General features: G+C 25.5%; 4 protein-coding genes and 1 long non-coding RNA gene across 6 annotated transcripts; 2 read left to right on the top strand and 3 right to left on the bottom strand.

Moving 5' to 3' along the window:
• Positions 1–13,114: 13,114 nt before the first annotated feature.
• LOC132920170 (delta-1-pyrroline-5-carboxylate synthase) lies at positions 13,115–28,955 on the bottom strand. The gene is made up of 14 exons (XM_060982341.1): positions 28,810–28,955; positions 25,762–25,894; positions 25,507–25,695; positions 24,302–24,718; positions 23,926–24,141; positions 23,487–23,652; positions 22,334–22,543; positions 22,112–22,263; positions 20,446–20,583; positions 19,014–19,209; positions 18,816–18,937; positions 17,631–17,817; positions 17,459–17,554; positions 13,115–13,698 (listed from the first exon to the last, which is right to left on the bottom strand). The coding sequence occupies exons 2-14, from the start codon at positions 25,888–25,890 to the stop codon at positions 13,529–13,531; spliced, it is 2,388 nt and encodes a 795-aa protein (XP_060838324.1). The 5' UTR covers positions 25,891–25,894; positions 28,810–28,955; the 3' UTR covers positions 13,115–13,528.
• On the top strand, positions 28,916–39,608 carry LOC132920171 (uncharacterized). Its single transcript, XR_009660700.1, has 3 exons — positions 28,916–29,036; positions 29,128–29,215; positions 38,821–39,608. It is a non-coding gene; the product is annotated as an uncharacterized LOC132920171 (long non-coding RNA).
• A 6,061-nt stretch (positions 39,609–45,669) lies between these two features.
• LOC132923153 (tubulin alpha-2 chain-like) lies at positions 45,670–47,817 on the bottom strand. The gene is made up of 6 exons (XM_060986987.1): positions 47,803–47,817; positions 47,091–47,412; positions 46,723–47,024; positions 46,484–46,654; positions 46,076–46,429; positions 45,670–46,010 (listed from the first exon to the last, which is right to left on the bottom strand). The coding sequence occupies exons 1-6, from the start codon at positions 47,815–47,817 to the stop codon at positions 45,750–45,752; spliced, it is 1,425 nt and encodes a 474-aa protein (XP_060842970.1). The 3' UTR covers positions 45,670–45,749.
• A 117-nt stretch (positions 47,818–47,934) lies between these two features.
• Positions 47,935–52,482, bottom strand: LOC132920894 (cytochrome c oxidase assembly protein COX15 homolog). The gene is made up of 8 exons (XM_060983620.1): positions 52,218–52,482; positions 52,069–52,149; positions 51,641–51,888; positions 51,398–51,584; positions 48,812–49,058; positions 48,430–48,584; positions 48,256–48,369; positions 47,935–48,174 (listed from the first exon to the last, which is right to left on the bottom strand). Exons 1-8 carry the CDS (start codon positions 52,284–52,286, stop codon positions 48,040–48,042), a joined length of 1,236 nt encoding a protein of 411 aa, XP_060839603.1. The 5' UTR covers positions 52,287–52,482; the 3' UTR covers positions 47,935–48,039.
• On the top strand, positions 50,541–60,846 carry LOC132920893 (RAB6A-GEF complex partner protein 2). Of its 2 annotated transcripts, none has more exons than XM_060983618.1 (8): positions 50,541–50,705; positions 52,806–52,955; positions 53,232–53,464; positions 53,933–54,082; positions 54,153–54,265; positions 54,961–55,113; positions 59,719–59,908; positions 60,419–60,846. In XM_060983618.1, exons 1-8 carry the CDS (start codon positions 50,587–50,589, stop codon positions 60,631–60,633), a joined length of 1,323 nt encoding a protein of 440 aa, XP_060839601.1. In that variant the 5' UTR covers positions 50,541–50,586; the 3' UTR covers positions 60,634–60,846. The 2 variants fall into 2 exon arrangements, with proteins under 2 accessions (XP_060839601.1, XP_060839602.1); XM_060983619.1 differs by having other exon boundaries at positions 50,545–50,705; positions 52,796–52,955.
• Positions 60,847–72,089: the final 11,243 nt, after the last annotated feature.

Below are 72,089 nucleotides of genomic sequence, written 5' to 3'. Positions count from 1 at the left end.
GGGGACTTACAGTTGTGATCATTGCACGATGAAACGTATACGGAGGGACTTATTATAAAATTCTTCTGATTTTTTCCTGTAAGTATATTTTTCAAATTTCTACACATATCTGAACTAAATATCTTGAAAATTCATCGAAAGTCACAAATTTTAATTATAATAAAAATTTTTATTTTGTTAAAAAAGAATTACCTACCCTAAAACAAAATAAAGTGTATTACATTTCAAACATCTAATTTTTGTAATTTTGACTAAATAGAATCTAACTCGTGACAAAATCATGGATAATACTATACTTTCAATAAATGGTAATATTATTTTATAATATACTTCTCTTTAATAAATAATGTAACTGGATTTCAATTTTAAAGTGAATCCTGAATAAAATGTTCAAGTTTTCTTTAAGACTCAGTATCACCTTTGAAAAATAAAATTGGTATCAAAATAATGATATAATATGATAATGTTGCGAGTTTGCATTTTATATCACAGTTCGAAATATAGCATATAGAAAAAAAAATATGAGTATGTGTAAGTATATGCAAATATTTCGTAAACCGTAACCATAATGTACTGTGGAATTCGAAGTATTATGACGGTAAAAAAAAACTAATTTCCGTAGGTGTACCGTGTACCTCTTATACAAAAATATGCTAACACCAGATTTAAACGAATTTTTCTTCATTATTCTGTATTCGTATTGTCGGCTGTCGTACGTATTGATAGCATCGTATTTATTCAACATTTTAGGATATCATTTTATAAAGTATCGTGAATCGAAAAATGCATTTTTTCTCTCTAGCCTTCTTAGGATAAAAACACCTTCTGTGCGCGCCACCGAATAATAATGGCAATATTACATTACTACATTTTTCATATAATAATATAATAAAATATAAAATAGATATAATATTAGATCAAGTGTTCATTATGCTAGGATAATTTTTAAAAGTTTATTTATCAATATTAATTAATACAATTTTCAATTTACCATAGCCTTTAAATCTTCCAAATCCAAAATCATAGACCTATTATCTTTAGTACTATTCTTTTAAATTTAATTTTTGATTCGCTAACTCCTAATTAACAATATTATCTTCTAAATAATTTAAAGTAGAAAAGTGAGGTTCCTAAATAGTATAAAACTTATATGTTTGAAAATATGGTCCAAAAATCATGTTTTGTTTTGTAAAAATCATGTTCCATAAATGCATTATTGAAGAAAAATGGGGGTGAGCTAACTTGGTGAATAATCCTGTATGCATAATTCATAAATAAATAAAATAAAATATAAGTTTTTTAGCTTAAATATATTACTGCATATTTTATGCAAACCATGATTAATTAACGCATATTATATATATATATAATATATATATATATATGTAAGTAATATAAATTAAACAGTTGAAATAATATTTTATTAACACCTAATGACCTCTAATGACGCAAATTTATTTTATAAAAAAAAAATATATATATATTTTGTAAAGTTATTCTGTCGTTATAAAATAAAATAATTATTATATTATTACACATACAACAAAATAAATATTGACAAGTTGCAATTACAAATGAGCTACCCCTTGAACGTCATTGGTTTATTCTAAGCTATCCCAAGTTTTGTATACTTAAGTAATACGCAATTAAAGACAGTATATGTGTAGCTACTTAATATGAACATACATTTCAAAAAACAATTATGTTGCTCTAAAATGGATTCTCAGAGAGTGATAAATATTGTTAGTCGGCAAAAACTTTCTGAGTTGTCAGTGGCCACATTAATTCTATGTAGCGTATGTCGACCAGATAATCTGCAAATACAAACTTCAACTCCAGTATAACTATATAAGTAATACATATCGTTCTAAGTTCTTAGAGACATAAATGTTGTATAAAACTGTCTTGTTGTTTCATTTTTAATGAAAGATACCTACCTGTTTAAACTATGTTTTTTAAATAATGCTTATAAAAATTATATTTGAAACATAATATCATTCTAACTATGCAAGACTACTGTTAGGTATAAGCATGTTATACGAATTAAAAGATACATTTTTTTATTCTACACAGATTTCAGTTACATCCTCTGCCCTTGGATGGAAATACTTTTTAAATAATAGCGTAAAATTAAATTTATCAAACAAAGAATAAAATAAATTGCGTTCGACTTTTAGACTATACTATTAATACTCATTACGTTTAATGTATTAATCTGCAAATGTAGTGCAAGTGACATTTTTTGACCCATTTTATTACACATATTAATAATAGTGAAATATTTTATAGATTACAGATACAATGTGTATTGATACATTTTGTATATAAATACATTTTACAATTCTGTGTCAAATATTTTCTATAGATATTTTTATTATACGAAGATAATATGCGCTTTGGTCATGAAATATTATAATCTACAACATGCATGGAAGATATTATTTTGTTAATAGGTACTCTATTAAATTTAGGATAAACTATTTTGTATTTTACTTCTTAGTGTTTATTTGTTTGATTTTTTAAGATTCAAAACACGCTATTCAAAAAAAAAAAAAATACTTTGTAAAAATTAAACTTATGAACCTAAATTTAATTTGACTTATATAAATAAAAAATAACCATTGCATTTTTTAAATGTTATATATTATGTATTTTTTCCTGAATACTACATTTGTAGTTTAGTTTATAGCAGTACACAGAACGAAATAATACGACATAACTTAGAAAATAAAAAGCAACAATTAGAAGTTAGTATCTACAACATGCATGGAAGATATTATTTTTTTAATCTAAAGAATATAGCAGAATAATATAGAATAATATAAGTTATATAATAGCAAAAAAAACAAAAAAAAAATGAAAATAAACAAATTTAATAAAAATTATAAATATACTTCGTTAATTGTTCATAGAATTTTTGAAATAATAATAAATTAGTTGAAACAACTCGCGGTTATATGAAATTATTCATAATCAGAAGAAATAACTTTGATATTTTATAGAAGAATTTTTTGACTGAATAACAAAAATGTTCTTTAAATAAAGTGGAATACCTTCAAGTGTTTTTTTAAACTTTTATTTGATATAATATATGTATCATTATATCTCACTGGCCACAGCTTGTTCAATAAATTAATAACTACGTAATTCATAACAAGACTCATGATTGTCTACTTTGGTTGCTCATTAAAATTAATTGTTTTGGTATCGAAATAGTAAATAATAATATAAAATTATTTAAATTAAAATATTTTTATTTAATTTAATTATTTTTCATCTGTAGACTATTTTTCATCCTTATGTACAAAATAGTTAAATTATATTGAATCGATATATTATGGAATTTTAAATATTATATTACAATATGATAATACAATATAATAATTAACTATTAATGAATAATAAATAAAATTAACTCATGACAAATGATCTATCGACTGTCTCTGTATTAACATAAACATCAAGACTAATTTGTTACGTTAAGTTTAAAAAATAAATATAACTTTCTACGTCAGTGAAAAATTATTTCATATTTATTTTTATAATTAACACTATATTGGTACATAATGCATTTATTAAAAAAAAATATAAGTATATATATTTTGTCATAATCTTAGAAATGAATCTTATGATGAATTAAAAAATATTTAAAAAAATATAAATACAGAGTTTTGATTAAACATTCAAATTTGATTTTTTTTTTTTTGATTATAATTACGTGATGGTATTTAATTAAAAAAAAATTCCAATTAATTAAATCAATACCAGATAAAAATATTTTATTAACCATAAAAATTAAATATTAAAACCACGCAAAATTTTTGAAATATCTGTTTATTAAATTTATTTCACTAAATTTAGTATTTACTAGATACCTTAAGGATTTATAAATCTCTATACTCTGTAATTTTCACCGTCTAATAGAAATAGGATTTATTCCTATTACATTTAAATAAGCAGCTTTGAATACTTTTAGTACTTTTTCAATCGGATATCAAAACTAAATATAAATTAAATAGTAAACATTTCAACATTTTAATTCGTAAAATTTCATTAACATGAATCGAGACCAAAAATAATTTATTATATCAAAAACCTTTTTCTATGTTCATCAGTAATAAGGGTTTAAAAAAACAAACTAAATCAATCATTGATGCTTTAAAAACCTAAGCCCTTAGATGATAAAAATGTTCGCTTGCACGGTAATTCAACTGTAATATTATAAGTCCAATATTACCTCACACACATGACGCATCTAGCATAGGGCAATAACTGGATTATTTGGAAAATTATTTTTTTTATTCTTTTAGTGACACATTTAGAAGGGAAAAAAATATAAAATGATTTATTTAACTAAAATAATCACTAATGGGTATTCGTAAAATATCTAAATTAATACTCGTATTATTTTTAAAACACCTAGTATATAGAAGATATTATACTAAAGAGTATATATGGTATATATAATTATATAATCAAAAAATATGATATGAACATTTTTCTATTTGATTATAGTGGGTGCTTGTTTGTTTCATGAACCGTAATAACAGTTGTACTTCGTTTAATATTGTTAGTTCATAAAATTTATTTTGCGTCTATAAAGTTTGCATGCTTACATTATTTTAATTTTTTTTAAATACAAAAAATATTCAATTTTTGCGATTTTAATTTGTATGTATTTTACAGACTCCAAACATACTTCAAAAGTAATTACTAACATTTTTTTATTAAATAATATTGACATTAAGCTTAAAATGATTGTATACATTTTAAATATTGATTATTTGTTAAATTTTCGGTCTACATTTAATTATGTAACGTTTAAAATTAAAATTAAAATACAAAAAAAAATGGTTAATTAAATATAAAATAAAACATTGAAAAACTATTTACGAGGGTACAATGAATGAAAAGCAGTAAAATAATATTGTGTATATTAATATATAATTAACAAAAAAATAAATATCATCTATAATTTAATATTGTTTATGAATAATTAAGAAATTATAATACAATTTTACAATATACCGAAGTACCAACTACTAATAAAACGTAATATAAAATAGACAAGTCAATTAATTTAATATTAAAGACGAATTATTTTTAGATGATAACTATATAAACATATTATGGAGGTATTAATTTTTACAAAATAAAATATAGGTACAACTATTTCACAAACATATATAACGTATATAATAACGTTTATCAAATTGGTACACGATTTGGAGTTATAAATACGTGGTTAAGTAGAAAAGTATTACAGACAACCTATGCAGAATTTCTTGACGAAGTACCAAATACAATTATGATATTAAGAGAAATAACGAAGAGACATTCTCAATTTGGAGGGCAGGGTTATCAAAAATGTTTTTGAAAAACATCGTGCAAAACAAATAGATGTGCTTGTCGGAAAAACAATGTACTGTGTAAATCAAGATGCCACGAAAAAACCACATGCAACAATAAATAAATACCTTTATATAATATTTAATATTGTAATGTAATATTTTAATATTTTTTTTTTTTTTTTTTGTTAGTAATACATAATAAAACTAGTAATTCAATAGTCAACAACTGTGCAAAATTAATAAGTAATAAGTAATAAATAATAATGTTACATGACACATATATTGTACTGTTTTATTATCAATAACCCTCTTAAAATAAAAAAATTAAAATGGTTTTTACCATAAAATGATTGTAGTTTTTAAAAGGCCTAACTGCTGTTAGTCTGTATGCAATAATCCTAAAAAAACAGCCGGCTGTTTGGAAAAATAATAAGTAGTTCGCAAACGGGCTACCCCATTGCAAAGAGTCTAGTCTTTTTGCAAAAAACACTAATTTTGCATATGGCCTACGACATATTATATATATTTTAATTATAATTTATATTTTGACAATATAATTAATTTTATCGTTTTCCTAAATAAAATGTATTGTTTTAACATAGTATCAATAAATGGTTCTAATAAGATAATATGATGTATCAGTTTCTATTTCTAAGTATATTTAATAATTTGTTTATATTACTTTATTTATAATAGGTACAGTAAATTAAATTACAAAAAATTGTGTTTATTATTGTATTAATAAAATATAATGATATTGTTTATTATTGTTGTTAGCTTTTAAGTCGATATCAATGTACCGTAGAACATAAATACATTTGTGGTAAAAAAAAATAAGATTAATCTAAATATTTTTTAAATGGCACTGTGTATATTAGTAAATAATAATAATAATAATAAAAGTTGAAAATTAAATAAATAATAATTCAATTATTATAAATTATTACTATTATTTTTAATCATTTATTCCAATGTTTATTTAGTCATGATATTTGAATAGTATTTAAATAATTAATACATTCTTATAAATATACTCAAGACATTTTATCTGTATTATTAATCTATACATTTAAATTAATGTGGTATTGTAACATTGTTACTACACGTATGACATTTATTTATAAAAAAGTTAAGGTTATATGAAATGTATTTAAAAATATAAAAACTAAAACAAGTATATACATAATTACAGAACATTTCAATATATAAATAAAGAGTATTTTGAACAGTTATTGAAAATCCTGGGAAACTGAAGCGAATTAATCGTTTAGTGATGGATTAGGTACCTATACAAAATTAATTTATACTTTAAGTTCATCAATAAAATATACATTATAATCTGGATAAAATAATTTGAATTTATAAAAATATATTAAATGGAGAACTAATGGGTATCTGAAATTAAATTCTACATCAAACTAATAACCTACCGATCTAATAATAATGAATTCAATATATTATATACCAACACGGATAATTACAATTTAAATTAATATTTTTTGTAATTATTTATATTAAAATGTAAATATTTATATTATTTAAATATGTTTTATGTATTTAATTAATTTCTGTAATATCTTTGGAATAATTAATTGTTAACTATATTATAATGGTAGTTAAATTTGTAATTACTTCAAAAGCAATAATTAATAAAAAAATATTTCAGAGTAAATAAACTAAAATGTTTTTATTCGTTAAAAATTTATCATTGTGTTGTTGTACTAAACATTTCATCAATGTCCTTTTAAAGATCATAATTATTATTTGACAGATAAGGTACACTGAAGTTTACATAGAATACGATTCCAATTTTGGCAAGAAATGTCCATGTATAAGAACTCGAATCAAAACATATTCACTATAATAAAATATAATTAAAATAAAATAAATGGTCTAAAAAATAGTAAAATTGTCTAGCGGTAAGAATGTCAAGTCTCTAAGACTGTTGACTGTTGTTTTTGTTGAGTGATAGGTAACTAAAAAGTCGATGATAAAATGTGTGTTCAGTTGTTTAATTATTTTAAAAATGTAATACTAATTTATTTTAGATTAGATCACATTGTTGTTTTACCTTTCAAAACTTAAAACTACTAATACACTGTTTTTATATACATTCTAAACAAATAATGTACCATGTACCTAGTTCTTTCGTTAAAAATAGTAAGTACATTTTTTTTTTTTTTTATTATTAAGTATATTATTGATTAGTTTTTTTTCCACAGCTCATAAAAAGTATTAATAAATTTAAATAATAAAATATGTTACACACTTGACATAATGTTTTATTAATATTTAATGGAATACAATGTTAACCAATCGATATAAAAATCTGTTATCAACGTGTTAAATATATGTATATTGACTATTTAAATGTTGATAGTTGTTAATTTAAAAATTGTATTTAAAAAAAAATATAATTATATATGTATTTGTAAGAAATAACCGTAATAATTAACCTAACCTAATATGAGTAGGTATCACTAATTTAATTTATTATACAATAGTTTTAAACAATTCTTTCAGTAATTTATTATTTTAATTAAATTAAATCAATTAATCAAAATAGTAAAACTAAATATATAGTGTATTCAAATTAGTAATTTAAGACATTATTCGTAAATAATATTCCTAAAAGTATTTTTTTTTCAATTTAACGTATAATTACCTTTTTATTTAGACTAAGGAAATGTTTTCAAGTACATACTGTTTGAAAGGTGAGGTATGTATATATCTAAGGCTTAAGGCTGCAGATTACTGACTATAAGCATGGAATTGATTTTACTGGATTCTACCACTATAACTTCAACTAAAGCTTGAAAATAAAAAATATAGGTCGTTAATTTAAAAAAAAAAATGCTTTTTACGATTATAGATCATTTGTAATTTTCCTTATCGTAATTGCTTGAATACTTACCTAGTGGCCTAATGTTCGAAATTCCAATATTTGTGTCCTTAACAAGTCAATACAAGCTGATTAATATTGATTAGTGTATTAGAATTTTGTAGGCTAATCTATTATTAAATTTCAAGATAAATGACAAGTAAATGAATGCTATACTAAATAGTTCTAGCATTTTAGATTTTTAGTGTAATAAAATTAACATATAGTAATGAATTGGCATGATAGATCAAGTATATAGTAATACAGTGATACTATATAGGAGGTACCTTATTAAGCAATAAGATTTTTGGTGTTTAATTTAATTTAAAAAAAAATTATCCCGGGTACATTGTATGTAATAGGTTCAATCACTAGTGAAAACGTAATTATATTAATAATATTGTTTGACTTATCAATAGTACATAAAATATATCTAATATGAAAACTAAAATCTATCTCTTTATTTTTAATTTGTAAATTAATTTGAAATTACAAATTGTTAATTTGATCGTATATACTAATTTATATCATACATAAGAGTATCGTAATTCCTAATACGTGATTATTTTGTTTAAAAAGTCATCATAAAACGACCTATAGAACTAGAGACTATTAAAATGTATCATTTTTCCTAGTATAGACACTAATGGAAATATATTGATGAAATCTGGCAACCTCAAGAGCCATCATTAAAATTCGATAAAGTTAATGAGGCGTCAAATGTATTAGAAAGACAGGTCCAAGAAAAATGATTATGTACATTTTTCCAGCAAATAACGTAACTAAAAATATCCATGACATGTATTGATAAATTATATAAAAGAACCTAAAACCTTGTCAAACTGTACAATTTATAATAAATTAATAAATTATATACTATAAAAAATATAATAATTTGTATTTGTTTGATTAACGACATTGTTTGTGAGAAAATAACATAGAAACGAATAAACGATTGAGATATTATTCGTAGCGTATTATAATAATGTTTGTTTGTATATAATACTAAAACTTATAATATATACATAATGAAAAAAATTAAAATTAAAATTAATTTAAAATGTATGTGAGTATAAATAGCAAACATCACAGCTTCAGAGGAACGTGTGTGATGTTAAATAGATAAGACGTATCGACTGAACTCGAATGCAGTAAATTACACTGTTTAACATACACATATATTATCACATATTATTAGTACGTTTAGCGTATTAACGATTATATTTTGCAACGCCGATGATTGAAGTTTAACATAAAATAGACTAGACTGAAGCCATAAAGTGTAACAAACGACTATCCACTAACCCGTTATTATAGAATTGTACATTCGTGTAGATTAAATAATAATATAATCGCACTTCCAAGACCACCGGGAGTCGAGTCAAAACTATGTGCAAAGAGGCAAAGTAGACAACACTAATGATGCACATTTCACAAACTAAATCGTCCTATTTGCGCATTACGAAATGTTAAATGAATTTATACACGTTATTCCTGGTGTATAATTCTTATAGAATTTAGTCGATTTGGATAAATACATTTTTACTGATGTAAGTGAATGAATAATTAGAGTAGAAATTAAAGTAGAAGAAAAAAATATATTATACCTTAAGTAAAACGCAGATAATAATATGTAGTTTCTAAAAATGTCATGTACTATAGAAATTATGAAATAATTCAATATTTTTATTTTTTATTTTTTCGTACATTTATCTGTCACTATAGTGGCTGTTTTTCTGGATATTAGTAAGTATTTATAATGTTTTATATGGACAAAAATATTTAAATAATATAATATCATACAGAATTACAGAATACTTATATTACATAAGCATATTATCATATATGGTTATATTTAAATATAGTGATAATAGGTATGTAATAAATTAATTAACTGTTAAAAAATTTAATTTCTCATGTTTTTTAACATCAAACACTACCTACAACAAATCTATAACATGATAATAATTGTATAATTATATTAATAATAATAATAATTGTTAAATTATATTAAGTCAAATAGAAACAATGTGTTCTGTGCATAGGTAAGACACGATTTTTTGTCGTATCTTTGATATGGTATTGTTTTAAATGACAATTTTAGGGACGTAGCTGAACTCGAGATACAAAAAAAAACTTTATCTGCAGATAATTTGGGTCCGCTAGGTATGTTTAATAGATTTATGATAAAAACTTGGCGTTTTTCGTCCCGTGTTTAACTATTATAAGTTTGTTTTGCTAACGTGTGAAGGAATAATATCAAATTAATCATTTTTGTCTTACGGCTATTGAATTGGGATAGTTGGGGATCATATATAAGAAGACTGGAAAAAAATTACGTGGGCATAACACTAGACTAGATAACAATATAATACCTATTATATTGTACCACGTGAACAAACAATTATTGATTTTTTTTTTCACGAATAAAAACTACTTTTCCGGTAACATTAGATATTTAGGTATGTGATGCATAATTAATGGGGTATATTGATTACTAACTAATTTAAGTTATTTCATATTGCTTAGTATCGATTGATGTATCATTATTTACACATCATGAAAATGTATATATTTTTTAATAATTTAACGCGCAGATATTTTTGACGGCCATTTCTGCAATAAGTTTTAGTGTACAGTTATTATAGACATTTGTTTTGGAAGCGCATATAATAAACGTGATTTATTAATACTGTAAAATGTTAAAATATAATTTTTGTTTAGACTCGATGAGAAAAAAATCCGAAAGCGGATTTACGGTATGGACAAACATAAAAACTTCTTATAGACAGTCAAATTTTCAAAAATCCCATTGTTTAACATGCATGAACTTGCATAGTGTACTAGTGTATACGAGGAAATACTTTATAAATGGATTTAAAAAATTTTTAACGTTATGCGGAAATTTCACTTTTATATATGCATTATGAAGTTCGGACGAAACTAATGAGACAAGGTTATAAAAATACTTATTGAAATTATTTAAATCTAAAAATAATTTTCCTTCGTAATAATCAACTGCATGTATTGTCTTTTTAAGTATTTTTTAACAATACAAATACTATTATCGTATAACTTAGTGCAATTTATTATTATAACATAATACCAAAGAAAAAATACAGAAATTAAGATCGACTGCAGTAATTTAATATCATAAATTTTATCTTAAAATAATATAAAATTAACAACGTATAAATTATAATATCATTCACTGTTTTAAATAGATATATACGAGTAGATACTGCATGTGCATAGGTAATAAATAATATACATATTATTTTTTCCTACTACAATATTATATCATAGGTTATTTATTGTTACCAATGGTTTTATTTACTTATTATTATCGTTATTATTATTTTTTAATTTAATTTATTATTATTATTATTATTATTACTGTAGGTAATAATTTCAACTATTAAGTCAAACCAAATACTGTAATAAATACATATTTGTAATTTGTTATTTGAAATAATATATAAAAACAATTTCTATTACATTAAAAATAAAATGCTTAATATCTAAAAATACGAACTTACTTTAATGAAAAAATGTTACTATATTAGGTATATTACAACATCAAGAAAAATACTCTCTTATTAAGTAATATAATACCCAATATTAAATTATGTGGAATAATTATTTCATTAATTTGATTGAGAAAGTTCAACGAAAAATAATAACATAAATTTAAAATACGCATAAATTAATATGTATGAAAATTATTACCAGTGTAAAATATTTTAGAATATTTTATAAATAACTTGAACTTTTTTTCGAAAGCTTATTATTCACTGTTATTATTATTTATATTTATTATAGACGACTATACTAAATAAAAATAAAAATAATAACAAATAAAAAATATATATCTTTATTTCAGTATATTATATTGTAAGTGGATTCGTGATCAGAATTTAATTTCAGTCGTTCTTCGAGTGATTTACGCTCAGGGCTGATAACATCTAAAGTTATTTAAAGTGTTTTAAAGCCTTAAGATTGAAATTATAAGAACATTTCATGGGCACAGAACCAAAAGCTGTTATCTCAAAGTATCAAATTATCCAGGAGAGCAATTATAAATTTAAAACTGTAATATTGAATGATTTAATAACTGTTTAAAAACAAATAACACGTTTTTTGAAATTTGTTTATATCAGAATAAAATAAAACCTAAAATATAATTTTAGAGCGTTTAGAACTAAACCTTTATAAATAAATTAAAAAATGGAGTCCGCGATCATTTATTGGCTTATTAAAATTTTATATTTATATTTTAATATAAGTATTTCTGATATTATATTTAAAATTAAAAATATTTTTTTAATTGATTTGAATTACCTATTTAGTATTTTATCTATTTAGTTTGTCAATATAATAAATATTTTTATCATTATTACTATTTTTAATTCATTGTTTTTCTGAATATTTTAACTATAAAAATCGTGGTGTGTTATTTTGCTATTAATAAACGGAAATAAACTGAATACAACTTTTTGGTTGTTGGGCTATAATAATTAATTTTGAAAACTATAAAGTTTTAAAATATATATACATTATACATAAAATAAACGCTCACCTTTGGTGTAAAAAAAATGATCTATAGAAAATTAAAATTTTCACGCATACATTAATAATTTACCACACATAAAACCAAACCTTTTTCTCAAAAAGTGCATATTTGAAACGTGAAGTACAATATTATAATACTAAATCTGTAATTGTCAAGAGAGTTAATAATTCAATTACGTATAATGAAAAAGTAGACAAAAATCTCGGGTTACTAAAAAAAAAAATGAAAAAATCCAGAGATGTACTCAAGAACGCCTAAGGTTAAATTAAAAACTACGGCGACTGATTGAAAAAAATCATAAGACTGTGGTTTAGAGAAAAAAAGATATTTGACTTCACTTTTTTCCTAAAAATTACAATAATTTAATGATAAAATTAATATAGAAATTGCGTTGTGACAAGATATTATACAATACAATAATTAAGAAAGTTTTTGCTACATAATTATATACATATTATTATGCAAACATTTAAAAATCTAATTTCTAAAAAACATAATATCAATATAAACTACCGTACACAAAAATATGGTATATTGTATTATGTTTGAAACAATAAAACATAATAATAATTTATTGGGAAACCATTCCATTTGTGATGGAATGATGATGATCGGTTAATCGTCTGATTTTCAAAGTTTTCGGACGAAAAACATTTTGCCCATCTTTGCGGCAATAGCATATAAGAGCTCGCACAGTTTGCGCGTCGTGTTTACGTGTGATTGCTAGTTATCGACGGGCAAGTGTTCGTGCGTGTATGTCCGGCTGCCACCTTCTGCGAACTCGGCTGCCGCGTGACCGTCGCCGTTCAGTATCCACTTGGTTGTCAGGAGTCCTTCGACGCCTACAGGACCACGTGCGTGTATTCTCGCCGTGCTAATGCCCACCTCGGCTCCTGAAATTAAAAAGAGAAATCACATACATTAATATTATAATAATATGTTAAAATTCTCGCGGTAAATCCATCTGCTATGATATTAAATCGAATACCTAATAGTAATACCTACTAGTAAAAAGATTCGACCCCGGCAGTGTTTCTACCAAAATAAACCTATCTATGTTAATTTTGTAGACTATCATGAAAATCATATTTACGAGATTGTAATAGCTTTGAAAAAAATATTTGAATTTTTCATCTATAGTTTACTTGAAAATTACATTTTAGTTTTTTTTTTAAATTAAATTAAACTCAAAAACGCTATATAATTAGATTTCTAAATTTTAAATAGGAACTACTCTACATTTTAAAATGTTAATAATGTTTAATTAATTAATTCAAAAATATGTAAGAAAGTCGATTTCATTAAAGTTCATGAATTATAACGAATTAAAATATTTGTTAACCATTTTATCGGATAACTAGATAGATTAACAGAAAAAGTATAAGATTAATACTTTAAACGAAAAAATAATAAAATAAAATGAAGTAATAAGCATTAATAACATATGAGTCTACATGTAGGAATGGTCAAAAAATAATTACGGATACGCCGGGTATCTAATCCCATTAGCTCTAAGTTGTAGAAATTAAATTGTCGAAGCGTTTAACGTCTGGTCATAAGAAAATCGTATCATGTTAGGAAGTGGACAAATTGGTTAAGTTAGGTAGTTAGGTTTTTTTGGGTAGTTTTACAAATATTTAGAAAAATAAAATACTTATGTTAATGATTTAATAGACAATAATTAGATAATAATAATATAATATTAATAATGGTGCGCAAAAATAATATTATATAATACTAATAACTAAGAAATGTTATTTTTTTTTCATTAACTAAATATGCTTATTAATTATCGTTTTTAAACTCGTAATTGAATATAATGGATTCCTAACTTAGTCTGCTATAAATTGAGAGCATATAAAAAATATTCAACTCTTACAACTTCTGAGCAATAATTATAAATACTATTGTTTTATTTCTAATAAAATGTATTGTTTAATCAAAAGCAACTAAGCTACGCCCGCATACAAGATACAACTACTAGATTTACTATAACTTACTACATTCTACAGAATTGAACGAAATAATAAAAAAAGTTTTTTAGTTCTATAAAATTTCAATGTGATAAATATTAACAAGTGATTCAGAATCGATATCATTATTGGTTTGATTACGAAATTATATAGAAAAATGATTTCGGCAACGAATCTTAAATACTGCACGTAAGGTAGTCTAAACAATAAGACACCAATAAATTGTTTACACGAAATAAATGGAAAACTTGTTTGTATATCAGAGCTATATTTTTTTATTTATTTTTTGTCAACACCCAGTACTTGTGTTATAATATTTTATTTAATGAAATTTCAATAAAAGCTTTTTTTCAAATATAAAATGTTTAATATTTAAAACGTTATAATAAAAAAAAAATGATATTTCACAAATAAAGTATTCATCTATATCTTGAACTATAATTCTTTTAAATGTGTTGTATTATAAGTACATTTGTAACTTCTGTGTTTTATTCCCATGAAAAAATATTTTTTCTTCGATAAGAATAATTTCGTATTCTGTTTTATAATATATCGTTTTAGAATAATTACTTTTATTTTTATGAACATAACATATTTTTTTTTTTTTTTTTTGACTGATTTTATTATGAAATCAATAACTGACGGTTTTTAAAGTAAATGGATATTATTTAAATACGTAGTATAAAAATTAAAAAACATATTTTAGTTAAATGATGTGCTTCTATCTATACAGTTTTTACTTTTCGTAATTTTTATAGTTGAATAACATCCATACACGAGACACTGCACACAATCTGTAACGTATCACCCGATAAACATATAAATATTAATATTATATTGCATATAGCATAATATGATGGATTTACGTAATGCGCTATTTATCGTTTATATGTTTACAAAATATCCCTAAGCTACACGCATCGTATACAAATATACGACTGTACAATACATATGCAATGTATATATTATTACGCATAATACATTTACATTTGAAAACTTTAGCTTTATATTCGTTTTGTGGAATTGTTAATAATTCTTAACCCCGTGGTCCGTGGGGGGTTCAAAAATCTAAAAAAAAGTATACAAATATTGAAAACGGACAATAAGATAAAAATAAAAATAAAAACTTAATAATTTCACGAAAAGTAAAATATACCAATTTTTGTAAATGCAATATTAAATTCAATTTTCTCGAGGGACTTTTATCGGTCCCAGGGTATATCTTCCATACAGTATATTTTGTTTTTTTAAATCTTCCAAAACACTATAAATACGAAATCCCGATTTTCAGGATGACTGCAATTTGTAAACTTTTATTATATCAAACAATTACTTTATTTTATTTTATTTTTTTTAATTTCCTACACTTTTGAATAAAGTTACGTAATACCAAAGAACCACCTAATTAATCTATAATATTATACTTTTATATACATTAAAAATGAAATATATATTTATAAGAAAGATTAGTATTTTACTACCGACTCTGAAAAAGTAATTTTAAAAAAATCATATTAATTATCGAGCTGAAATACAAAAAATTACCGATAAATTATTTTTATCTATATGGTTTGTATACTTTATAAATAAATAAACACTTACTTAATTTTTATTATACATAATATAGTATTAAATTTTAAATTAAATAATAAAATACATTTCCCGTATATATTTTTTGTAATTTTTATTTTATTTTCTGATTATTATTTTTATTATTTTTTGATGGTATAAGATTTTTACATCGAATACATTTAAATGATAATATAGTATTTAATATTAACATAGGAGCTTACTATTTTAGTTGTCTTTACTAGTTTTTAAAGTATTATGATTTAAAATACCATATTTATTATCAATAATAAGATAGACAAAAAAAATATTCAAAATAAATACTATGAAATCATTAAAGATTCTACTAAAAAATCGATCTGAAAGTTCTGATAAGTTGAACACACGAGAAAATTTAAACCGCGTATTTGAACTAATTTAATTTATTTTACCACAACATTATACCAATTGAAACCTCGCATTTTATTGGTTTTTTTTTTAATATTTCTTTGGCACTGACAAAGAGAACAAACTGTTTGAAGATATGTCGTAATTTCAATGGTCTATTTGAGGGATTGACACTGTTTCAGGCTCCTTAACACGTCCTATACTTGTATCTTTTGTACAAACTTAAAAATGTTTTCAAACGTGAGCTTAACTTACTAGATCTTCTACACGCTCGTTTTTAGAAATATAGTGAAACCCTTTCTAACAAAGTTACTGCTTGACAAATTCTCCTAAGAGGTATGTTATTTGAACAACCAAAACCCTTTTTAATCTATTACGCTAAAGCATCACTTCAGCGTCCATCAACATAATTGTTTTTTCATCAAATCAAAAAAATCCCGCATTGCGTAATAATATCATTGACAATTTATTGGTCACTTCGGGTTTTAAGTTAATTTAATTATTATTAAACTTAGTTTTTTATACAATAAAACAATTTTTACTACATTTATAGAACCTCAATAGTAGGTTAGTATAATATATTTTTAAATTTGGTTAAACTATAGTATGATAAAAATGTATGCTTAAAATTCAAATTAAATTAAAATATAGTTTTATCTATGTTTATGCTTTAGTTATTAAATTTTTTTTTTCAAAAAATAATGAAATTCAAAACAACACTTACCTAAACCGAATCTAAATCCATCTGCAAACCTTGAACTAGCATTATGGAAAACACAGGCACTATCAACATCTCTTTGGAATTTCTTAGCGGCATCGTCTAATTATCAAAAAAATATTTGTTATTAGTCATTACTATTATTATAGTTAATAAATATCAATATTCTAAAACATACCGTTTTCAGTAATTATAACTTCTGTATGACCACTTCCATATGTATGTATGTGATTGACAGCAGAGTCCAGTCCAGAGACCAATTCAATAGCACAAGCCAGCTCACCGTATTCGTGTTTTAGGGATTTAGCTTGAGGAGGCCCAAACGTTAAACGAGATGATAATTTTGGACCAGAAAATAGCTGAACCTGTAAAATAACAAAATGGGTATCATATAATAAATCTCTAAAATAAATCTTATAAAAATGTATCATTTTTTACCTGACCTGAATAGTAGTTTTAAATTAAAAATGTTTTATTATTTAGTGAAATGGTAATTTACAAACTTTAAATAGGTACAATGCAAAAATGTAATTTTTGAATAGGTACATTAAATCGTAATTTCTATACTAATGTGTTGTTAACAATTCAAATGAGTATAAATGAATATTTTAATGAATATATAATTTATTAAGCATTTTAATATATGTTATATATTTCATAAATTATACTATCTCCGAGTTCATAGAATACGAAAAATAATCAATAAAATACATTATAATCTAAAACCTATAAATAATAATAAGTAGCTAATACCAAAGGAAATAAACAACACTAAATAATAAAAAAAAAATTGAAAATATTAATAAATGCAGGGTAGATATACAAATTAACTGTAGTAAATAAATTAGTTTAAATTACTTTAAATAATGGGTATACAATTTTCACTCGAAAAATTAAAAAATATACAAAATACTATTCATTAAAACATGTTTTAATAATATACAAATAACGACTATTTTTTGATAGAGTAATTTGTCGAAATATATGCATAAATATAATTATTAATTTATGTTATAAACACACACAACACTGTACATTATTTAATATTTTAATTTAATAGAAATCTAATTCGAAGTGTTTAAGTTTTTTTAATCATTTATTGAAAATTATATAAATTAGAGTATTAATATTCTAATTATTCTAAAATACACTTATTTAATTAACTTACCATAATATTTATACTTTTTAAGATATCATACAAAAATATTATTTTTTATGATGTTATTATTATACTATTTTCTAATCGCGTTGATTTTAATATATTGAAATACAATCCATACAAAATATATAATACGTTATTGTATGTCTATCATATGTTATAATAAATTAAACTACAAGGATTAAATTATTATTTTACACTTACATTCTCTCTCTTTAACATATCACAGACTTCATTAAAGAATGGTGATGTAAACAAATCTTCGTGGATTAGGAGGGTTTCCATAGCGTTACATGCGGCTGGGTAATCACACTTGGAATCACGAACTATAATTGTATACATTTAAGTTTAAATATAATTTATTGTTGTTAACATAAAAAATTCATAGAAAAAACCACTTACTAATAGTCAGAGCTTTATCCAGATTGGCATCCTTGTCCACGTATACGTGACATATTCCTTCAGCGTGCCCTAAAACGGGGATGTGTGCACTCTGATCCTGAATACTACGGACCAAGTCACTAGATCCACGGGGAATAATAAGATCAATGTGGTTCTCCATCGATAATAAATCGCTGATTTCTTCTCGGGTCGATACCTATTTCATATAAACGATTAGCAAAATTACATAAAGAAAATTAATTACTTTTACGATTTACAATAGTTTATTCAAGTCGCAAAAGTTATAAATAATATGTTGAAATGTATGACGAATACGTTAACTTATAATTATTGAAAACATAATAAATTATGTATTTATGTATAAAATAATCTTAACTATTCTGAAGAATTGTACATAAATACATTATATTTTGAATTATTTTTAATCGGCTTTATTTAATTTAAATATATTAACTCTGTTATTAGTATGCACGACTTTTTTATTCTCCCTTATTTAATCTGTATTACTATTTCAAACTTTTATTTAGCTGACCTATAAGATATAACATTATTCCTAGTTGCAATTTTTGTATTATCTATATTTTATATATATATTTTTTAAAGTTTTCTAAATAATTTACACTATTGATATTAGGTAAAGCTCAATAAAAAAAAATTTCTTATAACCATTTTTCTCAATCCAAAACCAAAAAAACTTCAAAATATAATTTGTTATGTTTAGAATTGAAAAATGTCAATGTCAAAACTTGGTTTTGTGAGTTTCAAAACATTACTTGAGTACGTGGAATTTCAATTCCTTAAATCTGAAATAAGTAAAGTAAACAAGCTTTCGTAAACTTTTATGTTTGACTGATTTGTTGAAGGTTATTAGTTATTAATAAGTGTTTACCAAATACTTCAGATGAATTGTGTGATTATTATGACTCGTTAGAAAACTAAATTATTTTATATTCTAAATATAATGTGTTTTAAAATGTATTATAATATTACTACTATTAAAAAAAAAAAAAATAGGCGCATGTAGTGTAAAACAAAGAAAATTAAATAAAAAAATAATAAGTTTAGTGTCTATTTTTATGATTTGTTTATAAAAAGCAGTACATTTTGATAAATTTAATACCTAACCAAAGATTTTTAAATATCATATTATGTGTACTTATACGAACTCAATTTTATTCGTAAAATACATGTGGAAAAGACGTACATAATAATTATAAAATGACAACAAATTGAATCCATTGGAAAAAATGACCTCAGTTATAAACAGTCCACTAAAACGATTGAATAAATGACCCACACCACTATTTTCCCCAATGACTTCTTCAATATTATTAGGTTTTACTAGTGAATTCGCAAAAGTCCATTTAGGTATACTATTAGTCATATTTTCCGTAGTGACATGTCAAGAAACACAACTGTGAATATAATTTACCAACGATATGGCGTCCTGGGCACCGACCGTGGCCAATGCCTCTTTGACTACATCCATGAGTGCTTTGTTACTATGCGACGCCTCTTTGCCTCCTTTCAATAAAAGTCCATTTGCCGAACTCAACGCCAAAGCAGCTACCTGTGGGACCACAAAAGTCATTCATAATAAGATTTTACATTATTCGAATGTGTAACACACGAATGAGGTTGCAACATTATATAATATATTATTATTGTTTGGTGCTCTAAAATTTACACATTAGCCATTAAACGCAAGACACCCATACATCGTCCTACTTAGTGCGAGCAAGAGAAGAAGCCTATTATTCTTATTACAATAACACATTTTATACAGCCGTTCATAATACGCAGTTAAGTGTTAAATAATATCTCGTTTTCGAGGAATTCGTAATTTTAGGCTAAACTTGAAACAAGTATCGTAAAATTCAATATTAAACATTTAAAAAGCTTATATGTAATATATATGAAGTGTGTAAATTTGAAATAAACATTTTCAAAAAATAAAAGATGTCATTGATTTCAATAAATATTCAAAAACAAAAGAATATATAAATACATTACAAATTAATTCATTCTATGTGAAATATGAACAATTTTTAATTGAAAATTCAAAATACAAACTAATATAAATAATATATTTTATACCAATACACATCGATGTTTGACCTTTTCCATTGGGATTTTTTTATTAATTAATCTTCTTCCGTCGTTTGAATCTGTCATATTTTATTTTATGTTGTGAGAAAAACACATAAAAATATGTATTTTTATTTATAAAAACATAATACCTGAATAATCTTATTGTCGTGTTGGTAACAATTACGTAATATACAGAGGGATGTCAAACTCGTCATTGCGTAATAACTAAATAATTTTTTTTTATGTTTAAATTGATTTTTAATGATAAACAGAAATTTTAAGGGCTTACTAGTGTTAAAAAATGCATACAAACGAATTCACCTTTTTTTTTAAATATAATTTTTTCTCTTCAAATATAGTTGAATTTTAAGTCGTGAGAAATCATGTTGAAATTTGAAGGTAACACAAATATCGTGTAGCAAATAACTTAGCTAATGAATCAATTCATACTATATGTATACATATAAATACAAAATATTAAAAAATATGTTTCTCAAAAGCTGATTTGAATATGATTATAAAATTAATCTTCTTTGAAAAAGTTTAGCAACTAATATAAAATAAAAATCAAATAAGATTTCTTTACTTAGCTGAACTTGTGTTTAATATAATTTATATGGATTTTTATAAGATTTTTTTTTTATAAATCATCAACATTTGTTATAAATAATATCTCATCACAACTTGCATTTATACCAACTTTAATTTATTAAGCTGTATTTGATAACGCTAAAAGCATTTTACAAGAAATTTATCTTATTCTTGACTTTACGTTTATATTATTTTACTTATAATATGTTTTTACCGTATCTTTGTATGTCAATTGTATCTACTTTATTTATTGTGCAAAACTAAGCATTATTATTATAATAATATAATATTATTGTAGGTTTTCTATTTTGTTAGAATAAAAATAAACGAAAACAACATGGATAATATTTATCTCTCTCTCTTTCACACACGCACATTGAATAATATTGTTATTCTTAAACTTTAAATATATTTACCTGAGGCAAACAATCAGGTCGAGATTCAAAAATGACAAGAAGAACACCAATGGGAACTGTGACTTGAGTTAAATTTAAATTTTCTGAAATCTTAGTCCTCTTTAAGACCTTACCAACATTTGTGTGACTAGTTTCGGCAATTTGTCTAAGGCCTGCAATAATATTTATTAATTTTATTAATTTATATTATATTATTATATTTTACTGTGAAATAAATCTTACCTGTGGCCAGACTCTTGAGTTTAGCCGGTGTCAAAGATAATCGGCTGATCAAAGGAGCAGCTGTTCCTTCCTTGGTAGCTATCGCTATATCTTTTTCATTGGCATCCAAAATAGCTGCCTGTTTACTTATTAACAATTCAGCTAATGCATATATTGCACTCGCACGATCTACAGCTGGTAACTTTTGCAAGACACGACTTCCATAACGTGCTATAGAATCAATAAATAATATAAATATATTTTGACTGTGATATAATTTAATCGTGCAATTGCATAGTGTGATATTTATAAGACAAAATAAATATTTGTGTTTCACAATCTCATTCCAACGTTTGAATACCATTTATAATCTGATTGGATTCACGCGCTACTCCCTTTACTCATCTACCCCCAAACGCCTCATATTTCGATTACCCGTTGATTTTTCTAGAACTTCGCACTCGTGGATATCAAATATTTTGTGTGTAATACTATTTAAATAAGATAACATTGTTTTTATACCATGTTATATAAAATAATAATAATATAGGTAATATTCTAAATTAGCATTGTAAGTTGATTCTTCGATTTTTATTGCTACCTATTTATATATAATTGCAGCTCGAATAATGCCTAATTAATGAAAGCAATATTTTTGAACATAAAACTATTACGTATAGTTAGTAGAATATTAATTTTTATCATCTACTACTGAGAAATCACTAGGATATAAATTAATATACTTTATACTTTTTTATGTCTATCGAAGCAAATTCAAAATTGATAGGTGATAATCGATTCTCCTAGATATAGTTATACTCTATTTATTTACTGTTTATTTAATAAAATGCTTAGACACAAAAATATTCATTCAATGATTTGGTCGGTAATTAGATAAAACTTAATATTAGCACAAAGAGTAATTCAATAATTTGATTATACCATTTCATTATTCTGATAACTATTTATCAGTGGGTAGGGTAAGTTAATACAAAATAATATAACATGTAATTAAATCTTAAAAACTGCTACTTAACGATTAGCAGTTACCCATCTGAACATTTTGTAAAGATTATAGTCAAATATAAAACTTAATATCGTATGAATTAAATTAATAATAAATTATTTTTGATATTTATGTAATTTTTCTGTTTGAAAAAAAAATTGAACGTACCATTTTCAGCTAGTGTTTCAACTGGAGTGGTATTAGCAGTTGGAGCATTGGTGAAAAATGTGCCAATTTTTCTACCAGCCATAATAGACTTAATAGCTTTTTCTTGCATACCATTACAGATAACTACAGAAACTCCTCTATTTAACGCCCACGTGGCCGCTTGTACCTAAAATGATAATTCGCGTGACTCATTATTTACAAATAGACTGTTTAAATTTAATGGTCAGGCTAATGGTTTCCCCTTCAAATAATGTAAACTGTAAACAAATCATATATTCCATGCATAATTAATATTATATAAAATATTGTTATCCCTCTACTATAAACAAACGGAATTAATTAAACCAATAATAATTAACGTTGTAAAATCAAATATTATATACTTTGGCCTTTATCATTATTAAATTTTTTTAATGTGATTTAAATGAAGTCAATTCACCTTGGAATCCATGCCCCCTGTACCCACAGTTGACTTTTTGCCGAACTGTATTATGTCCGCCATATCGCTGTTGTATGTCCAAATCATTTTTGCCCCTTCCTGTTTTGGCGGTCGTGTAAAGATACCGTCTACGTCCGACATTAAAATGAGTAAGTCTGCGCTAACTTCTGCAGCTAACATAGCAGCTAAACTATCATTATCCTTGATGCTGATAACCTATATAAAAAAAAAATTGTTGAACACAAATAGCTATTATTGTATATTTTAAGTCTAATAATAGCTTGTGTAATGCGAATTTTAAACAGTGATGATAACTGTATATATGATGATATCTACTGCATTATAATAGTTATATAAACATTTATAATTCACCGACCTTCTTTCCTTTAGATTTAATGAGGTCGTCGTCCTGTGGCGGTGGTGTCACTGCGTCATTTGTATTGATAATAGGCACAATATTCATACTGATAAGTTCTGACAACGTGCTGAATAGATTTTTCCGTGTCTCGTCGTTATAGAAATCAGGCTTAGTAACTAAAACCTGAGCAATCTTAACACCATATTGTGAAAACATGGCATCGTACAAAGACATAAGACCAGATTGACCCACGGCCGCAGCTGCTCTAGCCTTCAGCAATGTTCTAACATCTTTTCTAGCATGGTCGTTAGCCGATAGTGTCTCTCGCATACTCAACGACATTAATAATTCGTGGGTTAACTTTTGTTTCCCAAATGCTACTGCTCCACTGGTAACCATAATACATTCACGACCCTCCAGGTGACACTCGGCTACCTAAAAATGTATTTTATAATTTTATTTTTTATGCAAACATTCGTTTGTTGTTTTTTTTTTTTACAAAATCGAAAAATATATGAATTCTTTTGTGGACTTTTTTTATACTAATATCATTTATTTTTTAACAGATTTGTTCAAAAAAAAAATTCATAAATAAAAATCCCAAACACTATTACTTTTAGCTTATTCAAATTTTAAAATTATAATAACATACATTTTTTAGAAAAATTGTTTAATAAATTTGAAATTAAATTATAAATATCTTGGGTTTTAAAAAAATCAAAGGAAATAAAATACTATAAAATATAAAATATAATATAATAAATCAACAAGACTAGAAATCGAAGTACTATTATAGTTGTCAAATAAGGTAACTATCAAAATTAATTACTAAAATACCTTTTCTTGCTATTATACAATTGCAATTTACAATAATAATTGAACAACAATAAATTATTATACAATTTAATAATATACAACACTAAACTTATAAATTGTTTTAATTAATATCGTGATGCCATTTGTATTATAAGTACCACATAACTATTAACATTGAATTGAATCCAACTATAATTAATATTTTAAGTTAATTTCCAATATTATTCGTTATTAAAAAACAATTTTTTTTTACCACATACTTGCTTATTTTTAAAATTGATTAAGTATAAATTAAAAAAAATATATATCGTAAAGTATTATTTGTAATACGATTTACTAATAAAATAAACTTAGTTATATTCCCATCGACTTCATAAGACGATTACCTATCAATCTCCAATACGTACTTGTTCAACAATTGATGCTAACCGGCCAAGGGCAATTCCGTGTTCATCTTCTCTCGTGATTACGGCACTACCCAATTTTACTACCAGTCGTCTTGCATACTTTAGTTGTGATCTATCTGAAAACGAGGATCCATTTACTGATTGCGAATCAGCTGATTGTAGTGCTCGTTTCAGGTCCAATTGCATACTCTAGAATGACCAGATAACAATAAATATAACAATAATTTTTGACAAATTTGTCATAAAATTATTTACAGATAATTGGCTATAAGATCTCCTTGCACCACATTGTCGAATGGTGGATGGGTATGCTCTCAAGCATCTACAAACCCGAATACTATTATACATGACTGCCAGCCTACGATGTTGACGTCCCAAAATCATGGTGCTATAAACAAAAAAGAAAATATATGTTACATATGAATTATGCATTAAAATATAATGTAAATAACCAGCAAATACATCTTACTGGTGAGGTGAATTTACTTAAAATATATGAATATTTTGTAAATTTTGTTAAAATTAAATTACAATGTAATTAACATAATAACTTTTATTAAGGTATCTATTATTTTATCTATGATATTGTCATCGATTTATATTAATACAAGGCTTTTCATACCACTATATACGACTATATAACGTTAATTGATAATTAAAAAATAATAATCGAAATTCTTATTAATTTAAATAAAAAATACAAATATACCAATTACTTTACATAATTGTAAGTAAAATTTACCGAACATTTTTTTACAATTAGATTTTCAGTATAGAACTCTACTACGAACATACCTGGTTTTACAATTTATTATTTTTTCAAAAAATGAATATTAAAAACGTAATTTGAACCTTTAACATCTAATTGTCTAATATTACACAGTATACAACAATAGGTTCCAAGGATATTTCTATAAAATTAAAAACAATAATTCGTACAATTAATGCCATAATATTTTCATATAAATTCTGAAATATAATAATAAAAACATATTATACTTATAGGTAAATTAAGTATTTATTTATAGACAATATACTATCGTACTTTAATAAATTACCAAAATTTAAATATTTATATCGCATATTATTATTTATACCATTTGTAGTAATGTTATATTGAACAACTGAAGACTAAATATATCAAATAAATTATTCATAACAACATTTAACAATAAAAATTACCCATATTTTATTTATTAAGGTATTATATAATGAAATAAATATATTGTAATCTTTAAAAGTTATCAAATCAAACAACATGCACCGTACCTAAGTTTAAGGTCAATTATAAAATAACATCGATTTCTTTGCTATACAAATTTAGATTTGCAACAAATTAAAACCATATCAAATATACTAAAAAACGAGTATGTTGTAATCGTATATACTCGAGAATAACAGTTAAATTCCTATCTATTTTGGAGGATTCTTTAAATTGTTTTCGGAGGATAACAAAATATGTTTAAGTTTTCTAGAAGACATATCATACTCGTCAACTTGTTGGATAAATGAATAACATAATGCTATTCCCGGTTTTCAAAATATGTCTTCATAGATTATAACACATGTCCCTTACAGAACTACTTGACAGACTAACAAATTGTTCGCTTCAGCATGTAGATAAATTTAAAAAAGTCAAAATAAATTCAGCTAAAATAATCTAAACTGTATTCGAACGATTACCAGCTAATTGTAAACAAAAAATTGTATTTTATTTATATTTTGTTTTTTTTTTTTTTTAAGGAAATCTTACACAGTAATAAATAACAAAAATAATCAATATCTAATTGATATTACGTAGAAACTTTTAAAAAGAGTAAAAAAAAATTTTTCTTAAATACAGACATAATAGTCGTTTATCATATACAAGATATTTTCAAAAAAAAATTAACTTCAGTACCTAAACAAATACGTACATAATATCATCAATTATTTACATTTTTAAAGTTATTTTACAGGTACTTAATTAATTATTCACAACATAGAAATGTATAACTGTTTAATATTTAAAATATTATACTCAGTAAAGTTTTTTTTTTAAATTAAAAAAAAATGATAATAATTACTGAGTTATAAAATAAATTCATGTGCAATTTATCAAAAAAATAATTAAAACAATAAATTATAGCAGTGATATTTTGTAGGTTACGATTATGTTATTTTTTTTAAATTTAAAATCAACACTCATAAAATTTAATGATACAATAAAATTATGTCTACGTCAATCTATTAGGTAAGCTTTATTTTATTTATGTTATATATATTATAATACAATGTACATTGTACACTTGTAAACATATTAAAGTTGCGTTTGAGTACTGAATTAATACACTTACCTACTTTTTATAGCACAAATAATTTGCTGTTGACTAAGACAGTAGTTTGTAAACTATTACAACAAACGTCAATTTTTTCATAAAATAGAATATGGTTGATTTTATTTTGAATTTAAGTTATTTAATTAGAAATCGTGAACTAATTTACAATTGGAATCCCATGTTGGAATGTAACAAAAAAGTGTCTATCGTCTACTATATTCATTTCCGTATTATTGAGTTTTTAATGTATAATATGCAAACTGCATAAACTGTTATATATTGTTGGTTCAAAATAAAACTACATTATATTATGTGCACAATTTAATATTCACAGATCTGAACATTTTTAATTTTAACTAAACAAAATATCTATTGCTTGCCACTATAAAATGTATTACCACATAAAATTGAGGTGATATTTATTAATAAACAATACGTTTTGTTGATAATAATATTATCCTATAGATAAGTCAATTTTTAATAGTTTTATTTTTTAACATTAAGTCTAGATCAATAGCGTTTTCAACTTAACTTGTCCAAGAAGAGTATTATTGTAAATTATATTATCAATTTAATGAAAAGTTAAATAGAAATTATGAAACTTAATAAGTTGCAATTCAAAGAAATAAGTCTTTATTTTTGTGATGACCAACTCGATTAAGAGTCCGTTAATGCTGTACTAAAGCTCAAGTGCAATATTAAATGTAACGATAGCAGTTGAAGCGAATGAAAATAATAAAAAAAAATGTATCTTGTCAATAACGCCGATGGTCCTATATGCTTTGTTTTTAGATTTAAAGACATATGTGTTTGTTTAATTTGTAAAATATTTATGTAATTTTTACTTAAATTACCTATTATTACATCAATTATCGAAATAAAATCAGTTGAATATTATGTTTTTCAAATTGTAAATATGCGTTATAAAATACTAAAATTTATAAATTAGCAGTGTATATATTAATTATATTTTGTACGAACTAACCTGAACGAGATGTTGAAGTGGCCGGAATGGTAGCTTGATAGTCGATACGTTACTGATTTGCCTACTCTTACGTTGTGAGTCTAGCTAATGTTTATAATTGAACCCTGGACACTTTACTATCAGAATTACAGATAATAACAACAATTCCTCCTCACCTTTGCCGTATTTCCTGCTCCTTATCATTTCTTGTTTTGGTTGGACTTTATTTTCTCATTTGAGCGAATTTGGTAAGAAACCAATATAAATACATAATATTGATTAACATAAACTAATAGATACGATTAATAAATAATATATATGTACTTTTGTTTAAAACAGGCCACTTTAATGCAAGGTCGGTGCTCCGATATTGCAAAATTATACGGCTACTCCTTCCCTGGATTACACATTTCACAACACGATTCAGGTACAAAACTTCGTTTCCTCTAAAGATAATAATTGCTTCTTATCAAACATCATGTATTATTATATACGCATTTTTTGTTCTTCAATATTAAATGCTTTAAAAAAGTTATTATTATCCATTTAACTACACAAAGTATGAATTTTATGTTAAAAATTATTCTCAAATGACATATTTTAAATTAATCACCACATTATATCGATATTTTTCCGTGATTTTATTTATCTCCAATCAAATGTCCCGTTATTTAATTTTTTTTCAAAATATATGTAAATTATATCAATAAATCGTTATTTGAATCACTTTATCTTGTTGTCTTTTATTTTTTGTTATCATAAAATGATATTTTGTTACGTACCTGTTATATACCTAGTACGATTATTTATAATACTAAGTACCTTAAATAAAATTCAAATAAATTTATCAATTTTGACATGGATATTACAATTGAATGTTTTATATTTTTTTTATTATTTTAAGCACGAAAATATATTATAATAAATATGTAACTGTATGTTTTTATTCCTGTTATGATATTATGGTATATATATATCAATGACCTATCGACATATTTTCATAACACGAACATATTCAATCATCAATAATATAAAAACATTAACCTGTAATTATTATAAACCCGTATTAAATAATAAAAACAAGTAAACTATGATCAATACTTATTGTTGTTTTTTATATTCAATTTATTAAATTAGTTATTAGGTGCTTAGAAAAAAACTCAAACATTTGCTATGCATAATAGAAGATTTGTGAACCTTTTTATCACACCCTATTTTAGATTTTAAATGAAAGCAATGGTAACTATTTGGTTTACAATAATATAATATTTGTGTATTGGTTAACACATGATATATTTTTGAACATGTAAAAACTTGTTTTCAGATTATTCTAATTTATTGGAAAATGAATACGGATTATAAAGAAAAAATAGTATTTGAGTTAATACTTATACAATTTTTTAATTTAAAATTTACAAAAATAAATTTAAAATAATTGTTAAATATAAGCAATATATATTTCCATTCATAAAAACTCATTGATCATTTTAAAACAATATAAATTATTCTTTTAGTTATATAAGCAAACATTCTACATTTAAACTATTAAAAACATAGTCCAATTTTATTTCAAATTTATAAATATTGGTTATAACAAAATTTGTAATAAAGGATAATATTACAATAAACCATTTTCGAATGGGAGAATCATAATCTAACCCGCGGATTCCGTATGGTCAAAGAAAAACCTCCTTATGTGAATTCTACTAATTTAACCCATTTAATTAAATACATATTATACTAACCGAGTCCCACTAACAATACCAAACCGAAAGATAAAGCATAATCAGTAAACCTTGATACATCTCTTGGTCCAAACCCGACGAATAATAAAACAATTTATAAACATCTTTAATCTATTAAAAACATTTAAAATCAAATATATTTGTAATATTATTACGTTCGTAATATAAAATATATTAAATATATAAAATAACTATTTTTGATATCAATATATCTGTTATACAATCTATACCTTAAATGACTAGTTGCTAAAATTCGTTAATTTGTTTTTCTTTTTAGAATTTTTCTTTTTATATATGTTCCAAATTTTAAAAATAAATGCTAAATATTTCATATTTCTTACATATTTTTATTTAAATAATATAAATATTTGTACACTTTGACTTTTAATTAAATAAAAATCTGCTCCCTAACCCCTAGTTATTACACTTGAGTAATATTTACATTGAATTTATTAATGGAAATAATAATGGATTTTTATAAGGTTTGGTTTGGTTTATAAAAAATAATAATAATAATGTAAAATAATAGAAATATCATTAATTAGTTTTACATAACAGATAATATTACTATGTATACTTATTAATGAATGGTAATATCAATGATATTATTTATTAACTGTGATCGTCATTGAGTCAAATTATAAAGAGCACCTATGTGTTTACGCCAATGTGGTCAATATTATAGTGAAACCTCCCCTAACGGACACCTCCCAGTAGCAGACGTTTTTTTGAGAACGAGGATATTTTTACAACTTTTTAATATGAAAACCTTCGCATTATTGTCATTATCGTAATTTAAAAATAATAACAAAAAAAAAAGCGTAAAACATTTACATTAGCATAACGATAACGAACTCGTTCAAAAACCGATTTTTTCACACCAAATCGAACTATACATATTTATATATTATTAGTTATTACTAATTATTTAACCTTACGCATTTTTTTTCCGTTTACACATACTATATAAATCTAAAAAACTTACCTCTGAGTAGCAAACATTTCTGAATATTGGAAGAAATGTTGTAGTCGGAGTGTCCGCTATTTAGAGTTTTCACTGTATAATGTTCAAATAATAATAATAGAAATGTATTTTTCCATTAGCGGGATCTTTCAAACAAGTTTCAGCCCCTGGATCCATAAATCCATCTTAATCCGGATTATTTATTTGTCCTAAGTCAGTATACTAAACTAGATCATCTAAAATTACCGATAAAATACATAGATATACTTAGAATTTAGAATTTTATAAATGTATAATAATTATATGATACTAATAAATAATAATAGTACCTATCTGAATTGTATATTTAAAAAAATATTGTTTTGAAATCAAGTGTTTACATAATAATTTCGATTTTCTACAACAAAATATAATAATGGATTATAGAAAAATATTATCCAACACATCAAAAGTAAATTGAGATAATATACATTTAAACATTTAATAATATAATGCCTAGGTATATAACACGAATACTTTCAATTTTTCTTTAACTTAACGAGCTATGGATTTTGTTTATTTATTATCTTAATAGGTACTATAAAACAAGATTTCATTTCTAAATGTTAAATAATATTACTTATTTGTGCTATAAATCTACGAGTATCAAAAGCATTCAAACAAATTGAACTTGACGTTCTATACGATTTAATTGGCTTTTCTAGTCTCAGTCACTATAGTTATCACACGACTAACAAACGTCAATTAACCACTTATTTTTTTTTATTTTACAAAAATACAGGGTTTATTTAGAGTGCATAGTTAAGAAAATTGATTTATGACTGTACAATCTTCTTAAAAAAACAACAAATTGACTATTTAAGTATTTATTCAAAATTTAAAATCAAAACACATTAAATTCCTATAAAAACAAATATGTGTTGTTAATACACCACTTTGATAAAGTAACATTAAAACGTATGTATAATAATAATGATAGGTATTTACACTTCATGCAATGAAAAATTTACATGAACGATAGTATGTTCTGAACAAAATGTTGATTCCCACTATTTTAATACTGAGGTGGAATACTAACGTCATTATTTAATTGTTTATTTAAAAATGTACACCCGTTAATCATACTATCATAGTATGGAATATGGATTAAAGAATCATACTCATTATAATATTATCGTCTACCATATAATAAGTTTAAAAAAAAAAATACTTAAGGTAATGATATCGTCATTTATGAAGAGGTACTAAATAATCAATCAAAAAATGTTATAGGTATGTGGTAATATCTAAGTCACGAAAAAAATTAACTATTTACTTTCGTGACAAATTCAATAATCAAAAATATAGAAAATTAAATGCTTAACATTTAAAATAATAATATTGGTTTTTTAATACATATCTTTTATGTTTTTGTATTTAAATAACTAATAAGGGCTATACGATAATACCAATTTACACGATTAGTATTTAGATAACTTAGTATGTTGATTACATATCACACTTTTTATAGTAATAAAAAAAACTCTTTAAAGCTACAGTTGTTCATACAAAAATCCATCAACATTTAAGTATATTTCAATAAATCTCAAGTTCACTGCATAGGTACTACGGAAAGTATTAACGTAATGTAATATGCACAATATTACATTGTTAAATTAGTTAATTCATTATGTACGTATTGTATTCTATTTCTCACACTCCTCAAAATAATAAAATCATATTAAGAAACAGTAAATTAATTAATTGGAAGTAGCTGGTACTCTAATAATATTAGATATATTTAATTGTAACATTTTGCTCAGAATAAAATTCTAATATATCTTTGTATAGACATTTAATTTTATAATTCTGAATTTTCAGAAATCAGTATTTTATTTTGATATCACTTCAGACTTTAAGTAATAGAATTTGATTTAATTTTATTACCTACTTTAACCTTCACAGTAATACGTATTGTGACTGTGACATATAGAACATTACGCTGAAAATAAATTGATTAGACAACAATAATACAATTAAATTGTCATGTGATTATTACATCATGACACACATCAATATTTTCCAGATTTGCACAGTTTCCCATTAACATCACATTTTTCTCCCCTCATACATACGTATAACTATATACGGAATACATTCAACAAAGCTCTCCCTCGTACAACACATAAATAATATATTAATGATGAACCTGATTTCATCCAGGAATCCCTGAATGAACCTTGTAATTAATAAACTTCTTACAAGTGTTTTTTCGTATATTTACAAAATGTTTATGTATTTAAGCATATTTATTAGATACTATGAATAATATAATGTTTCTTGTAATAAAATAAAAAGTACTGAAATTAATAAATATTAAATAATATACACTAAATAGGTACTTGTATAAGTAGGTACAATAAATTATAGACTTATATATGGATATGTAAAAAATAAATATAAACAATATATTTATATGAGTAATTTTTTCTGTTTTAATGAATAATTATTAATACATTAAATGTACTAATATTTTTCAGATAAAAAAACTAATGTTTTGTATTAATATTAAATATATTTACTATACTTTAAAACAATTTTTAAGATTTAATTTTATATTAAATTCATCGTTATATATTATTCAATACTATACTATAACATTAATATTATTAAAATAATAGTTTAAATAAAGAATTTTTAAATCTCTAAATTGACATCATCAATCTAAAATTTAAAAGTTTTATTATAATTTTAAAAAATGTAATTTGAAAATTGTAATTCATAACCATCATCAATGTGCAATTATTATTTTTAATTTGACCAACATATACAAATAATTACATTAGTTCTATCTATATATAATAGTTAACTTTAATCTAATTCTAAATAAAACATATAATCAGCTAATTTATAGTAGCTAATAATTATTAATTATTATATTATAGTGATTATACTTACAATTGGTAAGATTATCAATCCAGAACAGAATACACAATACATATTACATAATTTAAACTTTCAAGTGACCTGTTAAAATAAGATAACACAATTATTATTACATTTTATTATCTATATTAGGTAGTTATACCTATATGTAGGTCTATACAATATATAGATATCTATCATCTATATACAATAATATACAGCCATACAGGTTTTATGCTAAAATTATGTGTTCGTTTGTATTCATAGTCCATATATCTATAGTAGAATAATAAAATTTCAGTTGTACCCTTGTACCTATCACCCATTTAAAATTTGATTCATTAGAAATAATATGATATTCATATATTTAGCAATACAAGTAAAAATATTAGTTATTATATATATATATGTATATAGGTTCTATATAATTGCTAGAATAAGAGTATAGTAATACAGATAGGATTAAATACAAACCTTCAAAGTTTCGATTGCCTATGTATAAAAGGGTTGGATGATCTTTTGAACTACTATCTTCTCTCTCTGTGGTAACAACCACTAACCATTATGATATTACTCTTACCTTTGAACGTATATAATTTAACCGCACGAGAGATAACTAAATAAGTAATCGCGACAATATCCCATATAATAAAATAATTGTATTTATAATTTTACAATAATAATATTACCACACGGTCCATGCATAACTAGTTCTTTGCCTATGGACACCATTCAATACCAATAAGATAATAAATAATATTAATGAAATATAATAATAAATCAATAAATCATATTAAGATATTTATTACTTATAACTGGGCTTTATCTCAACAACCATCTAATTCGTCGTTGCCGTCAATCTACTCAGCTAAATTATATATTATTTATAATATACTAATTTCGTATACTGTCGTATTTGTTAATTATTTATCGACTCTCATGTAATCTGCATCAATATTTATCAATAAAACTATATTATATGTAAAATTATCTTAATGACTACTACTGCCAAAGTTTATGAATTATGTGAATAAAAACAATATGTATAACTGCTATTTTTTTTTCAAAACTAAACCCTAACGATTTATTTAGTATTCAAATAGATACATCATATTACCCATAAATAATAAAAGTTCACAGAATATAGTCTACCTTGTCTATCCCATACAGACGCTTATCCTTCCATCTAAAAAAGTTTCCAAAAAAAATTTAATAAACATTAATTTATAAAAAAAAATAACTTAACAACTAAAACATTCCTCGTACTTCACCTAGAATTTAAAATTCCAAGTAAGATGCAGATTATATTTCCATACCAGGTTTGATCGATTCAAACATTTTAAAATTAATACCAAGTCTAAAAATCAAAACTTCAATGTACTGAAACTATTATGGCATAAATATGAATAATTCTCCGCACGCACACAAATATGTATCTAGTATTTTTTAATATTCATCGGTTTATAATGTTTATATATATAAATATTTAATAGTTTATATTTATAATATATTTTAGAAATGTTCACTGATAATCGTTAAACATATTGCTATTAAATAATTTGAAGTGAAAAAAAAGAAATGTATTTAGTACCTACAATCTGCATATTTTATAGTAGAATATAATATGACAAAGCGTTTGATTTAATATTAAAACGTATTTTATGAGTTAAACTATTTCTTATAAGGACAAAAAATATTTATATAATTATAGATCATAGAACATTTTAGACAATTTTATGAGACTAAAAATTCGTTTATTTTCGGAAGTTTCAACTAATTAAATTGGCAATTATTAATATATATTAAAATATAAAAATATATTTGTATTATATAGTTTCATAAAATAAAAAGTTACAACTATTTACGAAAATTTAAAAAAATGTATTTTTATTAGGCTTTGAAACTATGTGAAACTCATTTTTACAATTCACTCATCTTATTTCCAATGATGAAAATAGCAAAACATACTGTTCGCCTATACATTGGCAATATTTTCTGTAGATGGTATTTTTGTTTCTTTCAATACCTATTCCTATTATCTCCAATATTACAAAAGTTACCAAAGTCTTGTTTGTACATGTAAATTTAAAATAATCCATAGTTTAAAATGAACGAAATTCAAAATATATTTAAGATATACTCTGAAATGTAAAATAAAATTGTCATCACTATATTATAGAACTATAGAACGTTAATGAATAACAAACAAAACACATTATTTTCGTACTTTTCGTACCCAAATCATACCTTAATATAGGAAACCAATATTTGAATACCTATACTACTATTGAAATTTAATTTTAGAGATGAAAATAATTCGTAATATAGGACATAGGTATTTCCTGTTTTGCGTACCTACTAATATACCTAGCGTCAATTATAGGTAGTGAAAAGTAGTTTAGTTGCAAGCGACTGCAACAAGGTAAATTATTGTGTTGGTACTTAATGCAGTGTATTCGTGTGAATCAAATAAAAAATGTTCATTATTTACGACGTGAGAACTGCATAGGCGGACATCGGTGGAGCGCTTAGGAGGACTAAGCCCCCAAGTATTTCAATACCCCCCCCCCCCCAAAAAAAAAAAAAAAATTCGAATGTAATATGTTATACTTGTGTATAGAAAGGAGATGCAAGGTCACTTTACATTAAATTATTATAGCCCCCTAAAATTTCAACTAAATGTCCACCTATAGACTGAGAAGATAAAATGAAAAATAATTGTTGAGATATGAACGCCTGGCCAGAGAATTCGAAATAAAATCGAAAAGACGTGTTTAACTAATTTTTTCCCCCATTTTCGGAGCAGGAGCAGTCGCTTCTAGTATTCTTTTAAGAAGCTGCTCCTGTTAGTAATTAATACTTACCTAGGTAGTATTTTTGGATAATACAATAGAACCTAACCTACTTGGATTTGGAAAAACTTTTTTCGACTGACTCAGTATCTACGCCTATCTGAAAATAATATATATACTAATATATTGTACCTATTAAATATCAATTGCTATAGACAGGTCATTGAACAGCCGTAATCGGTTAATAATTATATAATTGTAATATAAACAATATTTCCTCGATCCATTACATTTACGAGAATTGATTAATTATGATTATTGGAGTTCAGAATTACATGCATTAATGGGCTTATCAATGTATTATATTATATACTACGAAATTTGTATACAATAAGTTCTTTAAATTTCTAAAAAATGTTGAGGTAATTTTTATAAATGTATTTACATGGAATATTAAAAAATACTCAACTTAATAATAAATTGCAGCTATATAATTATATAATATATTGTTATGGACTAATATAGCCAGCAAATTTATTTCAAGGTACTTAAATATGTTGTTCCACAATATGAATTACTGTAGATTGTAGAATGTCATCAAAGATGTAGGTAGAGATACTATTTTAAACTAGGTGTGGTTTAACTATAGTTGACTAAAGGATCAGGGACCGTATAGTCTATATAGTTTATATATATATCACATTTACCCATTTATGTTTTAAGAATTTGCAATCTACAAAAACAAAATGTTATATTAGTTACCAAGAAAATGTATTAAAAAGTTGTTTATCATGGAAACAATATAAGTTAATTTGCAATTCTGAATGAACGGCTCAGTGTACTGTGCGCATCATACATGTCTGCCATATCTATTCGCAAATACTAAAACAACATTTACATATTGTGATACGTAAAGAGTGCTGCAAGAGCCATTGGCCCACTTGTAAAACTTTTGGTCTAGAAAAATAATAACAGAAACAGCATAAATTTAGGTCGAGGGTGTCTACAGTATAACATTTTCGAATGTAGATAAGCACTTATTATAGTTGTTAAGTCCAGAGCATCTACTTTAACTTAAATGACTTTCTACGATTACATTTTCAACTTGTATTTTTTATTTTAATAAACAATTTTGATTTCAACTGAAAAATTTGTTAAGCTAGTTTCACTACATTATATTATCTAGATCTCTGGCAGTACCGCTCGCTGCAATATATTACGTCTATTATGATGATTCTTAAAATTCGTATGAAACAAAACAAAAATAAAAATGTTAAATTTTCTATCACGTGTTCGTTCATATATAAATATTTTAAATATTATATACATTTTTATTATACGTAATCTCGAATCTCAATTCAACACAAAAAATTCCAAATATCTTTAATATTGGTAATATACTTATTATTTCAATGCGGTCATAGCTACAATATTGGAATCACATTGTAACAACTATACCAACAACTAAATGACAAAAAAAAAAAAATTAAAACTCCTAAATGTTTTAAAAATAATTAAATTAATATATGACGTAATAATGTACGAAGTATATACCCTAACCTCACGAGTACTTATAATAAATATATTAAATTATTTGATTTGATTTGATTTCTTATATTTCTTACAGGCACTAGTGCACCTCCTTAGTTTGCAGATTGAAATGGATCTTTGCTCTACAATTATTATTATCGCTCGCATCCATTTCCAAAAGAAAAATATGCTGATATGTGAATACGCTATCTACTGCGTTTGTACAAGATAATGGACCAACATTTTTAATTTCATAATTTAATATGTCACCTGACGGCGTATGTGACGTAAATCCATATATTATAAAGGTTGCCGTGTTATCAATAATATTACACATTATAAACCATATTATAATATTAGTATAGGTAACTTAAATAGCAAATACCTAAGTTTGGAAAAAATAATAATGTATATATAGGAATATATATTTAAATATACTCAAATCATACAGGGGTTAAAAAAAACCAAAAACTGTACCACTTGATTTAAGGTAAAAAAATCAAAAGAAACTATTAATATACCTACCTCCAAATGGGTGGTCCTCAATTCATGTTGGATTAATTTACAAAATATTATGATAGCAAGGAAAGTTCAAAACAATTAAAAACATTGCAATCGCGAATGACTAATTCAGTGACTAACTAGTGTTTACCTAACCCATTGCTAATATTATACAAATAAATTACGTATAGTAGTATAAATAAATATATAATGCCCTTAGGAATAAAGTCTAACACAACACTTAGAATTATATTTTTTCATCTAGGTAGGCATATTTTAATATTGAATTCAAATTTAAATCAATTTAATGGCATGGTACTACTGGTACTCACTCTAAATTCTAATACTTACTATATTATACACTTACTCCTGATAAACGATAAGCTACTTACCCCAAATTTAAATTATGTAATCTTTTTTAATATATCTACTGTTATTATTTATTTTGTTATAATATTTATTCATAAAAAATAAAGTTATACTGTTGTAAAAGATCAAAATCTTTATACTTATTACGTTTACACTTATTTACAATAATCGTATACTTAATTTAATAAGACGTATCTAAAATAAATGCCTAGTTAATAATTATAGATAAATAATAATAGTACAAAAAAATAATTTATTTTAATACAATATATTAAATTTAATTATAAAAATAAAATGCATAATGAACACCTCAAAAATACACAAAAAGTTACGAAATTCAAAATGGTAAAGTTTAAATAAAACTTAGAAAGCTAAAAATAATTAAAAATTTCCAAATATTATTTACAAACATAGTTATAAAACTATTTTTTGTTAAAGAAAATAACTTCAATAAGCAAAAAATAATACTTTGGAAGATAATAAATTCATCCAGAAAAAATACTTATTAAAATTTTAAAATAAACATTTTAGTACGCTTATTAGACTTATAATGTTAAAACTCTAGACGGGGAAATAATCAAGTTCGAAATTTGACTCATTTGGCACTGTTAAATAATAAAGTTATTTTGTTAATTTGTCGAAACCACTAAATCTACGTAGATAGATAAATATGAAAAATAAATCGATTTTAGTTATCTTTATTTTATTTTAGGTAATTGAAAAAATAATAATTATAACAATCATTATAAACATGACATTTTTAATTTTTATCTTTATTTTCATATTAATGCATATTTTATAATACATAGAAATATTTATCCAGGAAATCATTTTGTTATCTGGTATCAACAGTCATTTCTGATTATGTTTAACATTGTTCGAATATTGAAAACATATTGGACTCTGTCCTCTAAACTTATCTAGAGGAATTTACAAATCAGTTTATGGAAGAAGTATAACAGATTTTCATAAAGTAAACAATGAGTTACCTATTGTAAATGAGTACCTACCACAAGGTGGTATTGTGATAGTTTTACACAAAATCCTGCCTTTTTAGTCTTGGAGAATACAGTTCATAGAACAATAAACAATGGTCAACATTCTTTGTTGGAAATATGTGCTATATACGTAGCACCAGCTATGTGCCTTTACTACTTACAAGTATTTTTAGTCTTAATACGACGGTATTGTTTAATATACTTCGAAAACTACTGAAAAAATTCGTAAGATTACACATCTTCGAACAGCGACGCCATTATGACAATATTATGGGGATCTATCCTCTATATTATATTATATAATATATTTGTTGAAATTTAAAAGTGCATGCGATAATTTTTAGTCGACAATGACTCAATGCCCAATGGTCAATGAATTATTCTTAATAAATAAAAACATATTCAAAAAAAATTCCAGAACCAATAATAATAATTCGTCATATTTTACACGGAAAAAAGCTTACATAGGTGTCATCAGCTACTGAATTGAGAAAAATAATTATTAAAAATCTAGAAATTCAATCTGTTATGCATTTGTGGTACCTACTCAATTACAATAACTCATTGCTTACTTTATGAAAATCTGTTATACTTCTTCCATAATCTGATTTGTGAATCCCTCTAAATAAATTTGGGGGACAGAGTCCAATGTGTTTTCTGTATTCGAACAACGTTAAACATAATCAGAATTGACTGTTGATACCGGATAACAAAACGATTTTCTGGATAAATATTTCTATACATTATAAAATATGCATTAGTATGAAAATATAGATAAAATTTGTCATGTTTATAATTATTATTTTCTCAATTACACAGTTGCGTGATCGGGAAATTCAATAAGAATCAGGAGGATAATCAAATATTTTATTAGATACTTGGAAGATGGCATAATGGCGTCATTTCAGTTTTTAAACGGGGCAAACAAAAGTTTTGACTAACCCATTTAACTAAAAAAAAGCCATTTGCTTCGCTAGCAAAATCCTTTGCAAATACATTTAACTCGATAAAATTTATATTTCAATAATATTATTTTTAATACTACCTATATTTTTTAAGAAAAATATTGACAAAAAGACGAGGAAAACTAAAATATATAAATTCATATAATATAAGTATTATTACATTTTTTTGTATAAAGAATGTATAGAATTCATAATTATTTATAGTTTTATCCATTTTTTGTTATTAAAGTATAGTCAATTTACGAGGATTTTGGACGTTGCGTATTAGAAAAACTTCCTCAGGTTTACCATAGTTAAGTATGTGGTATTTACACAAAAATTATTTCAGTGGAAATAATAAATTAATAACTGTCTATCTATAATTGGATATTCAAACTTATCAGTTAACAATGACTCCAAAATTGAAATTTAATGGATAATTAAAAGAAGAAAAAAACATAATTTGTCAATACCTAAATTATAAAATTACATCACATTAGAATTACAATCAGTTACTGATAAAAGGCCCTTCCCTTTGAAACTATTATACCTACATAGAAATATAATAATGAATTAAAACATTTAAACCACGTATATATAGTAAATTTATAATGATCTTTATTTATATATTATTATTATTTAACATAAGTACCTTCTAAGGCGATATATTTCTGTCAACGATTTAGGTACTATCTAGTTGAGAAATACCGTCTAAATAAAATCAGTTTGAGTATTGAACCATCGTTTAACTTCAGTTTCAACTTTCTCGTCAAAATTGATTTTTTTTACCCTTGAGATGTTCTTTAAATCTAGTTTGGAGACCAAATCTTGTTTTTAAAGTGAATATGGAATAACTTTAAATCTCAGCGATTCAATTGTAGCACGACTTCAATAAGGTCTTGCGTTGTCGTAATGAAACAATAGTTGGGCTAAATTTGGTCTGACACACTTTATCCTTTTTGTAGACTTTTAGTAAGTATCTTTATATATCGTATATAATTAATACAAAATTACAATAACAAATATATTAATCAATAATTAACATTATGTTAAAATGTCAAATGTGTCTAATAATGTAGGTACTAGGTACAATATTATTTTATCGAACACGTCCGTAATACCTATATGACATTTATTTTATTAGTTGTTAAAATGTCGTTATTAGTTAAGACAGTCGATAGTTAATGTGATGTATACTAAAAATAATTGTAATCTATACATTTTACATGCATTCGTTTTTCAGGTCAAAAATACGTACCATTAAAATTAAATTTTTTTTTTTTGGTAAAAAAAAGTATTGGTGGAATTTATTGGTACGTTATAAATACGACCCTAAAATCGACTATTTATAAATCAGCAGAATTTACAATCACCCACTTGGTTACCTATTGGCTACTATTATAGCTTATCGTCTGCAAAATGCCAATGATATAAGATAAATGTGCATTTATAGGAACGCTGTAAATCTAATAATAAAAATAATATATTAACAGTTATAACAATTTATTATTTTTATTCAAAAACTATATACCTAGTTAGTTCGATTAGGTACCTATTACACATTAGGTATTATCTACTTAACAGTGTTAATACTTACCAGTCACCAATAAAAAGTACATTGTAATATATTTAAATATACCTACAAGGCTACAAATATTAACAAAAAAGATTAAATTAAATTTATTCGGTGATATTATTATACATATTTTAATGAATCATTATTACTCATTAGTTATAAGTAAATTAAATTTTATAATATGAGTTAGGATCCAGATTAACGGCATAATGTTGACCTAATTGAAAATATCTGGCACCTAGGTACATAATTAATGGAATTCCATACGTACAAATTCAAACACATATTATATTATAATGAAATATATTTAGATACTAATTAGGTATTATTGTATTAGGTAGGTATATAAAAAAAACCAATATTTTACCTAATGTACTAATATAGTAATATTATGTGTTAGGTAGGTACTTATTGTTACTAACTACTAATAATATTAAACTAATCTCAACCAAACAGATAAATAACAATAAGTATGTACTGGCCAAGGACAAGTCCAATAAGGCCGAGCTGTTTAATAATAAAATTAATAAATTTTCAATTTGCCTTGAATCTGATAAAAATAAAAACATAACTACCTATTATGATAAAGGTGTAGTGAAACAACCCCGTGAACTTCAAAATATAGCTATAAGAATCAAGTAGGTTGTAGTTGCATTCAAAATTAGTTATTATAATAGTTAGGTAGGTACTTACTAATAAGATAATAATTTATCACCTATCATTAGGTATTACCAATTTACTAATATTAGCATAAATCACTAATGTGATTCTACTTATGATGGTAAATAAAATGAAAGTTGAGTACTTATCCCATACACCACTACTATATACTATAGTAAGTTGTATATACCTACATACAGAAAATTAGGTACCTATTATTATAATAACTAGGTATGTTAAACGTACGGTTATCTGATTATTCATATCATGTAATGCACAACTGTCGAAACACAATCATATAGGTACCTAGATATATATATAGGTATTATACATTTAATAATTAAATACAATTAATTTAAATATTATCTCAAGTACCTAATTTATCTACTATAAGTAGTTACTAGTTAGTAGGTAGGTATTTATCATTACATATACAGTAATATTACACTAGTATTGTAATTAGTCCTCGAATTAGTCAGAAATATCTGTCAATTATTGTTTAAAAACAGCTTTAGATAGTACCTATATACTTATAACAATCTAATCAAATAAAAATAGTTTTTTTTTTTTTAAATATCACCATTTAATGTTGTAAATATCTAGAAGATAATAGTTTACCAAAAATCTTAATATCTAGGTATATTATTTTTTTCAATTCATTTTAAGATCCTAAAAATTTCACAATATTTTATTTATTAAACAATATTTACTTGGTTAAATAGGTAGGTACTTTATATGAACAATGCACATAAACAAAATGCCTATTAAACTATCAAAAATGTAAATGTTTACAAACAATAACAACAGTGATTAGCATCATATTTTCATAATAACAATAGACTTAACTTTGTTAAGTCTAGAATGAGATAGTTATTAAACAAATTTTAAGTACCTATAGTTTAAATTCATTTTAATATTTATTATTTTAAAAGAAACCGTAAATAACACATCCATCATATTATTTTAATTATTATGATATAGAATGATTTAATAAATTTATTGATACAGAACAGGGATCCCCAATTAATATGTTTGAAGGGCCACATTAGGGATCTGAAAATTTTTCACGGGCCATCAAAATTCTAATTACATATTTACATTATTTAAAAACCAATAATATTTATCAAAAATAATAATTTACAATAATAACACATATAATGTTGTCGTAATATGTGTTATTTATTATTTGTCTGCAAGCCGGATAAAATGTGTTCGCAGGCCGTATGCAGTGCGCGGACCACCATTTGGTGACCCATGATATAGAATTTTGGTCTATCAAGACAAGATAGAATAATTTTACAAATATTTACCTTATATAATAACAATAATTAGGTGTTGATTAAACTAATAAATCAGTAAATAATATAATTATTTGTATGAAAAAAAATTTAAAAAACTAAAAAAAATCCAAAAACTGTTATGACATAATTTTTACTTACTGCTTATGCATTATTATTTTAAAGTGTAGATTATAATTATCATATTGTAAAATATGTAACTACCTATTTAATTTAAAATAACATTTACGATATTACATTATTTTTTTTTATTTTTCTTACACAGCTGCAATAATTGTACATCCAACAATATCATTCTTATGTATTAAGTACTCAATCTAACAAGAGAACATGCTAATTCTGAGTATGCCCATGCGTTAACCTGCTATTATACTGGTTCCACTATGGTAGGTTACCTATCGCTTAAGGATGTGTTGTAGAACAAAATTGTGTTAATTAGCAGCATGTTCTCTCACTGAACATAGTATATTTATATAGTATTAGAATGAATTGATCATATTATCTGACAAAATCTGTACTTAAAAAATACTTATACACAATAAAAATTATTCTTGGTGTTCAGTGATAGATAATATGTATCTAAATTATAATAAATACAAATAAAAATTAATACATTTAATGGGTATTATTTACAACATATTATACAAACATTGCACTTACAAAACAACCTTGTTCAAATATTAAGAATTTTCAATTTCTTCATATTCTGCTATTAATTTTGAAATGTTTTCATTAGTTGCATCAAAAGTTGCTTCATCCATGCCTTCTCCTGTATAATGATGTAAAAATACTCTTTTTGTCAACAATTTATTGTAATTTTTCATTGTGTTCATCCAATACTGTTTTATAACTGTATTGTTACACAATATTGTCGTTGCTGTAGAGGCCGCAATAATTCCACTACCTGGCATAGTGATAGGAAGTAGATTGCATAGCCCAAACTAAAAAAAAAAAGAACAATTTACATTTAAAACACTCAATTAATATTAAAATTGATTACGCTCACCTTGAATAGTGGAGAATTCAAATTGTGTGTTACGGGAATAGAATGATCTCTTTGAAGAAAAGCAATGGTTGTATTGATATTGGTTGGTTTTAAATTACCTCGGAACATCATACAGATTGACAAATATTTGCCAAGTGTGGGATCAATTTTGATCATTTGATAATCACTATCAAAGCTCATTACAGCTGATTGTGTACTGGCTGATGAAATACTTCTGGCACAACTTGTGATGGGAGCGTATGAAATTAACGGAAAATGCAATCGGGGCTGTGGTATTAATTGGTTTAACAATTTTGAAATGTTACTTGTCATTGAACCTTCAAAACGGAGTGATGAAGTAACTCCTGACGTAACCTAATATTACAATATTTAGTAATCAATTCTCGTTTACATAATTACAATACATACTAGTGCTACAATACTATTTATGTTTGCATAAGTAGGTTTAAGCAAATCTAATTTAGAACCACATATATCATAGATTGACTTGTTATCAAAGAGCAAAGAACAATTTACTAAATCTAAGACATGATGAGTTGCCAAGGCAGTGTTATATGGTTCCACAGTAATATTTGAAAACTGTAAAAATTCAATTAAGTAGTAATGTTTACAAAAATATTTTACTATAGACGATAATGAAAACAAACTTCTGATGAAGAGCAAATGTTTAAGTCAATAATTGTTTTGTTAGGATACGTGTTTTTAATGGTTTCGATGATCCTTGAACCCATTCCAGATCCAGTACCACCACTTATTGATCTAAATACAGCAATACCCTGTAATGAATTACAATTTTCTGCTAAACGTGCCAGTTGATCCATAACTTTCGATGCAAGTGTCTTGCCGACTCCATAAAATCCAACAGCATAGTTACTTGCAGCACTTTCCTTTCCAGATATTATATTCTCATCAGAAAACAACTTTCGAAAACTTCCACGTTTCAAAACATCTGAAAATAAACAAGTAAGAAACTTTATTAAAAATGCACCAGAATCCTCTATGATTAATTACGAACCTATAACTGAAGGTTCAGTGTCTACAATCAGAGCCCTAGGCACATAGGAATTGTCTTCCAACAAAGAAAACATTGATGTAGAATTTGTTGTTAGTTCTCTAACTGTTCCATTTAGATTGATTCCATGTTCAAGACAAAACAATTCCCAGCATGATAATCCCACTTGAACACCAGCTTGCCCAATATGAATCCATATGAACTCACCTTGTGATGGTGGTGGTGGTGGTGGTGGTAGTGGTGGAGGCAGTTCTGGTTTAACTACTTTTCGTTTCACACGTCGTGCCTTTTTAGATTTCTTAGTACCTTTCTTTACACCTTTTTTCTAAAGGTTATTTTTTAATATACACTAATAATATTTTTAATAGTAATATTTTCTTACCTTTCCCATTTTCATTTTTTTCATTTTTTTTATTTTTTTCATTCTTTAAAATTGGAAAATAATAAGTAAAATTGTTTTTTATGTATTATAAATGTTTATTATTATTTAAATTCTTTATATTTCCAACGTTACATGATATAGGTACATACATATATTTTTTGACCACTATTCATTTTTATATTTTAACTGACATACTTTTTTCTATCGTCAAACAAATTAGTTATATCAAATTATATGGACCATTTTATATAATTTGAGTATTTGACTCATGTACTAATTTGTAAATTTGTAAATTTTTAATTAATTGGTTCCTCTTTTCTGTATTCTTGTTACCCTAACACAAACCATTTTTAATCTTTAAAAAAAAAAAAATGGTAAATTATTCATACCATTTTTGAAAATTAAATAGTATTAAAATAAATTATTTCTATAAACAAACACAACAATATTTGAAAATAAATAATATAGATACTGATAAATACTTTTATTAAAACAAATATTTAACCATTTATAAATACTTACTCTATATTTTATTTTAATCTTATATTATACAAAAAATAATCTAATAATTTATATTTTAGGTAATTTTTTAAGTTCGTGTACAAGCCATAGAGCAAGTGAAAGTAGTGTAAGTGAACCTGACTGATGAGCAGCAGCTAGAGAAACCGGAACATAAGTAAGAAGTGTAGAAATTCCTAACCCCATCTAAGAAACAAAATTTTAATCATTTTAATCAACAATTCTAAAATTTTAGCATCATTTTATAATTTTTAAATTAATTATTACTTGGCACCATGAAAATACTGCTAAAGCAGTGGCAGCCGTCTTAGCTCTTGGAGGTAGCTTACTTTTACGAGACATAACATATAAAGCAGACAGAATTGAAACAGTACTTATTCCCTACAATATGATATTAAAATAAAAAGTTAATTATTTCTTTATAAATATGTTATAACTTACCAATATTCTATGGTCAAATTGTACTGTAGTAGGATTCTCTGTAATATTTTTAAGTACAGGTTCTATTTGCAATATATCGTCGGGTATCCATTTGTCACCCATTTTTGGAAAAGAATTATAAACCAATCCAGCATCTAATCCAGCAACAAATGCACCTAAACATTAAATGAATAAGATAATTTATTATTTTATTTTAGTAATTTCTTACATTGTATATTATAAACATTTTTATACAATAATTTATTAATAAAATACAATATTTATAAGCTTAAAATATATACATTTTACAATTATATGATTATAAAGTAGTATTAATAATCCTCTTTTAATAAATATACTCCAATTTAGTAGTAAACAGATTTAAATTACTCATTTTACATACCAGACATAGCGGTTAAAAAGACTAATCCTTTAGCTGCCATTGCCAGTCCCACAAACTTTTTAGTAACAAATCCAGTTACTGTAACTGGCAGAAGGATACGTAATGAGTTTGTTAGAAGAAATGAATACAACACAAATGCTAAACCCAAATGGGAAGCCAATCTATACTGAGATACTCTTGGAACATCTGTGGGCTTGTCAAATCTATCTTCTAGACCAGATTTAACCATATACCATCCCATCAAACCCTAAAATAAAAGTATATTTAGAAATCAACAACAACTATTTTTAATTAATAAAGTAAAAAAATAAAACAGGTTTAAAAGTTTAGTAAGTATAATTATATAACATTATAAATTACTTATTTAATTACATTATTTTATACCTTAAATTCAGCAATTATAACATTATAACTTTTAATGGTTAATTTAAAAATGTTTAACACTAAGTACCTAGGCGTACTTGCAGAATAATAGGTATGTATATTTACAGCCACAATTTATACATGTTTAACCTTCTTATAGATTTAATTTATATTTTTTATTGTAGTAACGAATATATATTATATAATAATATTTTGTTATACATCAAAACAGTTATAAATTAATTATGCAATAGAATTTACTTAATGAGGACAAATAAGCTGAGTCCCGAATAAATATATTTGTTGCATTATACATTGGCTTATTGGCAAGGCTGGGCAAGTCAATGATTTTTTTTAACTTAATTAAGTTAAATTATTATGCATCAATAAGAAAAAGTTAAAAGTTAATAAAATTTTTGGTTAACTCAGTTAGTTAAAAGTTAATACACATTTTTTTAAAACTTTTTATGAAGTTAAAAAAAAGTTATTTTTTTTAATTCGTTAGCGTATTTTATTTCTTATCAACACTCAACTAAATTATAGACTATAATGCTTATACTTCATACAACATACAGTATTTCTATATTTTAATATTTTCTAATTTATTAAGGGTGTTCCTTTAGAGTACAGAGGGATTGGAAAAATAATATTTTTAACTAATAAATTCACAATAAAAATATTTTTTGACATGAAAACGACTGAAAAAGTGAATGTAAAAAAAAATAAAAATTAACTTAACTTTTAACTTATTAATTCGTTAATGCCCAGCCTTGCAGTTATTGGGATAGTTGGATAATGAGGACAGATAGACCAAATTATGTGTCCTAATCATACAGATTTTACTGTACTATCATTTTACTGCATCATGCTTGTTGATTAATGTGTTTTGGTTGGGCTACCAGATTTTAAGAAGTGTATATAATGGGGAAATACACTGGGAATCCTTGGGCTTGTTATAAATCTTAATGTATTAAATATGTAAACAAGAGTTTAATTATTATAAACCGGGTTTTCACAATTTTCCGTGATAAGTTATTGACCTAAGATCGAGAAGAAACTAACGGTGATGCCACTTATTATATGGGAGCCACCAACACAGTACAGCAGCACAGGCAGATGTACAAGAACTATTGAATTTAAAGCACCTTTATGCCACACAACACCACATGCACTTGCCACTTGTATACTTAAATTAAATTAATAAATCACAATTTAAAAGTATTATTGACTTAACAATCATTTCAAACCAACAACTGAAGTAACCTCTTGATCACCCACTTCTACATTATAAATAGATATCTTTATGTATTGGACCATGGTTTATCATTGACTATGTTTACCCAGACATTAGATGTCCCTCAAAGCTCAGCTATCTTCTCCTATTTGCTTTGTTTATAAAGTCTGCCCCTTTAATGTTCTATCATGCCAAACTCCTAATTTTTGCCAATAATATGAAGCTTTATTTGAGTACCAAATTAATCATCAACTGTCACCTTCTTCAAGAGGATCTCAATAGATTAATTTGCCTTGGGTAAGTCACTTAAGCTTTTCTTAAACATTTCTAAATGCTCTTTATTCACTTTCACTTGCCTATACTTTCCTGTATCTTTTACTTACAAAAATATTAATATATCTATTACAATATTACATATAACAATAACAATCAGTAATTTTGGATTTACCTTCACACGCAACCTTTTATATATAAGATGTGTGTAGAAATATGTTGTAAGAATTTCAAACTGCTTGGTCTTATACTTCACAAATCTTGTGACTTCAAACATGATGAATCTATAAGGCTTTATATAACATATTAGTACAACCTACCTTCAAATATGGTTGTGTTTTATGAGATCTCTCTACCTCAAATGCCTGTAAAATAGTTTAATGAATCCAAAGACTATATTTCATTCTAAATTGTATAAATGCATATACATATATATTTATAATAACCTTGCTATGTATTAACTGTTTACAATAACTACATTTTTTTGGGGGGGTTGTCGTTAGATTTTTGAAGATGATGCCAGCAACTATTTGAAACTACTAATGGTTTTAATAAAAAATTTCAATTTTTTTATCTATTTTTTTAAATTTTTAGTAAGACTAAACTTATTTAATAGTTAGTTTTAATATTATTTTAATAAATAGATTTAAATCTCAACCCTAGTGTTTAAATTTAATTAAGTTAAATATTTTTAGAATAATGTATTAATTTCATACTTGTCCTGCTAACAATACGGAACAAATCATAGAATGTATTTTAGTAGTACGGCTAAGTTTGCGAGTTAACCAAAATCCGGCCATAGGAATAAAAAATGCAGCACCTATGCATCGTCCCCAAGTCCTGTGTGCATACTCCATCCACCATATCCATTTGAACTCGTCTATAGTCATAGAAGAATTTTTCCTAAAATAAATTTTATAGTCAAATTTTTTTCAAATAGTTTGGATAATTTCACTGACATTTTAAATTCAGGATATTGTTGATATTTATTGAATTCTTCCAACCACTGAGTTTGAGTAGTAGGTAGTTTTTCACCCAAAAGTTTCCAACTAACCATAGATAGACCAGATTCTGTTAACCTGGTGACTCCACCCAAAGCAACAGCGACAAAAACCATTCCACTGCAACCAAGAAACCAATAACCAACATATTTTGGATCAGTTTCTACTTTTTGAAAGTTACTAAAAGATTTTTTCCACAAATTCAACTGTAATGTAATAAATCACGATAAAGAAATTAGTATAATCTAATAGTTCATAATTATATATTTTTGTAATACAACTTATGCAACTATTAACAAACAGAATAAACTAATCTTTATCCATCTCATAGACTATAAAGTTTTATAAAATAAATTAAATAGTTATCATAATCATGTTCTACTTACATTTAAATTTGATGATATTGATGTTTTGTGAATTGATGGTTGATGAGTGATGGATAGTTGTTTGGATTTTAATAGCAATGTCTACAACATAATAAATCCAAATATTTCTCAAACTAAACGGTATAATAAATTTAGCATGGTTATATTACTTTGCCAATTGTTAAATTGGGACTCATCTTTGTACCTATACCACATAAACATTTACTTAGACTTAACATACTTCAAATTTTACAATGCAAAATTTAAAAATATTATAATAAAATTCACTTTAATTAAACTAACAAAAACCAAGATTCAAATACCACTTTTTAATCAAATTTTAAAATATAAAAATTAAAAAGTCATTTGAATTCAAATTTAATAAAATTACAAGATACGTATTTGTCAGTTTTCTAGTTTTCACAGTTACACCATTCGAAGTAATTCTGATTTCTGATAACTCGTATCAACCAAACGAAAGATTGATAACATATAAAATGATAAATAATATGTGATAAGATATATCTTTAATCGTGTGTGATAGTAAATTCGTGTCAAGAAAATGTTTTGAATTTAATGTTTATTTTACATTTTTTGAAAACTATATAATAAATTATTATAATTATAATTTTTTTTTAAAGTGATAATTCTACAATCTATAAATATAATTATTATATTTACAAATGATCTTTTATACAATCATTTGTTATAAACACTATTAACATTTAAAATCTTGATACAATTTTAGTTTATTTTAGCTTATTTAATCCGGCACAAGACAGTGAAATGATTGAGGTATCAGCCAAACTTATTGGTGGCCCTATATTTATGCCAGGTAGTAAAATTGGATGTTGTATAACATTTACTCATCCACCGTTACCATCAGATTCTCGAAGCCAAAGTAATAGGTAAGAATTTATAATTGTTATATTATTTCTGCTTAATTTATAAATAGCCCGAAGTAGGATAGGTATCTAGATATTAACATTTAATGTAATATTATTTTATAATTAAAACTAATTTATCACATTTATAACATTATAGGTACTTAAATAATCCTTATTAATTATTTACTTATAAGAATAATATGATAGTTTAGTAATTTCTTTATTTTCCTTTTCATTAAAATATTATTTATAACACATTTTTTTCTTTTGTTTTTATTAATCACACTACATTTTCAGTGATGTTTTGGAAAACTTAGCATGGGCCAGTGTGCAAATCAATTGCTTGTGTTTAACCAACGATAACATTAATTTCCCATCAGTAATGTGTGTTACCAAAGATGAGAAATATTTAGGAAATTCTGAAACTTCATTTGCACCATGTTTAACAGATAATGGTCATGTTGTTTTATCTACAAAACCAAAAATTTTATTTTGTGATGTTGGACTGTCTCCTGGTGAAAATAAATCATGTAAGTAATAAAGTATTGTAGACATTTAATGATTGAACTAAAAGCCTGCTGTTGTGTTCATTAATTTTCAGTTGAAATAATTGGAGAACTATGACCTATTTTCCAAATTACTAATATTAGTTTACTTAAGTAATATTTTTTAATCTAACTCTTATAAACATAAAAATATCAATGTAGAGTTTAGTATAGTATTATATAATATTAATTTCTGTTATATGTTTTTAATACTTATTATTTGTGTTAGTTTACATCAACATTTTTAGAAAAATACTCTACTTCAAATAAAGAAAAAAAAAAAATACTTTTGATATTTAAAAATTGAGTGGATCATCATATATTGGTGAATAAATTTAGGGCAACATGAAATTTAAATTATTTACCACTCAAATTCTCAAAAAAAGTTAATCCTATTCTGTAAATATACTTTTAAAATAACCATTTTGTTTAATGCTAAAATTTTGTTTTTAGATTTATACAGCGAAACATTGCCTAATGATGCACCACCATCATATAAAGGACATTTAGTTAAATATGCTTACAAAATTACAGTTGGTATGCAACGTTTAAATAGCCCAATTAAATTATTGAGAGTACCAATACGTGTTGTAGTCATGCATGGTAAATTTTATAAAATAAATAAATATTTATTTGTGATTTATTCATTAATTTGTCTGTGTTTGTGTCTTAGGACTTACTGAAGGAGTGACATGTGAAAATAGTATTGATTTATCTCCAAGTAACCCATTTTTAGAGTCTCAATATAAACATGAAGAATGTGATATGGCTCTGCAAATGCTCCAAGTATGTATTTAAGAATAAGGTACTTGTTTCTTATTGCGACTACCACATATTATGGGTTATAGTGACGCCATGTGCCCGTATCCCATTCTAATCTTGCATTTTGCAAGTGAATTCAATTTCTAATTTTATTTTTTCCAGTGTCATTACAATTGCACTTATTGCAATTTCAGTAGACTGGCTGGGTAACTTTTAAACCTTTAAGGCAGTGGACTTTGATAGTTCATCTATAACATCATAATACTTAGTCGCAACACATTAGCTTTGGGCAGTGACGCCAAACACTATGTTAATGTATGACAATTGTCCTATGTATACAATTGTTGGTTGGTAGGTGGTCACCATAAAGTCTCATGCAAATATTATATTATTATCTGGGAGAATATATGATTTTATTGTATTACAGAAACATTGATCTTCAAATGTGAACTAATTATGTGGTGGGTGGGTGTTTGTTTTAAATGTTTGTCCTACATATTTTTTTTACTTTGGCACCACTGGCTTTGGGTTGTTTTGTATTATTATAAACGTATTAAAAATAGCATGCATTCTATATTGAAGTAGTCGCAATAACGCACAAGTACCAAGAATAAATATAAATATATCACTTAAAAGCGATGATAATTAAAATCAAATACAAAACTAAAATTAGTAAATTACTTTTATCAACATTTGTATTATTTATTTAATTTTTGTAGAATATAACTGCTAAACGAAGTCCAAATTTTTACAATATAACAAACTCTCGAGGGAAAGTAGCTCGGTTCTGTTTATTCAAACAAGCTTACAGACTTGGAGAAGATATAGTTGGAACCTTTGATTTTGAACAAACTGATGTGTCTTGTATTGAGGTATCATATATTCATTATTATGTTATTAAAAAATATTTTTATGATTTTATGTATTTATTAGGTATGTGCTAAATGTTATTACTTAACTAAATCTTAAGTTAACTATTTTTTATAAGTTATAAGATCAACAACATTTTGAAATGATTATGACTAACTTTATAGAAAACAGAGCTTGATAATGGTTTTTTTTTCCATCACTAAAACTAAAATTTTATAAAACTAACCAATAATTTAATGCTTTATATATTATGTATAAACTATTTCAGGAAAATAGGAGTAATTTTGTTAAATTTTAACTGCAGAAAAAATAAATTTTAGCTGCAAGTGTATACATTTACAATATTGTCCCAGAAGTAAATAAAACTAATATTTAAATAAAATAATATAAAATATTATTAAAAAAAATTTAATAAAAAATATGGGTAAGTGGGTATTGCTCTTCTGTATAGTAGAGATGGAAAGTAGGTCACTATAATGGATGTGTTAAATTTAAATTCAATGATATATTTGTTGTGATTATGTAAAATATTAAAACTTTAAAACGCTCGTAACTCGCTTAAAAATTAAAATACCGATAAAAACCTATGAGATACCCTAGATAACATTATTACCTTTAAGTTTGATAATAGGTAAATTTACTCTAATATTAAAGCTGACATCACAAAATGTGTTCTGCTGAATGAAAATTTGCTATGATCTGCATTAGTAAGACAGAGACAACACATGCGAGTATAACGTCCTCTTAATCATTATAATAACTAATAAAAATTTACTAGGGCAACAATATATTACTTTTTGGAGATGACATAAAATCTACATAATATTATGTCTAATAATATACTATATACATAATTTTAAAATACTTGACAATGATACTCAGCAATACATAAAGTTAGTTTTAATTTAATAAATTGTAATTAGTTAGTAGATATAATATAATATAGATTCTGATAGGTAGCATACTACACGAGTATCGATACAACTCACTAATTGGTTAAATATTAGTAGATCAAGATCAGTATATTTTATATTGCTTGGTGTTAAAACTGTAGAGTGGAGAGGTTTTTAACCTTTGTGCTGGAAGTTTGGAACTTTTTTAATTTTGTAGTATGACTAAACGTTATACATTGCTAAATTTTTTGTGTCCTAAATATTTAATTTGTAAAAAATAATATATGGTGTCTTTTTAAAAAGATTGAAATTCACTGTGTTTGAATATCAATTAATTCTTAAGTTATGCAAATATGTATTTAATATTGTTTATTTTTTTTATCACATTTATGAGGTTAAAAATTAAGTGTAGTTAATTATCATTAATATTTGAAAGCTTAAAAATATTTAGACCCAAAAAATAAAAACACATTTAATAGTGAAATCTTTAATAATAAAGTTAAAAAAATTATTTTGTGTATGTATCTTCAAGTACAGAGAACAAATTACTCAACCACTAGATAGAGCAAGTAGATTACTTATCTATACCCACATTTACATACAATAATTTAAAAATGTAATTATAGATTCAATTTGATATACATTTTGAAACAAATATATATATTTATAAGCACTCAATATGTGACGAACATCCAATAATAATTAATAAATTCAAAATTGTTTTTAAATTATATGATTTATCATTTATTTCAAATTTATAATAATATTACGATAGAGTTTTTAACGATCATAAATTCATAACTAATAAGGTCTATGACTAATAACTATAGGTTTGTACGTTTTCTAAAATTTATTTAAAACATGGTTTAGTGATATGGAAATTTGTTTCATAATATGTACCAGGAGTATCTATAGTAATTGTTTGTTAGTGTACGTTATTTGTACTCATTTTACGTACCTATATAATTTTAAATTTTTTCTTTAAATTTATCAAAAAATGATTTAATTATAAACCTGAAAAAATATTTGATGAAAATAATGTAGGCCATGTATTTTCCTTGTCTGTGATACTACTTTTAGTTAAAATTATGAACTCCCGATATTATTTTATCTATATTCACATAATACATAGACGATAGACTACATGTACTCGTAAGTAGTTTATAGTATGGGAAACTTTAATTAGTTTTACATGCTTCGTTGTAGACTTGTCATCATCGGTTGTTTTTTTTAAATATCATATACCTATACCATGTTTCAGAGTTCGGAAAATCAGTTATTTTAATTGATAAATCAATATTATTTTGTAGACTCTGTTATTTTGTTAAGTTAAAGTTAGTCGAAAAGCAATTTAGGTAGATTAGCCTAAATATAAGCTAAATATATAAGCCCGCAACATTATTTTTCTATAATACATACAAGTCATTTATGTACATTTTAAACAACATAAATTAATGTTTTTCTAGTATATACCGTAGGTAATTAAAATTGTTTTGTTTTTATTACATATTTAAGTAATTGTGTTTATTCTAAGGGCATATTTAGTGATTATTTAGTGCATAAATATATGCATATTTTAAGCTTTTTTAAGGTATGAAGTCCCTTAATGAAGCCTTAATCATATAAGTCATAACCAACACCAAGATTCTGTATTTTATATATCTATTTATAATATTATTAATTCTAACAATTTAAACTGAACATACATATATTATATTATTATAAATAGAGATTGCACACTAATGAGTAATGACATTCACTAATAAGGTTGACTTTAAAGCCAACTATAGGCATATAATAGGATTTGTTGAACTTTTGGTTTCAATGCTATCAAACGCGTATTATGTGGCTTATCTGATTCGTGATTAAATATCTATAATAATGTAAAGTGATTATAATAGTTTAATAAAAGCCATTAATTTTGGGTACATTGCTTTACATTTTGGTTATAATTATGTACATTATTGATTTTCAATTTTCAACAACCTTCATATATTCACTAAAACCATAAAATAATTTTATTATTTAATTTGGTTCTTGACAGTTTTGTAAATGGCTCTTTTATGAATACGACCGTATTATTATTCCCTTTCCAACAATTTTTCATCTCCTAAACCCTATTTAAACACATTTTCGACAAATTATGCCGCGGTCATTATTTTTGAAACAAATGCAACAAAATATTCACGAGATCATGAAAATATTTAAATTTAGTTGACCGTATTATACTAAAATGCATACATCAATATTATTTCATAATTAATATTAAGTAATTTAATTATAAATTTAAATATTTATTTTTATTTTGAAACTTACTTAAATAATAAAAATATGAAATTATAATGTACTTACCTATAAATAAATATATACCTGTATTATATAATATAACATTACTGAATTAACTATTATATATAAAATGAGATTATATTAACATAAGATATATCGGACCTATTTAACTAAACGTTTTTTAAACAGTTTAAAGTTATAATCAAAACCAAAGAATAAAATGTCTTAACATTTATATTTAAGTTTGCGCGAGTGAGTTTTAATACGAGTTTATAATATTCTCAATTTTGAAATGTAAAATATTATTATCAATAGTTTATTTTTTATAAACTATTAACATTTAAAGAGTCGATGACTAGAAACACATTTTACTGAAAAATAGATGAGTTATTAACTAAGCTACAACAGTTAACGATGGATGCCTAATAGTCTGAAAATTAAAACGCAATATATTTAGTAAGAAAACTAACATGTTATAACTTAAATTGTGTCAGTTTGATTGTTTTTTGAAGTCTAGAAAATTGTTAAAATTACGTATCATATTATAATAAGTACATATTATCTACCTACTTAATTTCGTATTTATATAAATAAAACTAATTATGGAATATTTTCTTCATTTCAAAAAAGTATTCATTGAAATACTAACTATAAAAAATAAGAAGACCCACATAATTATAAAACCAATAAATTTCTTATTAACTTGTTCATAATGTTTTAATTTTTTTTTAGTTGTTTGTAATAATGTAGTTATTAATTTTATTAAGTATTATCTTTGTAATCTGTTAAATTAATGTACAAGAAATGACACTAACTAATAGCTTTCTTAAAAAAAAAATCATTGTTTATTTTACTACTTAATCATATCGTAAGTATAAAAAAAATCTAGTTTGCAATATTAATTATCAAAATGTTGACGTAATTATCATAATTTTAAAGAGTAATTAAGAGTTGTTTTATGGATATAAAAAATATATTATGTATGTTTAATGTTATTCTTGACTGTCTTTATATTATCTATATCATATTTGTTTAGATATCGTTTAGAATTCGTGTTTAAAACATGGAAATGTGCCATACATCTTTTATAGTGTTACGAGTAAAAGAACAATAAAATGTATTTTTATATGACGTGTATATCGTGTATGTACTCGTATATTATGTATTTTAATTGTCTCGCTTTGCTCAAGATTGGATTGTTATAAGAGTAATATCACTCACCCTTCCTCATTATCTACTCTTTTCTCTAATATTGGATAAAGATAATGTAAAGGCCTACTATAATATAACAATCACTCGTATTTCTAATGTGCACAACTTAAATAAGTCACGTAACGGTTTCCATATAAAATAATATTACCTATTATGATTAAAAAGTTTTAAACAGCCATGAGAATATTATATTATAATATAATGTTGTTTATACAGTTCACAGTGAGCTTGCAATGCGAAGAGGCCGTCAATAAAGACTTTATTGCAGCCAGCCCAAGACCCAGGAAAGATAACGTATCTATCGTTTCATATAACACGCAACATCAATTCTGTGCCAATACTTTGAAATCATTTCTGCAGCTGGCTATACCACTGAACGTAACACCGGCCTTTAGTACACTCCTGGGTAATTAAATATTGAATAATTAAGTAATATCCGTATTTTTTGATGCGCACATTGCCGAATCGAGTTATTAAGTAGGTAAGAGAAGCTAAGAGCTAACCCCACCTGATTGTCTAAACACTCTAAACCTAAGAGAAATCAGTTTCGAGATAAATAATATTTCCAAAAACAAAAAAATTATTTATATCTGTCTATATTTACACAGTAAAAGTTCTCTAAGTAACGTATTTTTAATAATATTCCAATAGAAAAATACTTTTATACTTTCCAGTATAATACAGCAGATCTACAATGAATAGGTATATAGACGTACAATATTCAACTGTAGGTAAGGGTAGGTTTTTATGCTATACTGATCTGTATATATACGATAAGCAAATATTTCCCGAAATATAACCATATAGCTTCTGATTAAGTCCGTATAATATGGGTATGGAAATTGATTAATTTCGCGCGCTGCTTGTAAAATAATTATTATATTACGAATTATGATAGAAAATATATACTTTGTAGTATGCGTGAAATGGAGGCTTCACTTTGAATTCGTGACCAGTACGAAAACTTCCGGCGAACGATTGGACGAAACCAAGGAGGGCACTTGCTGGACAGGCCCGGAACACGTAGACATCGAGACAATGGTGTGGGATTTACCCATACAGATATATCCGTCCGTACCTTCCATAGCCAATGACCCTCACGCCCAAACGAGGATAACAATCGCGATATGATTTTTTTCTCCGCTATACCTATAGGTACTATAGGTACACCGTTCACAATGTTTTGTCCGTTTTATAAAAATAATAATGTGTATTATTATTATATTTTTTTTTTATATATGAATTATCAATCAAAACATTTTTTACACCTATTATTATTTTTTTGTTTATTATTGGTATCTTGATAAATTACTTTTATTCTGTTATTAAAAATCGAAAGGGACATTTTCTAGTGTTTTTTTTTCTACACCGTTACCGTAAACCAGCAGAAAAGCCCTTTTACAAATGTCAACTCTTACACGAATACAATAATGTCGTCCTATCCTCCGCGTGACGTGTTATTAAAAGGATAGCCGAAAAGACATTAATCACTGTAGCACACACCGTATACACACGCATACATATTATATTATATTATTATATATAGTCGTTGTCCGTCCGTCCGTCGGTCGCTGATGACCAGTGACGGCTGCGGCGGCGGTCCACTGCGATTGTGTGGATAAACTTTCGGTTAGCCTTCATACTCAACGAAATAATAATATTACTATTACAACAGTATAATAATAATAATAATAATAATACATAACAATACGCAGCAGAGCTGTAGCGGTTATGATACAATTTGACAAACAAGGAACCGAATCGCGTGTAATTCCGTGCGGTACAAAGGCATTCCTGAGCGATACTGAATATTAAAATAACTTCCGGTCGGTCAAACATCATAAATGGCAAAGGCGTGCACTGTAGTAGATACGCCGCACATGTAAAATAATAATAATAATTCGAATAATATAATATACGAATCAGTCGTACGGGGTAAATTTTGAATTCCAAAGAAAACGCGCTTTATAGTTTTTGTATAATATATTATTATTATGTTCCCGGGTACCTACACGTGAACCTGCCCACCTCGCGTTGTTTTTGGATTTTTATTTATCTATATAGTATCAATAGTATATAGTATATACGGCTGTGTTGCCTAGAAACATATAGGCGGAGATAAGAGAGGGCACTAAAGGGGCTTAACCTTCTCAAATGTTTTATTCTGAACCAAACTATATTTTTACAAATTAAAAGTAATATATTACTGGTTGTTGAATAATATGGTTCTTACGTTTAACTTAAATCCTCATGATTATATTATCTACTTATAAAATTAGGCTTAAATTAGTATACTAATAAGTAATAGCAACAGACTAACGAAAAACATCTGAGTGATTAGTCTTCCCATTTATAAAATAATAATATTTTCGCCACAAAAGTATTGTCTATAGTAATACTTATTTATGTTATAATTTATAATAAATTTTATCTACTTAAGAGGATGTCAGCACTCGGCACGCTATTTGTTTCCTATCTCTGACTCACATGCAACATAGTGAATGTGAATTTGCGTTTAGCAGTATCAACCTCGTGCAGTTAGTTTTAGTACTCGAGTGATCGACCTATTATGAAACTTAAAGTTAGGAATATTATCTGTATTTTGTACATTGGCTTTTCTACGAAATTTTAAAGTGAGATAGAAGTATGTTTTGAAGTGTTATCATTTATAAACTTATAATTATCATAAAAATTGTAATGTCGTAAAATAAGCCAACGTGTAAACACAGCTAATATATTCCTAACTTTAGGTTAAATTCACTTTAATTCACTCGAATACTAGAGCCAGTTACACGAAGTTAATACTGTTGAATTCAAATTCACCATGTTGAGTATAGGTCAAAAAAAGCTGCAAGTAAATAGTTTAATTATATTTTCTTAGTACTAAATATAATATAATTGATTTGGTGTATTATGTTATTTTTTGTAATAATAGTTACTAGGTAAGTATGTTGTACGTAGTGTTTCTGTTAAAAATATTTTAAATAGTAAATTTATTAGAGATATGGTAGCAGGGTCGGCCTGGGTACCTGAGAGTCCAGGCAGGAATTATTTTCTGGGGCCCAATAATTGTATACTGTATTTTAGGGTAACACAGTACAAGGGCCCAGGCAGGAATCTAGGCCCTCCGGTCCTGGCCGATCCTGTATGGTAGCTTCGCTTCATTGGTTCTATATGCTATCAAATATTTAAGATTCATCATTCATCTCATTTAATATTTAATAGGATCTCCACTTATACCTATAACTATAGAGACAATCAATAAATTTTGGATACTACCTAAACGAAAAACGGCGTTTATAATACGCATAATATAAATACCTATATAAGTAAATGTAGAAAACCACACGCTCTTTGGCAATAAATTAATGCCGGTTTGTAGTAGAACACAAAACCCAATTCGTTTTCTCGGTCTGTTTTGCATGAAAAGTACAGCACTTACCATTGCCACGAATCACGTTCTTTAATCCCGTGATTAACGGCTCTCGGGTTCAGTTTTAGATAGACGAGTACATGGTGATTTACATTAACTCATTAAAACAGTCAATCTATTTGTATATTATACATATTTCAATAAAGTTTGTAGGATTTTTTTAAAAAATTATTTTTTTCTTCCAATAACTTACTTAAATTGTAGATACCTATGTAACAAGAGTTGAGTGACAGGAATGGATACTTTGCGCGAAATGACAGCATACTTCTTTTCGTTCATTAAACTTTAAATGTCTGTAAGTAATTTTATAACTGATGGTACACCATTTGTCTATTGAATATAAATCCAAACTAATAAATCGATGTATATATATATAAATATATGTATAATAATAATATATCGTGTCATGCATGTGGGATAAAGACAACACAATGTATGTGCTGTAGCTATTGCGGCACTTTATTATAACAAAGTATATTATGCATAATCAGTTCGAGTATAGCCTATTTACGAGGAGTATCTAAGGATATGAGGGATGGATTTTATTTTACAAACAAATATTTAACCTCTCAGGTAACGGGTTTAGTATGAATTACCAATAATAGGTATACAGTAGGTATAGTAAAAATCAAAAACTTTGTGTTTATAATAATATTATTAACTATCAAGTTTTCAGTTCTCACATCAGTTTTGAGAATGAGCGAGTGGTGCCAGGGTTACCACCTTTCAGTGACAAAATTACGGGACACATATTTTTTGTTAAAAATATTAAGTTTGATTTATATACATGCCAATAAAATAAAATATTGTCAATTTGTATAGTTCCTTAAAATTAAAAATAATAATATAATTATGGCTCATTATTTTATTATGTTTGCAAATATTTATGAAATACAAAATCAAGTAAGCCTAAAATAAAAAAATTAACTGATGTATTTTTAAATATTAACAATAAAATAATAATAAATCTCTCATTTGGATTATAATACTTACAGTACTTATACATTATACAAACTAAATACAATTGTTAGATAATTGTGTAAAAAATTAAGAATAATATGAAAAAGTAGCTATAGTATTGTACTTAAAGTTTTTTATTTATTTTTAAAAGAATATTTTTGGTTACTTGATACTGCTTTAAGTAAGTCTTCGTCAAGCTTTATTTTTTCAATAAAATCTGAACAGTTTTCTTCAAAGTTTAGAGTTATTTGAAGTTCTAACTTGATAAGTTCTACTTTGCACCGGTTCCTTTCTTTTGACCACTTTTGGTTCATAATTGAAAAAACTCTTTCAACATAAGCGTTTGAAGGTGGAATGCTTAACACATATGAAACTAATAGAAATATATTTTTTAAATTTTCTTTTGTGCCACTTGAAAATATTTTAGTCCACTTAGAATACACATTTTGTGTACTACTATAAATATTATTTAAAATAGGTTTTATTATGCAATACTCATTAAAAAGACCATCTAAAGAAATATTTTCTATTTGTAATGTCTTAACAACTTTCACTAAATCGTTGAAGGAAATTTCATTGTTTAATTGTAAGCATTCAATCACTTTAAAAATATTGTCATCAGAGAAGTTAAACCACTTAGATAAATATGTATTAATATTTATATAAAACTGCCCAAAGATTGTCTTATATTTTTCATATTTGTTTGCTTTTAAATGTTGTCTGCATGAAATGAAATGAGCTCCAAAAAATTGTTGTTCCAATCTTTCTGTGAAGTTAGTTCTTAAATAATCCATAATTTCATACAATTCTGTAGCAGAAGTGTTCATGTTTTGTAACCGTTTACTAGTTTGTTGAAAAATTTGAACCACATTTGCACAAAAAGTTAAATATATATAGGTTTTATTATAAAGATAATTGTCTTGCTCTGTATCAGTATCTGCATTTATTGATAGTAATTTTTGAAGAACTTTGGGACATTCATCTCCTATCGATATAAAATATGATATTAAAGCTGGATAAAATTTTAAAATTTTGTCAATTGCTGGACCAAGAGATAACCACCTAGTTGGTACATGTTTTACCAGTTCTTCCCAATCAACTTGAGCGAATTCAAAAAAACTTTTTAAATTTTCTCTTCTAAATGCAGACGAAGAGAAATGACTATATATTTTTAATGAGAGTATGAGAGACAAATAGTTTGTAAATAAATTAAATTAATTGATTTGGTAAAAATAGATTTTAAATATCATATTTTTGTATAATTTTAAGAAATACTCAAATACGGGACATATTGCGTCCCGATACCCATTATGCCAGGACGCGGGACAAATCAAACAAAAACAGGACTGTCCCGTGAAATACGGGACGGGTGGCAACCCTGAGTGGTGCGCCCCTCAAGTAAACGAACTTTGTATAAATACATAGGTATAATGCCTCACATTCCCCAATACAAAGTCATTAATACGCCACTGCACATCATTATATATTTTATTGATACTATATCAGTACTGCTCCTTCTGTTCTGCTCCCATAGACGGCTACAACATTTGTTCGCTCCGACGGTGTGATTTATGTACATTGACTTTTAATTTTTGGATATACGAATTGTCGTGTATATATATATGCACGGATGAGCAGTGGTGGGAGGGTTTGATGTATCGTTTCAATATATTTCGAGAGTTGCTGCAACGATAGTACGTGGTGTGGGTAATGTATATATATAATAATAATAATAATAATAATAATAATATGTATATTGTACGTATATTATAGTCGTAGGACACCCAATAACAGCAACATTATCACGCCCGATTATACGCGCTCTAAGTTTCAAGTCCTAAAAGGGTCGTCTCAAGGTTCATAATATTATACCCACGAATTGCAAATGACGAGATAATTAATTGCAAACAATATATTGGTATAATACATAATAATATAGTCTAATATGAAGAAAGGGTACTGGGTAGTAGTAGTGAAGAAAAGGTGAGCAATGATCTTTATTTAGTTAAAAAAAAAATTAAATTCAAATTTAAATAATATCCATTAGAATAATTACATTTTTCCCAATTAAATTGAAAAATAATAGGTATGTACGCATTTAGTTAAAATTTTATTTTCGTTCTTATTCCTAGAATAACTATACCTAGATACGGTTACAACTTGTTCATTAATTTTTTTAATTTTAATCTCAATGTATTTCAATTATTTTAAATAACTACCCATAAATAAGCAAATCAATATTCTCGATTTAATAATTATTGTATTGACACAACTGTACAAGCATGTTTATTCAACTGTACCTATGTACACTATCCACATTTAATATATTAATAAGATATATTTTAACATAATGTTAAGTTCTTATTTGAAAATAATTTAAAGTTATACAATGACTATACATATGTACGACTAGACACGTAAAAAAAAAAATAAGTTACTTATTTTGAACTGAGTTAAATTAAAAATTTTCCTTCGTATAACATAAAACTTTTTAAATAAATACATATTAAATATAAACTTTAACTTTCTTATTACATATACCATATACGTTGACTTAACTTTATTTGGTTTATTACCTTGCCTGTATATTGTATAGGGTGGTATGATTTGTTTTCCTTGTCTCACGACTGTAATGTAACTATATGTAATATTTATATATTATATATAGGTTTAAAGTTTCTGGATTACTTCTGCCCAACTGCAGTTTAGATTTTCCTAACAATTTTTTCGGCGCAAGAGACGTTTATCTTCTGTCATTACTCATTTGGGTTGTTTACTTCAACAGTTTCTGAGATATTTTAATGTTACCTTTAACATTTTCAGCGCTCCTAAATGTACTAAAATTGTTGAGCTATGTATTATCTTAAAAAGTAAAAGCAAGTAAATATATACACACGCTAAAGATCAAGTTTTCGATCAGCTCAAAATCTAAAAAGAAAACTATCTAACCATCAATACCAGCCCGTTCAATACATGATTAATTTAAAAAGATCAATTTACATGTGTTATACATTAAACATAATTTAGGTCTCAAAATGTTTATTGTTTTTAAAATCAAAATGCATATAAATATAAACATATATTACGAATAGGAAAAACGCGTAAGTGTGTTGTTGCAATAGAAAAGATTTGAGTAACTTTACAAGTCTAAGTGCCACGAATCACGATAGTGATTTATGTATAAAAACAATTTTTAGTTATTTTGTATAATACTCTTATATTGAATCAAATTTAATATTCCAAATTCGTTCATTGTATTGTCAAATAATGGTTCATAAAAAAAAAAAAAACATAAGAACTAGGTATTGCTTATAATAATATATACTATAATAATTTCAATTCTTTATACGAATAATAAGCATGCAATTTGAAAGACTGTTTTCGCAATTAGCACTTTTTTAGATTTTGCGGAAAACAAAAATTACAGTGAGGGGACTGGAGAAAAGTTTATACCCTTGACCAATTTGAAAACTATGAATACCTATATACTTATTCTAAAATTAATTTTGAAATCATTTCCGATCCTATCATAAAAGATTGTGTGGTGTGAAGGAAACTTCAAGCAACTGCCGAATTACGAATTTCAAAATAGTACCAAAAATATTTGAAAATAAATTTAAAAATTAGTAGGTACATAATTCTTATATAAGTTGGTCGTGGTTAGGATTCAACTTTACGTACGTGCAAATTTGTGCTAATTACGTGCTGAATATTGGCACAGGAATAAATTAACGTATTCATGTTTGGCGTGGTTGGAGAAATGAGTCGCGCAAATTAATGCTAATTGCATTTTGCTAATTATTCACGTGAAACGTATCCACAAAATAATTTACAGTAGAAAAAGGGGAGTTCTATTTTGAAAAATAGAATTTTGTACCCCCACAAAATATTCCTCAAGTAGTAAAAAATATTTTAAGAATTTAAAAATATAGTCTTAAAGTATATTTAAAAATTATAAAATCTAATTTTAAATAACTGCAGCAATATTAAAGAAAAATAAGGGCCGAGAATGGTTGGTAAATCAGTCCGTAGATATAATAAAAAAATAATATATGATATTATCAGACCACGTTCATAATATATAATAATGCGTAGGATAACTATTATCATAATATTATATATAAAACTAATGTGCATATAACTACTATATATTATACACGCGTTTGCATATGTTTCACCGCTAAGCCCGCTCTCGTCCGGTCAAAAGCTAATGAAATTCCCGCGTGGCGTAACGTTTATTATTATTTTTAATATAAAAATCCTCATCCACCCGTCGCGGCTTTTGAACAGTGTTCATTTTTTTCTACGTTTTTTTTTTTGTCGTCACATTATTATTATTATTTTTTTTTTTAATGACAAGCGTTTATTCCCGTCGACTTCGCGCGCGCACTAGTCGCGATGATAAAAGGGTGACCGGCAGTGGTGTGCGCGGGGACGGCTTCGAGTGGCGACGACGACGACGATTAGATCCGCGTGTTCAACAGATTAAAGACTTTTGAGCGCACCCCACCGAACCCTCCCCATGCCCCGGGATAGTGCGCGATATTGCGCGCGTAACGAGCCGTAGGAATTTTTATGCGCTGCCCGCGGAGAGGGCGCGGCGGCGCATGTCATCGTCCGCGCGCACATAATACATATAATATAAAAGGCTAACCCGCCCCCGCCTGTATACACTGCCGTGCTGGTCGCAGGTTTCGAGAGTATGTATTGTTCGTCGTCGTCGTCGTCGTTTGTTATTTAATAATATAATAACGCACAACAATAATATAATGGTAGTAATGATTTTTTTTTTTTTTTTTTTTACTGGCCGTTGCTAATCTCTGCGCTTCCTCCTGCTGCCCCGCCACTTTATGGTATAGATATTATTTTGTATGCGCGCAACATCCGCACACCCATAACCCATGTTTTCGAATGTTTGCGTGCACCCAGAACGAAAATGTATATTATTTTATGGGCTTTTCTCTTTAATATTCCGAAAACATTACGCACACAATAAATTGTATAGTATTATATAAATAAAAAAAACCAAGAGGGCCATTCGATGGCGGGTTGTGTTAATTCCCTTGAAACGTCAAAGTATAAGCAATGGCGTTCGGAAAAAACGACTCTCCGAGATGTAATGCGGCTCGTGGATTGCGGGAAAATCTGCTGCCGCACGTCCATGCACATGTTATTATTACGAAAGATTGAAATAAATGAAAATATCGCTGGAAGCCTGCAATACATTTCTCGACGCTGACAAAGGGGAGGGAAAAACCACGTTTGCCTTCTCCTCCTCATCGTCTGCATTGATGTATAATTAGCTCGTTAATTGTACGCTGTAAGCAATAATGTATAGGTGCACCATGACAGTGTAAGCCTACCGCCTACGCAAACAATATATTACAGCGTATGATACCATTACGCGTAATATTATACGACACGACGACACGCCACCAATGCACTTATTATTATATGCATGCACGTACAATATACACTGCTGCATCAATGGGGTAGGCTAGTAGCGAAGGGGTCGCGTTTTATAGGGCTCGGAAGGCCGGGTGCTCGTGAAGTGGCCACTTGGGTGCAGCGCGTTTTAGGGGTGGTTTTGACGTACGTCCTCCGCCGCCGACGTATAGGCAACGCGGGATGATCGTTATTAAATGTCACAAATTACCCGACGACAGAGCGGTGTAGGTATAACGTCGGTTTTTTTTCTTTTTTCTCCCTTCTCTTTTGAACTCAGTAGTATCATCAAAATTCCAATCCCAGTGCACTGATAGACCTCGGGAATCGTGTAGCATACGTATAATGTAATAATATGCGTTTGACCGACCGATTTAGACGGGATTTACGTGTATTTAAAATACAAGTGAAAACTTCAAAGGGCACATTATTAGTATAAAATAATAATATATATTATGTCCATGTACGATCTTTGGATCTTCAAAACAACAATGATCTCGGTCCCACGGAAACAGAATCCGCGCCTGCATATGAAACGTATTAAATTAAAACAGTACACGAGTAGATAATAAATTTAAACAGTTGTTCATTAGTGTTCACAATTATTTTTATTTTATTTCTTGGTATTTTAAATGTTTTGCATTGAATCTCTTCGTGGGTGGGTATCACATGACTAAACTTTGTAATAACTTTAACTTCACATTTATTCACATCACCACTTTAAATATCTTTAGTCTTAAATTAAGTTTGTTAAGTGTTATGAATTATAACTTATAATATTTCTGAAATATAATAAATTACTATCCTTATAAGTCATATAGAACATATTACTAATACATTTTTTAATTAATAATATTAAATAGGTATAGGTATATAATATAGTTATAATTTAAAATAGGACACATAGTTACAATATTTAAAAATTGAAATATAACCAACTAATTGTATTTACGGTGGATAAACACATTATAATATTAAATTATTCGTAGTTCGTACTATAGAACTAAAATAAATATAAATATTATCATTTGACTATACTTCAGATCTAGAATAATCCTATTATTATTTATTTTTAATTACACAAAATCTATTTACTTAGAATACTTAGATATTTATTAGGTATTAATTATAATTAATAGTTCTTAAACGTCAGCCAATTAAACTTTTTGTACTGATATGATAATTAGGAATTCTAAATAATTTAATTTAACTAGTTAAGTTAATAATCTCGTCTGGTTATTGTTAAAATTATTATTTTAGCAACATGTTATTGTCTTAACTATCGTATACTATATGTATAAAGCACAAGCAATGAAGCAAACTAAACTAATATACCACTTATTTCTCAGAAGTTCCTATATAATTGAGAAGTAATAACGATGTTGATTATACTTCGGTCTTGGAATGTATGAAATTGGTGCATAATGGAGATTGTTATAGTAGAAATTATACGCTATGACAGTAAGTAAACGATAGTGGTATTAATTCCGAATAATTTTCATAAACTGAAATATTGATTCAGGAATTCTGAAATCTAAACTAAAGAAACTAAGAAAAATTAGAAAAAATATGGAAAATAAAAAAAATACGATAATAAAACAATTATTAATTAATTAATATTATACTATAAAATAGTTATGTCTAACCAGTTTTGGACATTAAAGTATTTTTTATTTATTATTGTAATTTAAAAACCAATAACCGTATAGAGACATAACATGTTTGCGAAACATTTATAAATGTATCTTCTTAAGATAATATAAATTTTCGATTTATGCACAATACAATTTTGCTAAAAAGTATTGTTTATAAGTAAAAAAAGCTTTAAAATACAATAAGTGCCTTTAACGTTTGTCATAAGTTATTCTTAGAGTAATTAAAGAATATTTATAATATATTATGTAAATAATTTTTTTTATAAGTGTTTAAAGTTAAAATGTTTACAAAAATGTAAAATGTTGCAAATTATTTTGTGGTTAAAATTAAAATAAATTTTCAAATTTAATATTTATAGCTAATTCTTACAAACTATCAAAACTAGTCTTTCACATTAAAATCACAATATCCAAATACCTATTAAGATCTATTTAGGACTAAAATAAAATTTAAATTTGGAGATATGTTAATAAGTTACCCTAAATTTGTACCTTATTATAAGCCTTCCAATTTACAACTCTCCGTATTATCTCTTTTCCATCAACCCCCATGGTATATAATTAAATACTTCAAAATGACTTTAAAATAAAATCAGTAAATCACTTATGTACATAACATAAAAAGTACATTGCTAATTATTGTTGATTCATTCAAACCCTTTAATCGCTGAATTTGCATCCATTTTACTTCTTGAAAATTCTCCTCGCGAACTCCAAAGAAAATTACATTGGAATCTGTTGGAAATTAAATTGGTAAATTAATTTATTATTATTAGTAAGAAAAAAATATGTACATGAATAATGTTAAGTTCCATCTTTTTACGTGTTTCATTGTTGTGTTTTGTGTATATTGTATTATTTTCCAATTTGCTTATTATGCCTTAATAGGTATATTGATTTATAAAAAAAAATATTGAAAATTAAATTCAAGGTTCTTCATTAGTTTTTCTTATAATTATTTCAATTTCAAATCGTCGAAAATGCATAGACAGTATTACTCGTATTTATCATTTAAAGAATAAAAAAAAATGTGAGTTTTTACGAAATTGAATATTTAAATAAAAATAAAAATTTTATTTATTTTGTGAACCTAA

Source organism: Rhopalosiphum padi, chromosome 2 (genome assembly GCF_020882245.1).
Source record: "Rhopalosiphum padi isolate XX-2018 chromosome 2, ASM2088224v1, whole genome shotgun sequence".
NCBI classification, from domain to species: Eukaryota; Metazoa; Arthropoda; class Insecta; order Hemiptera; family Aphididae; genus Rhopalosiphum; species Rhopalosiphum padi.
Note: the sequence above shows the minus strand (reverse complement) of the source record. Positions and strands in the feature narration are given on the sequence as shown.

Bases quoted from the DNA above. Each gene is read 5' to 3' on its own strand.
- LOC132920170 (XM_060982341.1), bottom strand. From the start codon at position 25,890: ATGATTTTGGGACGTCAACATCGTAGGCTGGCAGTCATGTATAATAGT. The intron at 24,142-24,301 runs GTCGGTGAATTA...TTTTTTATATAG, and splicing joins TTAAATCTAAAGGAAAGAAG to GTTATCAGCATCAAGGATAA. The intron at 17,555-17,630 runs GTATGTTTTAGA...TTTGATAATTAG, and splicing joins AGTTATAATTACTGAAAACG to ACGATGCCGCTAAGAAATTC.
- LOC132923153 (XM_060986987.1), bottom strand. The intron at 47,025-47,090 runs GTTCGTAATTAA...GTTTATTTTCAG, and splicing joins CACTGAACCTTCAGTTATAG to ATGTTTTGAAACGTGGAAGT. The intron at 46,011-46,075 runs GTGAGCGTAATC...TTTTTTTTTTAG, and splicing joins TGAATTCTCCACTATTCAAG to TTTGGGCTATGCAATCTACT.
- LOC132920893 (XM_060983618.1), top strand. From the start codon at position 50,587: ATGTTCTATCATGCCAAACTCCTAATTTTTGCCAATAATATGAAGCTT. The intron at 52,956-53,231 runs GTAAGAATTTAT...CTACATTTTCAG, and splicing joins TCTCGAAGCCAAAGTAATAG to TGATGTTTTGGAAAACTTAG. The intron at 54,266-54,960 runs GTATGTATTTAA...TAATTTTTGTAG, and splicing joins TGGCTCTGCAAATGCTCCAA to AATATAACTGCTAAACGAAG.
- LOC132920894 (XM_060983620.1), bottom strand. From the start codon at position 52,286: ATGTTAAGTCTAAGTAAATGTTTATGTGGTATAGGTACAAAGATGAGT. The intron at 51,889-52,068 runs GTAAGTAGAACA...ATTACATTACAG, and splicing joins CAATATCATCAAATTTAAAT to TTGAATTTGTGGAAAAAATC. The intron at 48,370-48,429 runs GTAAGTTATAAC...ATCATATTGTAG, and splicing joins AATTTGACCATAGAATATTG to GGAATAAGTACTGTTTCAAT.